This window comes from Tribolium madens, unplaced genomic scaffold (genome assembly GCF_015345945.1).
Source record: "Tribolium madens isolate multiple individuals breed KSU strain unplaced genomic scaffold, Tmad_KSU_1.1 Scaffold_2;HRSCAF=44;Tcas5.2_LGX, whole genome shotgun sequence".
Taxonomy (NCBI): domain Eukaryota; kingdom Metazoa; phylum Arthropoda; class Insecta; order Coleoptera; family Tenebrionidae; genus Tribolium; species Tribolium madens.
In genome coordinates, this window is record NW_025400995.1 from 7,790,944 (window position 1) to 7,863,032 (window position 72,089).

General features: G+C 30.9%; 6 protein-coding genes across 9 annotated transcripts in view; 3 read left to right on the forward strand and 3 right to left on the reverse strand.

Annotated features, from left to right (window-relative positions):
* LOC123006662 (lachesin-like) overlaps positions 1 to 23,926 on the forward strand; it is a 117,963-nt gene extending 94,037 nt beyond the window's left edge. For 2 of the 4 annotated variants that reach the window (XM_044401312.1, XM_044401315.1), the window contains exons 6-9: positions 9,976 to 10,269; positions 18,738 to 18,878; positions 20,654 to 20,776; positions 22,507 to 23,926. In XM_044401312.1, coding sequence (XP_044257247.1) covers positions 9,976 to 10,269; positions 18,738 to 18,878; positions 20,654 to 20,776; positions 22,507 to 22,571 — 623 coding nt within the window. In that variant the 3' untranslated portion in view covers positions 22,572 to 23,926. The remainder of the gene's footprint in view (positions 1 to 9,975; positions 10,270 to 18,737; positions 18,879 to 20,653; positions 20,777 to 22,506) is intronic. The other 2 variants (XM_044401313.1, XM_044401314.1) reach the window with 2 other exon arrangements.
* Positions 23,927 to 34,121: 10,195 nt separating this feature from the next.
* Positions 34,122 to 40,359, reverse strand: LOC123006189. The gene is made up of 4 exons (XM_044400473.1): positions 40,081 to 40,359; positions 39,736 to 39,864; positions 37,091 to 37,246; positions 34,122 to 34,439 (listed from the first exon to the last, which is right to left on the reverse strand). The coding sequence occupies exons 1-4, from the start codon at positions 40,211 to 40,213 to the stop codon at positions 34,369 to 34,371; spliced, it is 489 nt and encodes a 162-aa protein (XP_044256408.1). The 5' UTR covers positions 40,214 to 40,359; the 3' UTR covers positions 34,122 to 34,368.
* Positions 40,360 to 46,400: 6,041 nt separating this feature from the next.
* On the reverse strand, positions 46,401 to 55,131 carry LOC123006054 (prostaglandin E2 receptor EP2 subtype). Its single transcript, XM_044400203.1, has 5 exons — positions 54,983 to 55,131; positions 54,569 to 54,933; positions 49,085 to 49,259; positions 47,973 to 48,193; positions 46,401 to 47,923 (listed from the first exon to the last, which is right to left on the reverse strand). The coding sequence occupies exons 1-5, from the start codon at positions 54,990 to 54,992 to the stop codon at positions 47,657 to 47,659; spliced, it is 1,038 nt and encodes a 345-aa protein (XP_044256138.1). The 5' UTR covers positions 54,993 to 55,131; the 3' UTR covers positions 46,401 to 47,656.
* A 10,752-nt stretch (positions 55,132 to 65,883) lies between these two features.
* LOC123006053 (N-alpha-acetyltransferase 35, NatC auxiliary subunit) lies at positions 65,884 to 68,999 on the forward strand. The gene is made up of 13 exons (XM_044400202.1): positions 65,884 to 65,978; positions 66,028 to 66,110; positions 66,159 to 66,307; positions 66,357 to 66,580; positions 66,628 to 66,772; positions 66,820 to 66,997; positions 67,045 to 67,226; positions 67,318 to 67,390; positions 67,438 to 67,538; positions 67,589 to 67,729; positions 67,776 to 67,951; positions 67,999 to 68,206; positions 68,254 to 68,999. Exons 1-13 carry the CDS (start codon positions 65,962 to 65,964, stop codon positions 68,653 to 68,655), a joined length of 2,079 nt encoding a protein of 692 aa, XP_044256137.1. The 5' UTR covers positions 65,884 to 65,961; the 3' UTR covers positions 68,656 to 68,999.
* Positions 68,825 to 69,781, reverse strand: LOC123006708 (tubulin polyglutamylase complex subunit 2-like). The gene is made up of 5 exons (XM_044401390.1): positions 69,706 to 69,781; positions 69,489 to 69,656; positions 69,242 to 69,429; positions 69,016 to 69,195; positions 68,825 to 68,833 (listed from the first exon to the last, which is right to left on the reverse strand). The coding sequence occupies exons 1-5, from the start codon at positions 69,779 to 69,781 to the stop codon at positions 68,825 to 68,827; spliced, it is 621 nt and encodes a 206-aa protein (XP_044257325.1).
* Positions 69,782 to 69,876: 95 nt separating this feature from the next.
* LOC123006493 (cytochrome b-c1 complex subunit 10-like) lies at positions 69,877 to 70,253 on the forward strand. The gene is made up of 2 exons (XM_044401019.1): positions 69,877 to 70,043; positions 70,092 to 70,253. Exons 1-2 carry the CDS (start codon positions 69,970 to 69,972, stop codon positions 70,210 to 70,212), a joined length of 195 nt encoding a protein of 64 aa, XP_044256954.1. The 5' UTR covers positions 69,877 to 69,969; the 3' UTR covers positions 70,213 to 70,253.
* The last annotated feature ends 1,836 nt before the right edge of the window (positions 70,254 to 72,089 follow it).

Below are 72,089 nucleotides of genomic sequence, written 5' to 3' on the forward strand. Positions count from 1 at the left end.
TCTGGGAAGTAGAATACAGATACGAAGATTTCATAGCTAAGTTGGAGGCCAAAATTTCAGAAACAGCGAAACCAAACATAAATCTACCGAAAATACAGCTACCCATATTCAAGGGAGGGTATGAAAATTGGACAACATTTCATGACCTGTTTCGGAAAGTGATTCATGAAAATTCTTCTTTAACCAAAGTAGAAAAAATGCAGTACTTCAACATTCAACATCTCCAAATTACTCACGGAAACTACGAAACAGCTTGGGAACTACTACAGAAAAGATACCAGAATAGCCGTCTGATTGTTACCAAACTGATAGATCAAATCTTAGATCTACCACACATTCAGTACGAATCTGCGCATCGTCTAAAACAGTTACACGATGTTGTACACGAGTGTCTAGAAGCAATCAACAATCTGGGTATTGACACTGAACCATGAGGTCCTATCATTGGCAGAATAGTTAGCCGAAAATGGGACAATGAAACAAACAAGTTATATGAGCAATCGTTAACAAGTCCCTTTGAGGTGCAGTCCCTTCCATGTGTGATGACCTTCCTAGAGCGAAGATTCCAATCGCTCGAAACATCCGCCAGTTTCAAGAAAACGGAAAAAATTCAAAATGTTGCAGGACAGACAAAAAGTTACTCGTCCTGTACATTATGCCACCAGTCGCACCCAATCTTCAAGTGTGAAAAGTTCTTGAAGATGACACCAACAGAACGATATCAAACAATTAAAAAGAAAAAAATATGCTTTAATTGTCTGAGTCACGACTTCAATGAAAAATGCTTATCTCAGCTAAGATGTGGCACGTGCAATTTACTACACCATACGTTACTCCACAAAGATAAACAAACAAACACGACACCTGCGAAAAATGCAAAGTCATCCCGGAACTATATAAATGAAACAAACTCAACGCCTGTAGTAAACAATTTAGGCCGAGAGGATCGTTTGGTCGTAGTTGCTGCGGCACTAATTCGAACAAAAACTTCCACTGGTCAAGTGGGCGACTCCCATGAGAATTTACTAAGGGTCGTGAGACACTGCCAGGAGTCTCTTGATAAATACACGGAAAATCGCAATGACGGCAAGTTGTTGCATTATATAAAGAAGCTGTACAGGCTTCCCGTCAAAGTAGTGCATTTGGAACAAACAGGGGTTGGACGTACGCTGAATGGCTTACGCAAGTTAGGGGGCGATGTGGGTGATTCGGTCGAGAGTCTCGTCGCAAAGTGGAAGGAAATGGTGGTAGGAGAACAGGAAGAAGAGGAGGAGGATGACGAAGATGAAGGCGAAGATGTCGAAGAGGAAGATGGGTACCAAAACGGCGAAGAACCATCAAATGACAGCGACGATAAAGACGATCAAGAGACAAAATCTAGTCATCACAAACGTGATAGTGACAAGACTGAAGATAGGGAAAAAGCTAAGAAAAGTAAACAAAGTTCAAAACCAGACGGTCATGGTCCCGAATCGTCCCGAAAAGAAAAACATCGACATAACGGACACAATAAACACAAATCCCACAAACGAAAAAGCGAAGAGCCGAGCAGGAAAGAAGAACCCCTAAGAAAGCGCCCCAAGAAGGAGGAAGGCAAACTCCTACAAGACGGCCAAACTTGTGATTATTATTCAAAACTGCTGAGTGTTCGATTCCGCCGCGGCAACTTACATGAGCTAATTTCAACTGCTCATGTAAACAAATTTATTGCTGAGGCACATAAAAAAAATACCACCAACCTTAAACTACCGACGCCATAATCAAGATGATCTTCAACAAACCGCGCGGCAAATCAGGACCGAGATGATTAAACTAAAGCCCATCTATTCTTCAACCGAGGCCCGCCAGAATGTTTGATCTTCAATCAAACATTTTTTTTTAATTGAAGGTAACTTCCGATTGACAGCGTTGCACTTTGTGGTTAACGACTCTTGGAAGCGACATCCGCTTATTACAAATTAGGCAATACTTCCATTTAAGGAATGTTCAAATGTACAATTAATGGTAATGCACTTTGTCACCTGGTGACAAAGTGCTGAATTGCTAACCGGTATGGTAATAAGTTCAATCAACTTAGCTTACGTTACATTTTTGAATTGTATATATAGATCCTAAATTGTAAATAAAAGTCAGTTTAGCTCAAACCGCTGCTCTACTCATTTTCTACCCTCCATCAGTGACGTCCGAACCAGGCTATAATTTCCACCAAGTGTGAGGCTACACTTGGCTGACGTCACAACTCCACAGATTCATGTCCGAATCTGTTCAGTTATTTGTGGCTTTTATTGGGAAAATTTTTGTACCTCTACTAAATAATTATAAAAAAAACATATACAAGATCATCAGTATTTTTAAATAGACATAAAAAATGTCAAATGTCAATTTTTTTTTCATATTCCTAGTATCTTATCTTACTTGAAATTTTATTGTGGGGTGCGAATTCTGACACCTGTGTAAAAGGGTGGTGAACTAAAGTTATATTTTTTAAGTGGAACAGCCTATACATTTTTACATTATTCGTTTCTACATAAAAAATTATGAAAATTTGTGTAAACAATTATAGGTCTATCTCTTTCCGTTTCAGAAAAATTCAACTTTTTCTTATATAAAGTAGTAACATTTCATAAAAAGTCACTGCGAAGTCGGCTATGAATATTTTCCATCAAGTTTTCAAAATAAAAACTCCAAATATCTTATAGTTTTAGGAAATAGTCGACTTTTAGTTCAAGCATGTGCCAATACACAAAAAGTTGAATAACTCATTTTTTTAATGGAACACCTGTTTTCACATATTGATAGCATTTTTGACAAGCTTTTCATCGATATGCGGTGTGTATATAAAATTCGGACTATTTCTCGAGATTTACAAAAAGTTTTTTATTATCAATAATCATGTCACTATCAATATATTATAGTTGTTATTCTACACCTTAATGACTTAAAAAAGTTATTCTTATTGTAAAAAATAAATTGTTATTTGACTGACAGATTCACTGACAGCATTGACAGCAGCCTACTTAAAATAAAAAAACTAACTAATTTTCTTGTAATAAATCTTTGTTTGTAAATTTTGAAAAATATTCAAAATTTTCTATACAAACCGCATATCGATAAAAAGTTTGTCAAAAATGCTATCGATACATGAAAACAGATACAAGATGTTCTACCTAAAAAAAAGGGTTATTTAATTTGTTGAGTACTGGCACACCCTGTAAAATTTCTGTATGCTTGAACTAAAATGCTGTTTGCTAAAACTACAAGTTATTCTAAATTTTTCTTTTGCAAATTTTTTCAGAAAATACTCATAGCCGACTTCGCAGTTATTTTTTAAATGTCGGTACTTTTTATAACAAAAAGATGAATAATTTAGAAACGGAAAGAGATAGACCTATAATTGTTTACACAAACTTCTATTATTTTTTTACGTAGAAACGAATAATGTAAAAATATATAGGGTGTTCAATTTAAAAAAATGTAACTTTCGTTCACCACCTTGTATACAACACTCTGTATATAGGGTGATTCAAAAATGTCGGACCAACTTTCCAATGGTGATTAAAAGACTTTCAGCTAAGCATAAACATGAATTCAGATTTTTGTTGCAAGCTTTAAAAAAAAACTCTCAATTTTAATTTATTGTTAAATTTGCTACTTTGTTCAATGTTTTTTACATCATAAGACAAATTGGTGATTTTTTCAACAGGTACCCGTACCTGTTCAGTCTTACAAGATCTGCCGTTTCCATAGGGATGGTTAATAAATTATTTAATTATTTTTACAATGAAAATGTAATGTTTTGTTTAAATTATATAAATAGAAATATAAACATTAAATGCTTTAAAATTAAGTTAAAAGCTTATTTTTTACATATTTCTTTAATTGGAATTTTTTGTCATTAACAGTGGCATACCTCTATTTTGGTTTCAATTAAAAATAAGGATCTTATTGATCAGATTTTTAGGTCGAAACTAAATGCAATGATTTGCTTCTTATTTAAGATAAATTAGCTGGGCTAATAATTTTAAAATGCAAATTAAAAGTTATAATTTAACTATTATCCTTTTTAACTTGTTTTTATATTTTTATACACTGTATAATAAAAATATTTTTGAATGGTGCACTTTAAGTAGACCTACCAAATGTTGCAAACAGCGTGTCAATATCTCAAATATTTACCAAAAAAGTTATGCACCGATTACATGCTCCTGGGTCAGCCTGTATTTTTCGCTTTCTTTGTTACTTTTCTTTAGGAACAAAACAAAAATTCAATAATATGAAAATAAACCCCCTTAAAGTAATGCCTTTTGTGTTTAGCAGGTGGTAGATTTGCTTTCCACCAGATTTGTAGATATGAAGCTCTTAGTTGACCACTCGTTTGTGCGGAAAATCGATAAAATTATCTCGACGATATAATTCAAGTAATAAAATCTACAGATGGAGAACATAATTGACATATATTTTTGTCAACTGGGGTAAACAGTTCCATCGAAATGGATTTATCTCGTAGTTTAGTCTATATAAGAAAACGTTAAAATATTTATTCAAGATCTAATAAATAAAAATGTATTGTTAAAGAACCTCGGAAGGAAATAGATAAAAATAGAATAAATATTTCGCAAGGAAAATCAACAGGCCTATTCCTGTTTCTTTTATGTTTTTGGTGTAAGAGAGGATTTATGTGCTGCCGATTTAATTAGTGTTTATGTAACTACAAGAAAGGATTGTTTTGCTCTAATACTTACTCTGTGGCTCGGAGTTGGGACCACTACGTCAATAATTAATTGCAAGAGGTGATTATAATAGGACGCTCATACTGTCATGCTGACATCATATTCACCACGTGATTAATTGATCACATACTGTGCTAAAGTGTCGGTTTTGTTTCACTGTTTTATTGTATATATCACACAAAACGCTATCGATAACACGAATGGCACCCCTAATGCAATATTACACCACCAAGTTTTTGCACATCCATGAAAATTTTCATCAAGAAAGGACAAACGGCATACTTCTCCATTTTTGGACTTTGTGCACTGAACCGACAAACAGTGATTTTTTATATGTGGCTTTCAGTGTTGTGTTGATGAAAATTAACAACCGACTAATAACGGATTTTGTTACAAGAACAACGAACAAGGTAAATATTTTCGAAAAAATTGCTATATGGAAGAAGTAAAGAGACTAAATAACAATTTGTAATAAATTGTTGTATTTCGAAAAACTTTTAGTACAAAATACAACTAGTAAATTTAACAATACATTAAATCCGACAACATCAGAAACAAAAAAGTCAAAATGCTTACATGATAATATGGAAATTAACGGGTCAGGTCAGGCCAGGTCTCAAAAAATAGCTTGAAAAAATCAGCATTTATTTCTTTATAAGCTTTTATTTAACTTGCTTTGTAGTCTGTGTCTGTCTGTCGTTACGAAATTTTATGAGTCAAATTTGAGACAGTTCCTGTCGTCTGAACAAGCTGAAATTTTGCATACACAAGTGATTCCTGTAACACTACAATGATATTTATTTTAGTTAAAACAATTAACAATTGTAATAAACAATTATCAATATTTCGGCCTCTAATTGTAAGACGAAAATGTTACCAACTCCATTCGATAGAGCAGAAAAAATCCTACAACTGGCTTGGGTTATTAAGGACAAAACCAACCTCTGAAATTTTACCATCACTATTTGAGACAGTTGTCCTAACAAGCTAAAATTTTGCATACACACGGTAACTCCCGTAACAATACAGTAATATATTTAATATATAATAATATATTTAATATATAATAATATATTTAATATATTTACTTTAATTAATAATGTATAAATAATTAAGAATTGTTCTTTTTCATTTTTTATGTGTGGTCTTTAGTCTTGTATTTATGAAAACTAACAACAGACTCATACCGGATTTTGTCAAAAAAAAAAACAACAAAAAAGGTGAATATTTTCGATAAAATTACTGTATGGCAAAAGTAAAGAGACCAAATAATAACTTGTAATAAATTGTTGCATTTTGTCGAAAACTTTTGGTAATTATCTTCGAAATGTAAAAGGCCTTTTTTATTATTAGGCTTGGATTAGAATTAATCACTCTTAGGTTCTGCTTAACTGGGTCATCTTTACTCATTGTATGAAAGAGAATTTTTGGGGAGTAACACGAATATTAATTAAAATAAACAATACACTTTCATCCGTATTTCAGCAAATAAACAGAAACTACCTTAAAGGGTAAAATGCGCATTTTAATCAATGAGTTTCATTCTCAAATAAAGACGCTAAAGTCAATTCTGCAGTTTCTCTGATAGAGAATTTCAAACTGAAAGTCTTTAGTGAACTGTGCTTAACTAACTTCAACCGTGTTTTGTTTTCATGCTTTTATCTAAATCGCTCTCGTAGCGATTATTCATGCTTTTAAAATTCCGCTATACTTTTGCCCCCTTGGCTAAATGATGATAATTAACCAAATTGTACCAAAGTTTAGTGAGAGAAACATCTAATTTTTTTTTTTAATATCTTGCAATACTCACCTCAGCTACATTTGAATAATTTGCATAATAAATGGTTGTTGATCACGTGCCAATTTTGGCAGAATGAGGATTACTATATTACCTTAGTAAAAAAAATTGTTTACAACAAGAAGATAAAAACCATTAAGTATACATACATGAATTTTTGTCTAGGAGTTTAACAGTGATAACGTTTTTAACACAAACTATTACATTGCGAAAGCAAATTTTAAACAAATAATAACACCTAAAGAGACAACTTTACTTTTCTTTATTCGTGTTAACTACTCTTTCATAATAATAATTAATTAAAATATAAGGTTGTTCCGTTTTTATTATTACAAATTTAAACAGGAGATAAAATATTCAGTTTTAAGACAAAAGTTTCCTATGAACATGTATCGAAAAATGCTACGCAAGGGAGCTACACCCCCTCAAATGGGTGCATCTTTTAATGTTTTTTTTCTGATATTTCCGAAACCGTTTTAGGTAAAATTGCAAAATTTGGTACAGATGATAACCTTTTATACACCTAAGCGAATTTAAAGATCATGTTCGGTACCTACCGTACCCAATCGGTACGCACCCCACCATATTCACTCCTCCAGATGGGGGTGGATCGTACGTCCACTTGGACAAAGAAAGTTTTAGTTTGTGAGAGTCTTTTGTAACCCATCAAAGGGAAAAGTTGTTTAAATATAAGGTTTAAAAATCAAGAATGTTTTTATAAACCACCAACCCCGTTCCACTAAAGTTTCTCTATACAAGAAACTAAACAGATCAAATGTTGAAATGTTTAATCAGGGGTTTTCTAAATTGGGTGGGTTTAGGGTAAAAAATACTCTATTTTGGCTAAAGTTTCTTGCCACTTTCAGCAACAAAATTCTACATTTCATAGATTTTCATAGACAAGGTCTTGCGTTTTTTGATACAACTTACCGATTTTCAGTAAAATCAATTTTAAAATTTATGTTGCAGACCATAAACCATTAACAATTAAACATTAAATTCGTTTTACCGTTTACGACGCCCCTAATTAAAAAATTCTGAAATATTGGAAAACCTTTTAAAAAAGGCACCTCTTTTAGGGAATGTAGCTTCCTCCTTTCCTCAAAACATGTTTATAAGAAACTTTTGTCTTCAAATTGAATATTCTACCATCTATTTAAATGTATAACAATAAAAACGAAACATTCTGAATAATTGTGAATTTTTATTGTAGAACAGAACAAAATCGACACTTTATACAAATTTTCCAGACTTTTAGTACATATTAAACAAAGTCACAATTATTTTTCTTTGCTAAGTTCAAGATACAAAATCTAAAACCAAATATGTTGACATTAATATCATGGTGCGTTCACCATTTTTATCAAAATATAACATTCGTTTACTGTAATTATCTTTGTAACACACGAAAAATGGGACAAGTAATAAATCAATGAAAAATTTATAACATAACACTTACTAAAAAGAGTTTTTATATGGTTGAAATTCCTATCCCGACGCATCCACCATTTTTACCACATACTTAATCATCTATTGTGTTTTTATTATATACTAAAAATAACACAAAATTAAAAATTACATACTTTGGAATTTATATTATAGCTATACAGGGTGCGCCAGAACTCGCGCCCCAGAGAAAAATACCATGTAAGGTAAGATACCAGAGAGTTTAAATTTTGCACTTCGAGTCTATTTATTTCTGTTGCTGAAATAATTTTCCATTTTTTTTTGCTACAGAGAGGATACAAGGAAGCTGTATCCTAAATTGTAACTCTGTTTAATGTTATTTGTGGCTTTTATTGGCAAAATTTTTGTAGTTTTACTAAATAATTATAAAAAACATATCGAAGATCATCAGTATCATTAAATAGACATAAAAAAACGTCAAATAATAGAATTTTTTAAACATTTGTTTTATGTTCTTGGTATCTTATCTTACTTGAAATTTTTCTCTGGGGCGCGAGTTTTGACGCACCTGTATATTAAAATTTATGCTTATAAAATTGAAATACGTATATTGAGTGTGTTATCCCGGCGAATCACCATTTTATCGTAGTTTTGAAAAATTAATAACTCACTGTAATTATGTTTATTCATAATCACCATAGTAATACTCCGGTTCTTAACTCTCAGGTTTATCATTTTTTATTACAAATGAAAAAATTACATTAAGATTACACAGGCCTGCGATGGTTTTGCCCTAAAAAAACTGAGTAGTAATTTCGGTAGGTACTGAATACTTAGCTAGTACTGAATACTTACCTATATAAAAATATTTAAAACATCCATCACGTAAAATTATGTTAGAAATTAGTATTTAACCAAGCTGGGCTAAACTCCAAAAAAATAAAAATTTAAATAGAAAATGTTTTATGCCGTTTCACCTATCCGGGGACACACAGAATGTATATACACATAGTATATGACACACTTTCCACCTCGCATGTGCTATTACTACTATCCACTATTTGGTAAAATGAGATAAGTTAATAAATTACTATGAGATTTAACATGAATATTTATTTAAAGAATATATTCAAAATGTAGTCCATTCCTGAAATTCACAAAATTTTGAGTGTAAGAGAGTATACTATTTTTTAAAATAAATAATTTGAATAATTTTTAGGAATGGGCAAAGTTAAGTAAATCTTGTTGTATGAACTACGGGCTTAATTTTTTGAATTATGATATTTTGGTTTGTTTTGCAAATAAAATAATATTTCTATTATTTTAAGAAGGCAGTGCTTACTTACGTTTTGTATAGCATTACTTAGAAAAAAATGTTTTTAATGACTAGTAAGCTTTACTTATACGATTCTAGTTCGATTAAAAAAAATTATAAAAACACTTTTTGGAAATATTAGCAGCTTGGGGATTTTCTCCTAAAATTTAATTGTTTTTTTTTACTAAGTTTACATATTAGTTCTATGTTATCAATAAACAACACACGAAATATAACAATTGCTGTAGCTTAAAAAAGAAGAAAATAAATAAGCATAATAAATGTCGTTGCAACTAGAATAGTTAAAAATTGTAGAACTGCTGTATCTGCGTTCTCGTACGTTTCACAACGTAGCTAATTGAATTGGTTATGAAATAGATGGTAATTGACTTATAGTCAATTACTTGGCTGAAATAGAAAAGCAATTTAGGAAAGTGCGGCAGTAAGCTTGGAGGAGAGAGAACGTTATGCATTTAAAGATGTTAGAAAAGTAAATGATCATGTAAACAGCTCGGTTCTCTCGGCTCCTGTTACTGTCGCTTAGCGGGCCATTCTCTCCCAAGAACGTGAAATATCACCAGCCAGTATTCGTGCTGAAGTTTCCTGCTGTTTTGCATTCTATAATGAAAACACATTTAGTTATTTCTATGTGGATGTAGGTGAACACATAGGTTACGTCGTGTCAATTTTCTGTAAAATCGATTGTTTTTTTCTTATTGTTGCAGTTCCTCCAATGTTGTGGATACCACATCAACTGGTCGGCGCTCCTTTAGCTTATTCTGTAACACTGGAATGTTTCACGGAGGCCCATCCGAGTTCTCTTAACTACTGGACTAGAGAAGATGGCCAAATGATACACGAATCGAAGAAATATCATGCCGAGAATACAGTTGGAACACCATCTTATAAAACCCACATGAAACTCACAATCAACAATATACAACAAACTGATTACGGCACTTATAAGTGCGTAGCAAAGAATCCTCGAGGTGAAACCGATGGCACAATTAGACTTTACAGTAAGTGTTTGCTGTTTTTGTGGATTAATTACTTAAGGAGATTTACGAAGTACGCCGAAGTTTTAATACAAAACAACCGTTCTGCAACCATTCAGTCATTAATTTCAACTTATGGAAGTCGTGAACTAGCTGAATATTGAACTTTAATAACCGATTACAACACTTGCAATACCAATCTTTGGAGAATGCATTCATAAAAACATGAGCTTTTTAAAGAAACAACACTTTCTTTAGACTGACTTTTTGGCAATCAAAATATCACAATCTAGCGTGTCATTGAGAATTCACTAATCTGTAATTTTTAGTATGGTATATTTTTCGTAATAGTTATTATGCAAAGGGATTGATTAATCCAAAAATTTATGGAAGGAGGGCATGTTTAATGTCTCACCAAAAATGTTTCGATATTATTTTAAGTAGCTTTATTTGACAACCACTTGTATACAGAGTGATTTAAAAGTATTCTGCCATCTCTTGGATGGTGTTGAAGAACATGTAAGTTAAAAATCCCATGGCTATTCAGATCATGTATTCTTAACTTTAGTTAGCGGAAAACATTAGGTACAGGTACCTATAGAAAAATATCCCCAAATCCGACAACATTGTAAACAAAAGAGCTAAAATGCCTACATGATAATATGGAAATTGACAATTTTGTTTTTTCTCAAAAAAAAAGCTTCAAAAAATTTGCATTAATTTTTAAGCTTAACTGAAAGTTTTTTATTATCATTCGAGAGTTGGCCCGACACTTTTGAATCATCTTGTATAAAAAAATCAAAAAATTATATTTCTACTTTTATAATAAAATTAGTATCCTGCGATACCACATTACTCATGTAGTACATATACATATTGTGTAGTTTTACTTTTTAATTAAAAATTAAAGCTAGAGTAGTATAACTATTATTTCTGTCAATATATATTAATATCCAGAAAAATGACAGCTTGAATAATGGCTATAGATATTCATGACAGAATAATGCAATAAAATTTTATTTTACTTTCTGTGAGAAGTATATTATTTAAAATGTATGCTAATGAAAAAAGGCAAGAGTGTTGTATGGAATGTCGAAAAAGTGTTTCACCCAAGTTCTCGTAATAGTTATCGGTCGGGTATAGTTAAACTTGTTAGAGGGTTCTAAACGTGTTTTTTCGTGCGCTCACATAAACTAGTAATAAATGTAACTGAATGGTTGTAACGTGATTTTGATATTTTTGATTTGGGAATTAAATTTTCTGTTTGTATCGGCTAAATCTTAATACGAGTCTTAAGTTTAAATAAAAAAATATAAAGACGGTGGGAAAAAGCCGTTTAGAAGTTATAAATTACTGCGTTATCGAGCAATTTGCTATAAAAGTGGAATCGCCAGACGGCAGCGGTTATATATCTGGAAACCGTTAGGAAGCACTTCGCAAAGAAACTTGTATACAACAATAACATGGACAGATGCGCGCTCGTATTTCATTTCTTATGAATGTTACTTGTTGAGTAAAAATGTCCGCAAGAAAGGTATTCGATGCGGTTTGGATCAGTGAGGTATTCCTCTCTAACTTTGACGGTGTGTGGTCACGAACAAAATCTTTCAAATTACTGAACGCTCGGTCGTCGTTTACATGGATTCTGTTTGTTAAGATCCTCACTGACCATCAGCCGGATTCGACGATTCATCTTGACCACTCAGCTCTCAACGAATTTATCCTTATTTCCATATCGGTGCCGGTGAAGGGATTGAGCTTGATTTGAACTGAACACATCAGACAGATGTTCGATTAGTTAAATGGATCGAAAACATAACGATGTACAGATTTGATTTGATGTAAAATCAGCATAGTGCCGCTTACGTATATAGGCTAAACCTGCCTTCCCTGCTTATACCTCTGTAGACCTACTCGTAGACCTGCGGATGATGAATAGAAGCGGTTTGTTGCATTAGCTGCCAATGCAGCTCCTAGCATGGTTACGATGTTACTAAATATGTTGTTTCGTGTGGACGACATGTATTTTGCCACTGTATGCATGTAAACCGTAGATCTATTGGAATGACCATTCATTTTGCCGATATATCGACTTTCATAGCTAGTTAATGTTTAGCTTTTTCGACATTTAGCTCCAACAGACCCCAATGTATGCATTTGTTAATTAGTGTGCATCATCTAATTTCACACAAACAGGTAAGTGCAGTCGACTGCATCTACCTCATATTTCCCACCGCTGGAATTAAATACCGCTCTGATTTTTCTACGAATTGCACGATTTATAAAATGTACTTACTTAAATATTACTTGCTGTTACGCGATCACCATTATTTTCAATTTGGACATTTAAAATTTATCGACGAACGTTACAATTATTTAAATTCTGTAACCTCATACAACACTTGTGGATTTGTGGTTTGATAAAATACGATCCACAGCTTTTATGATCAAAATTGTTTATCACATTTTCTAGTCAATTACTTCTCCAGTGAAAATTGAAAGTACAGCTTTATAAACTTATGATTATGGCACAGAGCTCTAACAACAAGGTTATTTTTTACTGAAATTAAAGCACGTTAACGTTTTTAACGGTTGGATGAATTAAGGATTTTTTTACGATGAACTTTGCCTTATTAGGACTTCACAACTCTCCGCTCTCAGTCTAGTTAAAATTTTGTGAAAACTAACCCGTTCTTGTTTATTTCAAAGTCAAGTTGATTTTTTTGAACATGTTAATTTGAAAATTTTTACATAATGATTAGAGCTTAAAGATCTCTTCTGGCTTTTTTGAGTATGTCCTTGGTACATAAATAAATTGTAGAATTAAAACGTTTTGCATTTGCTTCATTTGACGCCACACATTAATTACACTAATTAAGAACATTATTAATGTTTCTCTATTGACGAACATTAATTAAAATTCGATCTCTAAATTATTTTCCCCGCGTAAACAAATTTTTGTTTAGGATGTGGATCATATTATAAAATTGTACCCATTGATTGAAACTTCTTATCAAACTACGTACACTTTTGTGGAATGGATTGTTAAAAATTTGATTTTTCTGAGTGAACTTTGAATTATTAAGCAATTACACGAAAAGTTTGTGTTTTTCACAAAGGAACGGCACTCTGATAAATGAATCGTTTATTTTGAAAGTTTTCTAAGTCCGTTTACTTGCACTTTTATGTTGAAATATTTATAAGTGATTGAGTCTGAATCAACAATGATGTTCACAGAAGTTAGTAAATCACTTAAAAAACAAAAGCTTTTATAAGTCTAAGCATAGTTTAAGCATTATTACATCATGTTTGTATGTCTCAGAAGCAGCAAGGGTCATAATATGTTTCTCTGCGGCGTATAATATGTTTTTAGACAAATGTATTCTTTTTCTACTTTAATACCTACATATTTGAAGTTTGTTGGATCCATAAATAGTGCCAACCTACGAAACTACAAACTCGTAATAAATACAATATACAAGACATATTACATATACAACAGATTAGATGGTTCACACAATCGCTTCCGGTAACCGGAAAACAGATCACGTACTTATCTTAGGCTATTATTGCAATTGTACTACTGCAGAATTGAAAGTCGTCTTTTCTTGCATTCGCTATATCTTAATTAACTATTTTTCAAATTAATTTTGTGAACATTTTTGCAATGAGTAGATTTTTACGAAATCAGATATACAGGAGGGTGTTTTCTTAATGTTGCGAAAAATTGCAACCACATATTCTACATCGAAAAATATCACTAATATGTCAGATATATGATAATTCTAGTGTACAGGGTGATAACGTTTCATGATAAAAAATTAAAATCCCAAACCACTTGAGGTATTTTCAGAAAATTTTACAGGCTTTGTGAGCCATGGTACGTCACTCAATATATATTTTTTTAATTTTAATTTTTATTTGTTTTATTAGTTGCAATTTTTTGCAATGTTAAAGAAACATCTAGTATACATGTGTATAAAATTTGTTTTCTATTTTTAAAATATGCATAAACCTTAAGAACAATTGAAATACAGTTAAAACAAGTTGAATGGGACTGAAGCCTGTTTTTATAATGAAGCAGCGCGTAGCTACAAATTAGGCGAAAATTATGAATCGAATACATCATTCGGCCAGCAGGCATCTTCTGATTATTTAATAACATCTGTTGCCTCTTTGCAAATCAGTTGGATGGGTTTGCTCATATTTCCCGTCAAAGTTTCAACTGTCGTATGTTGTTGGCCAAAGAGCAAAACAGTTTACATCGAAGCTGATGTCCTGCCACTCATAGATATTCTAGACTGGCAACATGCATATGAAATAATAACATTCTATTCTAGTTTAGTTACAATTCCAAAATGGTTCAAATTTTTTTCCGATGTAGTTTTAGGTGCATGTATTAATCCTTTTTACTTTTGCGGATTGTACTATTTTAATTCAATTGTTTTGGGGTGTCTGTTTAGCGTCATCATCTCGATCTAAAGTCCACCCCTTCGATCTCCTCGTCTCCTTTTGCTTTTCCCAAAGGTCCCTTTTCATCTCATAACGTGACAAGATTCACAAAGTGACGCCGTGCTCAACACGTGTCGTTACTATAGCAACAACTTGGCGCAATGTTCCGACAGTTGCCGACTTCTCTTCACTAATATTAGGAAAATAATCGAACAAATCCAGTTTTTTCACTCGAAAAAACATTTACATGACGATGAGTTACGTTACGACAGGGGCGGAAATTCCCTTTTTTATTTATTTTATTGGTGTACTTTGATAGGGGATATATAGGCAATTTGTCTCAGGTAGTAGCGATTTGTGGCATCATCCATTCGCAACTGTAACACCGACGTCGCCGTCGTCGATATAAGGAATGACAAATTTTACAGCACTCAACTTACTCGCTTAACACCGTATCTAATCAAGTTGTACCGTTCAATCAGTGTCAATGTTCAAATCTCGCAATTCATCAACGATAAAATGAATATGAAATATGTCGTCATGCGGCGGCAGATTGTCACATCGCGGTAACGACCGAATTGACGCCACCAAGCTACAGTTACACGCATTTCTCATAACCTTCCAACGTGAAACGCTGATATTAACACAATTTTATTTCAATTGCTCTTTATACACTGAGCCTACTCTCGTATTTCTATATTTGGCTCTACAAATATCACTTTCGCTTTCTTCAACGTGGATTTAAACTTGTTACTTCATTTTTGTAAATCATAGGAATGCACTAATTGCACTTTATTTTAATAATTAACTATTGGTTTTGGTTACTGGCTATATTTCATTTAACCAAAAAAAGAATTTGTCAAAATAAGTTTTTTGTTTGCAATATTAAATATTTAAATTTAATGAAACTTGGCTTATACGAGGGTGGTTTGATAAACAGTGGTGAACTGAGCAATATTCTGTGGGTTTCGCAGTACACGGGCTCGGGTTCTTTCCTTGTCCAATTATAAATTTACGAAAGTCCAAAGTCAATTTATTTATATTAGCTGTTAAAATTAAGTTGTGATGACTAAAAAATTGTTATATCTGCTTGAGCTCATAGGTATAAAGAATGTTAATACAAATCGAAGCAGAATTAAATTCTCCATTTAATGAAGAAAAATTTGGAGCGTTTTATATGGAAAAATGAGTATTTGAATTTCTCCAAACAAAACGTGAAATATTGGTGTTTGTTAATCATTTTTTTAGTTATGAATTCACCAAAAGAAAAATCGATCCTTTCTCTTTTAAATGTCAAAATACTATTTTATGATACAGGGTGAGTCTTAACTTATACGTATAATTAATTTTAGGGTATGATAGGTTATGCCAAATAATAACTAACAGTGAAAAAAATTCTAATAAAAGTTTCTTAGTTACCGTGTTAAAAACACTATTAGACTTTAAAATTTTAGATAATTTGCGCTGATGACACCAATGCCGACATTACATTTATTTTGTTCACCCATGCCTGCCAAGAGTTACTTAAGTGAATCAATTTTTTTTATTATGATGGGGTAAAGTGGTATTTTTTTATTAATATTTGACAAAAATAAAAAAACTATTTAGCCTCTTTTTTCTTTACTTATTAGTGGTCATAACCTTTCATTCCCTAAGTTTATGCGTATAAGTAAAACTCAACCTGTGATTGCAGAGTTATCGACTTTTATTAAAAAAGAAGTTTCAAAACCAAAATTTTTATTTTACAATTTATTATTCTTATACAGGGTGATTCTTAAATAGACCAACAAAATTTTATGAGAACGTGCTGAGAAAAATATTTAAAAAATCTTTGTTTAACCGTTTTCCAAATAAAATTTATTAAAGTTATTTTCAAGGTAAAGCGTACGCCACTGCTGTGTTCGTAATAAGTATTAGCACAGGTAGTGGAAACCATGGTATTAATTTGATGAAAATGTACTTGATCATTGCAACAATTCATAAGCGCCGTAAGTGGTACGGACCAAGGGGGTTTTACCCCTAAAAGATATAAACGTAAGTAGGGTACAGTTTGTCTCCATTTATCCTTGAGAAACTGTGATAAAATTTTGTCGGTCTATTTAAGAATCACCTGTATATTTTAACACTCGTCGTTGGTGTGGGAAGGGAGCCCGTACAGCCACGCCATTGTGTTTCTGTGCCTGTGTTCCATAACACAGGCCCGTTAAGGGCTCAGTACGCCACTGTTGATAAATTTAATAATTTACTCACATGCTTCTAGCTTTGTGCTGTTTAAAAGATATTTATTTATACAGGGTTATTCATAAATATGAAGCAATATTTAAACCTCAAAAACGACCTCTAAAATGATGTTAATTTTTATAAAAAACTCGTGTCCTATCTCTACTGATAAGAATTTGACAGCCCTTGGAATTTGGGTATGGAAATTAGTTTTTTTTTAACTTCGGAACCATTTGACTAAATATTATAAAATTTGGAATAGTTACTTGCAAGAACAAACTTTGAACAAACTTTTTAAACTGCTACCTAATCACGAAAACCAGATACATCTACTCAATTTCCGGTTACAGCAGTTGCAGGTCACATTTTCTGTGTTTTTTCATTTTTTGGCCTCTTAACATTAATTTTTTATTCCTCAAAACAATAGAGTAATCAATTTTGAATAAAAAACGCATAACTTTTAATATCCCTAAAATCCACCGTTTTAAAGATATTTTAATTTAAAGTGAGAACTACACAATACTGAAAGCAAAAAGTATGAATTTTAAATGAGTGATATCCACGCCAACGAATAACCATGATCCCATATTTTGCTGTCAGGCATCTGTCAACTTGAGATTGGACAATTATTAGACGATTAATCGAAAATATTTAATAAAAGAGTTTACCTCAGACTCCAAACATAACTATAATAATAAATCCAAATGGATCTCGTAGCATTTCATTCATAAAAAATTCACAAGAATTTATCATCAACGTTAACAGATGTCTCGCAGCAATTTAGGTGACCATGGTCATTGGTTGCCGTAGATACCACTTATTCAAAATTCATATTTTTAATTTTCAGCGTTGTGCAGTACTCACTTTAAATTAAAATATTTTTAAAAAAATTTAAAAAAAAAATGTGTTAAGAAGCCAAAAAATGGAAAAACACAGAATATATGACCTGCAGTTGCTGTAACCGGAAATTGAGTAGATGTATCCGCTTTTTGTGATTATTAGTTTAAAAGATATGTTCTCGCAAGTAACTATTCAAAATTTTATAATATTTGGTCAAAGGGTTCCAAAGTTATTACAAAAAAAAAACAAATTTCCATACCCAAATTCCGAGGGCTGTAAAATTCTTATCAGTAGAGATAGGACACGAGTTTTTATAAAAATTATCATCATTTTATGGGTCATTTTTGAGGTTCAAATATTGCTTTATATTTATGAATAACCCTGTATTTCTAGATTTGTAAGTAAACTTTTGAGGTAAAGAGTCACTTTAAAAGGCAAAGGTCTTTAGGAGAATAAAGTAATTGTATTAATATTTTCCTACTTCGCTTCTACCTACTAATATTTATTTGATAATAATGAAAATTAAAACTAAAATCGCGGCTGTCAAAATTTTCAATTTGGGATAATTTGCTATTTCGTGATACAAACAACATTTTTTAAATACTATTTCTGTTCTGCGTTTTGATGTTTGAAAAAAAAAACTTGCAAAAATTTTACGGGATCAATTAGAAATGTCTTAAACTAGAAAATGAATAAATATTTGGTTGTAGTTATAAATTATACGCACAAAACAGCTGCTCGTATATCGTGTTACTCTTTTATGGATCATGTGTTTCTTTTCGTTTAATTGAAGATTACATTAATACAAAGACAATGTTAGTTTTTTAAAGCCTTGATTTCTGGAGATCTTCAAACAACGCTATCAAATTTCGCCAGAAATTTGATTGTGTTGATATGTCGGTAACTTAACTAAAAGTGCGTAGAACAGAAAGTTGAGTTTGGTAGCTGATGAGGAGAATTGATGGACGTTTTTGTCGTAGCTTCTTCACCTCCAACGACGCCACCAAAGTCAACAACTACAGAAACGCCAAGTCACATCAGGGATATATTGGGCAATGGCAATCTCAGCAATTCAGTTTATGGAAATCCTTCTTCGCTCACTATTCATCATGGTGAGAAAGGTATCTTTGTTTTTATCCAAAAGTCATCACTTTGTATACAGTGGCATTATAGTACCTAATTGTGGTTCACACGAAATTATTATTGTAGTCAGCATTTGGTGAAAGCAGTGGCGGCATAAACTTAGTTATAGCTGTTTAAAAATTCGAAAAATTTAAATTACTAGAATTATTGGATGAGCTAAATTCCCGAAAATTGGCATACAAACATTTTTTTATGTTTTAAAAGAGTATTGTTCTTTAATTTATTTAAATGATTTTACTGTAGGTTGCATTTCCCAAAAACTTTAAGCTCGGAAGTGATAAAATTCTTCAGATAACTTGCATTTTCTAGCCTACTTCTTGTAAAGCATAGCGTGTATAAATGGATTCCTTTAAATTAAGGAAAATTTTCGGTGTAGAAGAATGTTTTTACCGAGAGAGAATTTTTAGAATGAAATCTAATAATATTTTTGTTATATGCATTTTATGGGAAGCTAATCATTGTTACGTAAAATAAATGCGTCGTTTTTGTAACTTTTGTTTTTAAAAATACGTTTATTTCTTTTTTAATTGCAGTTAAAAGTTTGAACACGTTTCGCATTGTGCAGTATTGAAAAGACACAACATTATAAAATACTCCTCATAATCTTAATGCGAAAAGTTAATTTGACCATTCTGATAGAGAGGTGAACTTCATGGAAATAATTTGAAAGCTTATTTACATTTAAGAAACTTTGTAAAACTTAAACTGCCACTTTGCAGCCTAAAAAATGTTGTTCTGGCGTATAATATTGCACATAAAGTGTGCACTGGTAATTTAATTGTTGCTAACTGATAAGAGATACAAGTTTATGAATAAATTTAGAAATCAAACGAAGATTAGCATCTTCTTGCTCTTTTTTGTTAAATTTTAACTATACAATGAACCCGCTAATTAAATTATCCGCCCCTACCCTGAATTCAACCATTCTTCAAGAAAGACTAATTTTCAGCCGGAAACCTGAGGGAATCTTCATAAAATACGATAATTCTTTAAATATTCATTGAGAAGACTAAATAAAAGAATAATAAGGATAAAAAAACTGTACCTAACAACTAAACTCAAAAATACAATAATCACAAGTTAAAATAATAAAAAAATATATACAGCGACTAAAATAGTGATTCACATAACTTTACTATAACTTTGCTTGCAACGCCCTATATTTTTTGTTTAATTTTTGTTAAGAAAATTGCACGTAAAAAAATTAGAATTTGACTAGTTGTTTCACTAGTTAAAATTAATGTACTTTTTTTATTACACCCTATAAGAGTCTATTTTCGATACTAAAATTCTTTTATACTGAAATTCAAATATTACTTGGTAGGTAAAAAATTTAATAAAATCTTATTACTTGGACAACAAAAAATAGTTATTTATGTACCAAGGGTATTATTGGATGTTTGTGGTCTCCGAGTGTGCAAGCTTGAGGACACAAAAGTCTTGTAAGTCGTTCAAAGGCCATAGACATGAAATAATGCTCATGGTATATACAACATTTTATATTTTACATTAAATTAAAAATTATGAAATGTCAAAAAAAAAATATGACACAGTCCGTGTGCAACAAATAAATAGTAGCAACCTCCAATACCTTAGGACGTTATTTCGTTTGTAATAGACCTCAAATGGAAGTCATTATTGATCAATAATGAACAGGTGAGACATATAGATAAAAGCATACAATTTTATTTTTTTTATTGAATCATTAGTTCTGCATTGATACATTAACTTTTTTTATACTATGTAATTACAGGTTCAAAATATCAATCAAATTTAAATGAAATTGACAAATCCGAGCAAAAGTCAAGTTCAGATCCAGAAGGAAAGAGTATCAGCTATGGTCACCATGTACCAAGTGGAGTAGCTAGTTCTCCAGGTAAGTTACACTTGTTTGAATCCATAATAACAAAGATGTCACTTTCCAAATATTCTTATTAATTTGTGCCTTTATTTGGTGCTAATTTTGTCAGATTTTTAGTTTCCTTATCCTATAAGGATAAGTGTGTGTGTGGTGTGTGTGTCTCTGTCTGTAAGGTTAGGTTTGCTACTCGGATTTCCAACACTAAATTATTGTCGTTAGGATGTTTTCCAAATAAGGATAAGGATAAGGAAAGTCGTGTGATGTTTACACTAGATTTTTATTCGAGAGCCATGGAATATTCAAAAGATTATTAATTTACACTCTCGAGAATGAAATATTTTTCGATTCTTTTTTTAAGATATGTAAAGGATAAAGGATTTTAATAATTGAATCTGTTCTCTTACATTTTATAAGATGTACAAAAACAAAAATCAATTTTTAAACAAGATAAAAGTTTAACCAGTGCATAATTTTTGTAGAAATTTGTGTATTCTTTAATTACTTTAAGAGCTTTTAGTAAACGAATTCATTTGAGCCAGACACATTCTTCGAACGCGCTTTTCTACTTTTGGTCTATGCTGTATGCAAATAATATTAACACTGACACATTCACGTAGATTTGGGTGTGTTAGAACAAGAAAATAAGTGCAGCAAAACCCGAACGACGGTTAAATCTTCAATTCTATTAAACTTAATGATGGCGTAAAAGTTGAAAAGTTCGTGTTTTCAAGCTTTTGTTAAAGCTCGAAGCCATTATCGAATATTAAAAAAAATCGACTAGTATCAGCAACCTTATAGAACAAACAATTGAACCCGCCTTCCTACTATGTAATATCTAAAAAAGCGGTCTTTTGCTTTGAACGTGTACATACCAGTTATCACACGGTTACACTTATGAATAATTCATTAAATTTGAAACAGCATTTAACAATCGAATGCGACATTGCTGGAAAAACATTTTTTGAGGGAATTTTTCGATTTATGTTAGCAAATAATGAAGTTTTCAGGCACAACTGCAATTTAAATATCACTGTTTCGAGTGTAGATATATGTTCCTCACGAGTGTTTTAAATATTAATGTGTAAATGGAATTCACGTCCTCAATAATAAAAGGAAAAGCCAAGTGATCGTCTGAGATTTTGAGTTTCAACACATATTGTCTTTGATCTGTTTTCCCTTGCCACATTTATCATTCTCTTTAGATGTGATCCACTTTAGATTTTTCATCTCACAACCCAAAACTATAATTGTATAAACGTCAAACACAATTCCTATTAGTTTTCGAATAAGTCATATTTGGAAGAAATGTTGTTATTTGTGGCAATATTTATTTTTGGGGATTATTGTATTATGCTAAAATCTTACAAAAAGGTTTAGGGGCGACTGACACCATATTGCTCTTAAAATGTAATAATTTTGTAATGAGTTTAATTTTTTATTCATATGGAATGAAATATTGTTATAGTGAAGGCGATGCTGAGGCATTGCTTTTGAATAGCATTGTACTAACTGTACCATGTCATATACAGTTTATGACACGCCCTAAAGGTCGTCGGAAATGAAATTTTCTCAATTTCCTATGACTTATATTGCCAGTGAACGAAGTCTGCATTGTTTGACGTTGCACACATGACCGCATGTTTACCCTCATCAATTTTTAATTCATCACAAAAATATTTTATTGCCAAACTGAATAGAATTTTCATTAATTAAACGCCGTTAATTGAATTTTGCTTTTATTTCAGGTAACCTAAACTGCAAGCTTTCATTGTGGATACTTCCCATAATATTGTTCAACGCGCTGCGGTGAATACCTCAAAACACAAATTTTGTGTATCCATTATAATTACTATTTAGTAGATTATAGGAACAGTAAGTTCAGATTATAAAATCACAAGGACGCTTAAAACCAAAGCATAAGTGTACAATTGTTTATATATATATACCATGTATCACCTAATTTAAATGAAGACTGACATCGTTTAGAGAAATATAATTAATTTTTAACATAATTGACTAGATGATAATACTTGAATTCTCGAGGCATTACACAAGTTCAATTAAGTGATTTTAATTTTTTAATTTAGAAAAATATGTACTACTGTTTTGAAGTTTTTATCTTAAATCGTTTGCATCATAAAACTTTTACTTAATTATTACAATTCTTGCGTCTTGTAGGTTTTTTATTTACTATATTAAATTGAGGCAAGAATTTCAATTACTAAGGGCTGATTTACACAAAACGAATTAAATTTTAATTCGAATTAAGTTATTTACTTTGCAAACGTCAAATTAATCTCGAATTAAAATTTGATTGTAGACCAGCCCAAAATCTCTAGATAACTTCTCGTGCCTTAAATTATAAAGTAATTGTTTCATAAAAAATTATTAGTAATTTGACTTTTGCTTAGTTGTTAAATTTTCAGACGATAGATTTACTAAAATATATGATGCAAACGAACTGTCACTGGGTGTTTATAATTTTAAAATACCTGAAACGATTTTAGCAGAAAAGCAAATTATTCTAACAAAACCGTTTCATAATTATCCAACCGGTAAAAATTAATTACAAGGTAACCAATGGATATATTTGGCTGGGAATACTATAACTCCTCAATATTTATGTAGAAGCACAAAATATCAATTTCATGTAGCTTTTGTAGTGTCCGAAAATGTTACTGTAGTACATAATTAATTTAAGAGTGTAGACTTTGTATATAATATTTAATAAGCCGTTTGTTTACATTTTTTTCTGGTTGTACATCAAATGAAAATATCGAATTAATTTGTTTTTTAAGACACTGAATGAACGCGGTACGTATGCAAAAAGTGATTTCATTTGATTGTTTAAAAATCTAGGCTAATAATACTATTATCAGTGTATATAGTTCAAACTGTTTTCTAAACAAAATTAACAGTGTGACTATCAACATTGAAAAGAAAATTTTGTTTTGACGATTTTTTCAAACTTGTTTACATACAGGCTGCGCCAGAACTCGCGCCCCAGAGAAAAATGCCATCCATATTTGAGGTAAGAAAACAGAACATGGAGAAAATGTTAAAAAAATTTATCTATAAAAATTTCGAAGTTATGAGAGTTTAAATTTTGCACTTTGACTCTTCTGTTGCAAAAATAATTTTCCAAGTTTTTTTGCTACAGTTTATTAGAAGAGGAAACAAGGAAGCTGTGTCCTCAATTGTAACTCCGTTTAATGTTATTTGTGGTTTTATTGGCAAACTTTTTGTACTTTTACTAAATACTCAGAAAAAAACATATACAAGATAATCAATATCATTAAATAGACAAAAAAATGTCAAATATCCAAAAATAAATGGCAAATTTTTTTGACAGAGAATTTTTTAAACATTTTTTCCATGTTCCTGGTATCTTATCTTACACTCGAAATTTTTCTATGGGATGCGAGTTCTGGCGCACCTGTATATGTTTTTCATTGTACCCGTTCTTCTAAACTTTAAACTGACAGGGTATTAGAAATTTTAGTGATGTATTGATATTGAACAAATAATTATTTTCATTTGTTGTATATGACGTTTATTTAAAGAAAAAATTTTTGAGTAGGCTACACTCTATACTAAAATCTTCCTTATTGTTTTAGTAACTAAAGAGTCTTGTTTTGTCAATGTGCCAAGTAAAATATTTTATTAATAATAAGTATTGTTTTGTTGGAAAGGTAACATCCAATAGTACACTGTTGTAGATAAACGATGTTTTGCTACAAATATAAACGACTGTGTTTTAAAATAACATAAATTATAAATTGAAATTGTATTTGCGTATATAAACATTGTATCGAAAATGTATATAATAAAGATATATAGATATTTAATGTTTTTTATTAATACAAGTTTTAAAGTTTTGTTACAAAAACCCCTTTGGGATCACGAAAATTGCCTATTGAAGCGAAAATTTGGGTAAAAAATCACCAGTGGTCAAGAATACTGAACACCAAAAGTTGCTCATTTTGTCATCTTATAAGTTGACACTTTGCAGAATTTTGGCAAAAATTTTATTTTTTTAATTTCGATTATTCAAACTAGGAAAACAAGTCACTTTTGAGATTTCAAACTAACAAATTAGCTGTTTTTTCTTATTTTACTGATAAATATCAAACACAATAATATATTTTAAGTGTAATAAATATGTAGATGTTTAATGTATTTTTATTAATGCGCAAACATTAATTTAAAATAAAATTGAATACTAAACAGCTTCATTGTGTACCTGTAAAAAAGAAGATTAAATTATACTACGGAAGAATTGTTAAGCTCTTATCGCTTGCCTTTTGTTGTCTTACTTGCCTTTAATGTTTTTATTGTTTATTTTCAGCTTCAAAAATCTACATTTCCATAAAAGAATCAAATGCGTTCTATTTATTCACCTTTTCAACGTTAAAATGTAAATGTCTCATTTAAAGTTACAATTCTTAAAAATTGATAAATCGTTTGGTATTTTTGTCTTTCGCAAAGAATAATTACACGAGATAAAAAACATTCAAATAAGTGGATCAATAAGGTGCCATATTTGGGGGGCGAAGAAGAACACGAGACTTGGCAAAATGCGGACGGAGTTTTGATGATATGCAAAGAAAAAGGTAGGTATCTACCCAAGGAAATACATATACAGGGTGACTCATCAGCGCGGCGTCGGAAAGTACCAATGTATGTTCCAGTTTTTACACAGTTGTCAAATTATGTTTTTAGTTTTCAATTGTTCACAATTTCTTTATTATTAATTAATTGTATGACTGAATTATGAACGTATTTGTTGGTAAAGACTTCTGAAGGCAAATCAAGAGTTTGGTGACAAAATAATACATAATATTTCATTAGAGATATGTAGTATTGGCCATTAATCAATAAGAACATGCGGTCTTCATCTAGGAATTCACTTGAAATCACTTGTAAAATTAATTAATTTAATATTTTATTTGAGTTAACAGTCCTCGTTATGATCAAGAGGAGTGTGTTAAATATTGCAAAAACGTTAGGGCAGGAGCAAACTTGGATCATTGGTAACGAATCGTGAGAATCCAGCGGAGCATGGCTATTATATTAGGTTACTTAACGAACACCAGATGAACAAATGAGTCAGTAAACTGATTATATTTTTATCAGACTTTGTTCTTGTGACAGAAATTTTAAACGAAATGCAAAATGTATTCGAAAATTTTAATTAAAACTTACACACGTCTTGTTTAGTTACGACTCGTTTGCTGAGTTTTTTTCTTTTGCCATTTGTGTTACTGCACTTATAGTTTTAATAATTTGTGTTTTAAAATAATTTAACATAAAACTAGTAAATTAAAAAACGACTCTGTTTTTCTAAGCTCTTCGTGTAATTTAACAGTCAGCACGGTGATATAAAGTTTGTATTAGAGCAGGTACGGTTCAAAGATTCTATCTCACCTGCCTAAATTAGCTAATAAACAGTGTTCTTTGAAAAGTTAGCTACTTTATCCCTTGAGTAAGCTTAACTGATTGTATCGCAGTTCGACCAAAGCGGGAACAGAGTACACATCCCAAGTTTACCAACGTAGTTTACATAGCGGTAACTTCTACTTTGCGCAAAGCACCTAGAGCACCTTTTGCATACGAGAATAAGATTTACAAGTCGCAAAGTATTTACCTACACATATGACCAACTTGAACAATTCCTCTCAAAATAAATTATATTAAAATAATGTTCTAGGTTCTGAGGACAGCTATGGATTGTAACTTTATACTTACTTTTACAATATTAGTGAACACAAGTCTTTTAACCATTTTTTAATACGACGTAGAATTTTTGAATTTGAAATTTGTCTTTATTCATCATTTAATTACAAAAATACGCTGCACACCTACTGAATTTGAATGAACAATCATGTTGTCTAAATAAAAATATTTTTATTATTGAAATACTGAAAACAAAGTTAATCAATCAATTTTTAACAATTACTATTAATAGCATATTATGTAACTAGTGTTATAAACGCCACATTAGACATAAGTTTTATTAGGCACGAGCAAAGCGCAGCGGAGCAATAATCTCATAAAAATGTTTTTCTACTTTGCGTTTGTCCTAAGGCACAGTGCGAAACTGTTTTGGGATTCGTACTGAGCAAAAACAGTGCTATAAAAATTATACTAAAAAGAAGGAAATTTAGTCTTATAATGTTGGCGACCTGACCGTTTTTCTATCGAACTGTCAGTGTCAATCGGCCTAACGAAAATCAAATTAATCAAATACGAAACTTTTGCTGTGTTTGGTTTAATTAATCATCGCAAAAATATTCAGAATGAACATTATGATTATAGTGGTGCTTACGCATACCTTTAGGTCATAGGACAAAGGAAAATAATAGTATATTATATAACTAGTGTTATAAACGCCACTTTAGACATGAGTCCGCTGCGCTTCGCTCGTGCCTAATAAAACGAATGTCTAGAGAAGTTTATACACGTGTTACATACTATACTTTTTCTACGATCACCACAAAAAAAAATACTTAAATAAAAAAATATATATTTGTTGTATTTGTTGTAAACATTATTTTTTAGTTTAAGCGTCATCCGCAACATTGAGTAGATTGTCCACAAAGAAGACGGTTTCATTCTTTTTGAAAAATCTTGAAAATATGCAAGCAGCACGTTCTCAGTTAAAGAATTTATTTAATTTCTTGACGCCAATCTTGGAAAAGTTTATATGCACGTTCGTAATGACTTTTTGATTTTTCCGGCAGCAAATTAGCAGTTGCCAAGGCCGCTGCTTCGGTAATCTCGGGTGGAGTGCAAATTCCACTAAAAACATCATCTTCACTTTCATTTTTAATCATTTTTCACAAGCCGCAGCCACGTCTAAATGACAACTAAATGACAACTGACAGAAAGCACCTCGGTAAAGTTAGCAATAAGTAATTTTTTTTTGAGGCCAAAATTTAAATTACAGTCGACCAAAAATTTGCTACTCGCGTCACAACGCGTTTCCCCAACATTTTCGTTTCGTGCAGCCAGATTCACACTCCAAAAATTATTAGAATTACAGAAAGCTAACTTCATCCCGTGACTAATATGACAGTTGCGATTAGCAACGTGACTAATACGCATAAAAGTCACGGCTTGTTAAGGTGTGTATAAAAGGTCACTTAGCGTCATGGAAACATAATCCATGTTTTAGATGTGGGAGTACAAAAAAGTTTTTCATGCATATTAAAAGTTATAGTTGCTTGCTTGTTCTCTCTAGCTCAAAGTTGCATTTAAAAAAAAACAATTTTCCCGGCGCATCCACCATAACGAACGGGTTGACTATAACATTTACTATTAAAACTTCGCACTCTAGTTAATATTCCCTTTTACATTTATAAATCGTTTTACTGCGATGTTTACATTATTAATAAAACATGCAAAAGATATTTAAAACATGAAAGCATTCTCATCTATTTTCCTAATAAAACAATATTAAAGCAATAAATAATATATATGACTGTGATTACAGCGAGCCGACAGTGAGAAAGAACGACAACCAACAATACACAGAAAAAATTATGTGACATCTTTTGAAAGCTTGTTTTTTATTTGTTTAACTTGTGTTTTTTATATTAATAAATTATTGCTTCTTTTAATTTTGATTTGAGGTATTTCTGTGACATTTCGTCACAAATGTGTTAAAGATTTAAAGTTAATGCTTATTAATTGCAAACAAGGTACCTAAAGTGGCATATTCATTAACCACGTGTTGTTAATTATAATCCAGAAATGCGTGAATGTGACTTAAGTTAGTAAACAAACCATAGGCGTCGCATGATTTTCCCTATAAGTATTTCTTTTAGGAAATTGTTTCTTATTTTAATTTCACCTTTTATTTAAACACCTTACTAAATTATACATTGTTTTGTTTTAGAAATTATTTGTAACAATTAGTATTATTCTTTTGTCTCTATGTTATTTATACTCGCTCCTGAGCCCAAGTTTACACTCCCCTCACGCTTCACACCCCGGTTCGTTCTATTACCAAAAACACTTGTCGATAAACTGCACTCATCCTCCATCTAGTTATAAAATTATATATTGTTACACACGCTTTTCAGGAAGTTTCCGTACGCTAGCGACATCAAGCCGGAACGGATGTTCACTAAAGCTAACTGAAAAGGACATCTACGAGGCTGTGAAACAACTAACGTTTGGGAAAACTGGTAATTAATAAAAACAAGTACCCTAATTAGTCGTTTTAAAAAATGTCGCTTGCGTTTTTGAAAACCTAAAAGAGCGTTAAGAATGCAAAAAATGTCATTTGGTACGATATTAAAATTCTCATTTTTTGAAATTTAACGTAGGTATTTAAAGTTACGTACTCGAAAACTCAAGATATTCAGTTTTTTTCAAAGTCAACTCAATAACGTTTTGTACGCTCTTTTAAGTTGCTAGAACTATTAAATTTGGTCCAATTTTAAAATTTTCGATTTTTTAATTTAAGTAAAATTTAATTTTGATTTTTGGGAGCTTCACAATCGATATCTTGAGTTATCTACTAACTTTTTGAACTTTTTTTGAATATGTTCTCAGCGAATGCTTTCTCATCACTTTCAAGTGATGTTGAATGCAATAAGTCACCTGATTTATTTTGCTTCGTGTGTAACTGTTATCACAACGACTACCTACAACCTAACTGAGGCTGATCGTAGAATGTACCAACAAAATAAATCAGGTGACTTATTGCATTTAACATCACTCGAAAGTGAGTTATCAGATGAGAAAGCATTTGCTCAGAACAAAAAAATGTTTAAAAAGCTAGAACAAAGTGAACAATTCGGAATCTGAATGGAAAGTGATTTGATTTGAAAAAGATTTGCCCTTATACTTAAGGCTTAAACTCCTAGATCATTTTTGCTTAGAGATTAGTGGTCATTTTAAGAACAAAGAAATTTTTTATTTGTTTTAATTAGTACACAGGTACTCTTTGTTTATTTTAAGTAAACAAACAGTTTTTGTTTATTCCAATTTGAACAAAGATAAATTTGACCATTTTTAAGCAAAAACAAATACTTTAAAATGCAATTTTAAGTAAGATTAACATGCATTTCTCCTATATGACGCAATGTTTGATTAACAAACCTTAACTTCAAAAAATCATATCTTCAAAACTACTCGGTATATTCTTTTAAAAATTTGGATTTCAACTAATAAAGAGATGTTCTACACGATGGTAATGATGAAAAAAAAAATACTGGTAGGTTTTTTCTTAGACTATTTCGATTTACTTTGAACTCGAAGAAGTTCACTGTTCTAAGAAAAATTCTCCAATATTAAATTTCCAACTGCATATCATACTAAAGGGCAAGTCCATCACTTTAGAATGATTTTTATTTTAAGGAAATCGGCCAAATAGTTATTGATTAATGATTTCTTGACGTTAAAGTATTTTAAATTCATTTAAATTAGAAAAAAATTATTTAGTTCAAAAATTTTTTTAATGCATTTGATTCGTCTCACTGAGACGAACAAAATGATATACAAGGTTATTCATAAATATGAACCAATATTTGAACCTAAAATGATGTTAATTTAAATAATAACTCGTGTCCTATCTCTAATGATAAGAATTTTACAGTCCTCGGAATGTGGGTTTGGAAATTTGATTTTTTTGTAATAACTTTGGAACTATTTAACCAAATATCATAAAATTTGGAACATTTCCTGGTGACAACATACCCTTGAACAGGTAATCACGAAAACCGGATACATCTACTCAATTTCCGGTTCCAGCAGTTGCAGGTCACATTTTCTGTGTTTTTCCATTTTTCTGCTCTCAACACCAATTGTTTATTGCCCAAATCGATAGAGTAATCAATTTCGAATAAAAAACGCATAACCTTTAAACCCCTAAAATGGACCGTTTCAAAAATATTTTAATTTAATCCACGACAACAAATGATGGTCTCACAAATCGCTGTCAACCATCTGTCAACTTTGACATTGGACGATTAATGGACAATTAATCGAAAATATTTAATAAAAGAGTTTACCTCAGGCTCCAAATATAACCTACAATAAATCCAAATCGATTTCGTAGTAATTATAAAAAAATCACAAAAATTTAACACTGTCCAATTATTATTAGTTCCAATCGGTAGGTATTTATTTCATGAATTAAGGATTAAAGACACAAGTAGTTGATACAACCACTAAATCCTTAAAACTGCACAATAACGTACCTATAAGGAGGCAATTACTAACTTGTGTTTCGAAGACAAAACGGCACCACAATATTTTTTGAATCACATTCACTTCTCTATGATTTTGTAATAACAACTTTGTTACTCCGATTATTGACTCAATTATGTTTGCATTTTGTGTTGTTTTCTTCTTAAAACATCAATATCAGTAAATAAGTCGATGTCTTTAACCAGTGTAACATAACCTAAAAAAACTTTTTCACCAGACTTTTTTAATTTACACACATAAATTATTTACATTACAAAATGTATTTTTTAATTTACACACTTTTTGGACGAGAAAAATGATACAAGTAGAACAAAATGACTCATTTAGAGAAATTTTAATAAATTTTGAAATAATATTACGATATTGATAGCATGTAAAAAACATAATGAAACACTTGTAATAAATACAGGACGCAAGTTCACTGTCATAACAGACAATAGGTCACAGAATACAGGTAACAGTCAATAAACAGTGAACAAAAAATATTAATCTGGGGTAGGGTCGGGTTTGAAAACGGAAAACAATGCTGACCTAATATCAGCTAAATTAAATTGAGAATACCTTATTATTAAAAAAATTGTTTTTCTACTGATTAGTTAAATTATTCGCATTACATTTTGTAATGTGAATAATTTATGTGTGTAAATTAAAAAAGTCTGGTGAAAAAGTTTTTTTAGGCTGAAGACATCGACTGATATTGATGATGATGTTTTAAGAAGAAAACAACACAAAATGCAAAAATAATTGAGTCAATAATACGAGTAACAACGTTGTTATTACAAAATCATACAAATAAATAGTGAATGAATGTGATTCAAAAAATATTGTGGTACCGTTTTGTCTTCGAAACATAAGTTAGTATAATTGCCTCCTTATATAGATACGTTATTGTGAAGTTTTAAGGATTTAAGTGGCTGTATCAAGCACATGTGTCTTTAATCCTTAATTCATGAAACCGATTGGAACTAATAATAATTGGACAGTGATATATTTTTGTGAATTTTTTCACACAGAGATGATTTGGATTTATTGTAGGTTATGTTTGGAGCCTGAGTTAAACTCATTTATTAAATATTTTCGATTAATAGCCCAATAATCGTCCAATATCAAAGTTGACGGATGCCTTACAGCGATTTGTTAGACCATGGTCATTTGTTGCCGTGGATATCATCCATTCAAAATCCATACTTTTTGATTTCATTGTTATGCAGTCCTCAATTTAAATTAAAATATCTTTGAAACGGTCCATTTTAGGGGGAAGGTTATGCGTTTTTTATTCGAAATTGATTACTGTATGGATATGAGCAATGAAAAATTGGTGCTAAGAGAGCAAAAATATGGAAAAACACAGAAAATGTGACCTGCAACTGCTGGAACCGGAAATTAAGTAGATGTATCCGGTTTTCGTGATTACTACTTCAAAAGGTATGTTGTCGCAAGGAAATGTTCCAAATTTTATAAAATTTGTTCACATAGTTCCAAAGATATTAAAAAAAAACAAATTTCCATACCCCCGTTCGATTCTTATCAGTAGAGATAGGACACGAGTTATTATTTAAATTAACATCATATAGGTTATTTTTGAGGTTCAAATATTGCTTCATATTTATGAATAACCTTGTATAATATGTCAAGTTGTCACGACATGCCCTTTTTTGTCGCCCTATGATATCGGTCGCACCGTTTGGCTGCAAAGACCAAAAGTCAGCCGTAAAGCGGCCGCAAAATTTTACGGTTGAAGATACAATAAATTTATGGGGATACAAATTATTTAGAATTATGAAATATACCTTATTAAACAGTAAAAAACAGCACCCCAGACTCGAACCCGCGACTCACGTTAAGTTAAGTCGTCGATTTACTTCGGCGCTACTTCGCCTTAACTCGCTAGTTATAACGAAATTCTATGTGCATAAATTGCATCGAAGTAGTGGTGTCATAAATTTATGGCATTATTTTACCTTGGTTAAAAAAGTGAGGTTAGGTACAATATGAATTTGTCGTTAGGATGTTTTCCCAATAAGTAGGATAAGGAAAGTCGTGGGATTTTTTTTTGTTTAAAAAGGGCAAAGTAGAAATAATACTGTATAATATCTAGTTTATAAGGCATTTTGTCGCACTTATTGCTTTATGACACTCTTTGCTGCGCTCGTATCGTAAACCCGTGCGTGTGACAAAATGTTTCTTATAAAACTCGTATCATACTATATGCTATTAAAAAATTAAAATTAGTTAAACTATTTTTAAATTTCTCTTTCAACTGAGCTGACTACGTCGCATGCTTATATTAAATAAAAAATATTGCAAAAAGTCAATAACAGGTATACCGTTAAAAAAATTGAGTCTTTTCATAAAATGTGCAACTTTATTTAAAAAAAGTGAATAATATTTAAGCCAGTAATGGAGAACTACCGTGTGATTATTTAAATTTATAATGAGAGTAGGAGCAATTTTTTCCGTGATTGGTGATCAAGTCCAAATTCAATTTATTTTTTAGATTTGAGCGAAAATTATCAACAATTTTTTTACAAAAATCACAACTACAACACATAGTCAAAATATCCTTCTCCCACCTCAGTGCATCTTACTAATTCAATCTTTAACATCATTCGAAGTATGATTATTTATAAAATTTAGTGTTATTAAATGTATAACAGAAATCAATGTTTACCTGCTCTAATTATAAATCAAATGATCACACTGTGTTACTAATCGAAATTGGGCATCCACTTTATCAAAAAAAAACTATTTATTTAAATAATTATTAATAAATAAATGTATTATTATTATTATATGTATAGCGATGAACATGTTGATTGTATTGCGATATTTTGCTGCACAATAAGGGGATAGTTTATGTTTTATTATATTTTATTTATAAATTATGGAATATAATGTAAGATATATAAAGTTACAATAAATATATTTTGTCTGTTTTAGTGAATTATAAAATACATAATTATGTGCCCTAATTCCGTTTAGTCTTCTACATGTGTAATGACGTTTATAAAAAGTGATTGTGTTAAAATAGCACATTATAAATAACAATATTCTACAACTGTACTTTCATAATGCACCAATGTTGCTATTTTTTATACCACCATTAATAAATTCAGTTTTATAATGAACAACTAATAGATAAAACGACTACACATGTAACATTTATTAACTCACTAATAGTGCAAGTACATACTTTAACATTAATAGCGAAAAATAAACTTTGACACATTACACATTTGTTAAAAGAATTTACCATATCTCAAACACAATTATTGCAAAAGTTGTGTAAATTATTAGTTAATTAACATGCAATACAACAAGGTTTTAATTTAAAGTAAGAAGTATCTATAAGGTGAAAATTCAATTCATATGGTGTATCCTGATGTTCAGTACAGTATCCTTGAGAGGCTCGTTGCGATCATTATTAGTCCAGGCAACACGAAGAAGTTAGACTCTCCTACAACAAGACTAAGTTTTAAACAGGTGACTTATTGCTAGCCATTAAATTTTGATTATGAATTCCTAAATTCAATGTAAACCAGAAACTATTGCCCCAAATCTCTCCCCAATAATTACAAAATAAAATTACTTTTCTTTATTTATTCATAACAAACATTCAATTAAAAATATATTTACAACTTTCCTCTAATCTATTTGACTCCGTCCATGATCGATGGACCCATGTTTTGTCAAAAACAATAATTTAAAATTGTGATTTCGTAAAAACTCTTTCTTTTCAAATAAAATATTTCTGCTGGAACATTTTTGTACATAACGAAGTTGCTTTAAAAAATGCAATACAGGGTTATTTTTTTTAAAACAAGCCACCCTGGATATCTCAGGAAATAAACAAAAATTAAAAAATCTCGAAACATGTCAATTTTCTAATTTTTTCATCCTTGCACTTTTATAGTAATTTGTTCTGCTATATCTTGTTCTACGTAACGTAAATAAAACCACTCGAAATTCAAACAAAATATACAGCCGAATTCCTAGTCAAAGAATCTTTCATTTAAGATATCGTAAAGGGGGTGGTGCCATTTACAATTTTGAAAGGATTATTTGTGATACAACTTTAAAAACTACACTAAAAGGTGTCACCCTGTAAATAAAAATGGACCTGTCTCGGATTTTTTGTTTATTTTAATTTAATTTTTGTTTATATTATGAATGAATAATGTAGGGTGGCTCATTTTAAAAAATCAACCTTTATACAGACTGTTCCTGCTAAATCACACATTGGAAGTATTGGGAATTCCAACAATGATATTTATTTCAAATTTTATGGCCATAATCGATTAGGTACTGCTCAATGAAAATATTTTCAAGATGGTGGCATTTCCGGATACACCGAAAGTGGGTATCAAATAGAAAGTTACGTTTTGAATTACTCAAGTAATTTTGATATATGTAGTTGTTATCAAGTTTCTCTAGACCTAATTCTAACATCATTTTCAAAATATTTACACTTTTTTGAAATTTTTTGGATTTCTACCTTCTTCTGTAAAAATCGATAACTCTACTATTGTTTATTATTTTGAAGTCGTATTTGAGTATATAAAAGAATTTTTTTTTGGTGTACTCATAATCGCAAAAATAAAAACCCCCAAAATTTAAAGTTACGTTTAGGAATCTTTAAATATCTATAACTTGATTTTTGAATAGGAAAATGCAAATCCAAAAACAAAAAAAATTAAATATTTCAAAAACGGTTAAACTTAGGTATAAGGAAGGCTGATGAAAACTCTCAAATTTACTTGAGTAATCCGAAAACACAATATAAAATATAATTTTCTATTTAAAATGATGAAACTGATACTCACTTCCGGTGTATCCGAAAGTGCCGCAATCTTGAAAATATTTTTATTGAACAGGACCTCACTGATTATAGCTATCAACAAAATTTTATATACATACCATTGTTAAAACTTCCAATACTTCTAATGCGGGGTATAGCCGGAACAGCCTGTATACGCTACTTGTCTCTTCCAACAAAAAAATTGTTATAACAAACTACTTTTTAGTTAAATTAAAATTTAAAAAAATGTTTCTTCTTATTTCTTCATCATGTCCTAAGACTAAAAGCATATTTAATGATTTACTTCCTCTTCGTGTTCTCTATTATTCCAGTTGCTTGCGACGTATGTTTCTGTACCACCAGATAAATTTTAACAAAGCACTATTTTTTTTCTTTTTCAAAATACCACAAAAATTCTATTTATTTTTTCTTAAAATATTCCGCGTAAAGTTGTGAGTATTGAACTGGAAAACTAATTAAACTGTTTCTTTTTCTGTTAATTGCATATGTTAAATATCTAAGAACAAATACAAGTTTTTTTTCAAAATCTGTAAAATTTTATAATTATCGACTTGTTAGTATCACAATAATGGAGAAATAAGCACTCTTTTATAAGTTTGTTGAAATATTGATCTACACCGGGAGGAATGTTATTGCGATTAACATTAATTTGAATTTGTATTTCAGGTTCAATTAAATCGTAGGAATTACATGATACTAAGAAAATACACCTCGTGCAGTGAAAAAATATTTTAGTTGTATAAAATTTTTGGTAAATGATGAACGATAAAAAATAAGTCGGTCACAAGAATTTATTTGCAAATGTTAACGCGTCGGAAACATGACCAGTAAATCCCTACTTCTTGCACGCTATTAACAAATTACGGTATAGAACAACAGTCAACTTACGCTTTTCCAATAATTTTTTGCCAACGTACGTAATTTTTGTTCTAGAATATTATTTAAAACCTAAAGGTCACACACCTTATATTTGGGTTGTTGAAAAAAATAACTTGTGTTTTTAATGAGTTCTAGTAATTACAAAAGCAATTCAAAGCAATGTCCTAGATTGATTAAATCTGCGCTATATTTATTTTTTAGCGATTAATAAATGGTGGGTACTACTTTTTGTGGTTATCGTAGAAATTTTCCAACAAAGTAGAAACTTGGAATTTGAAGATAATACAATCGATATCTGACCAGCAACGTGATATTTCTGAATTGTGAAACATTTATAAATATTTCACCACATGGTGAAGGACATACTCAACTTCTTAAATATGTTTAAGGAAACAATCATGATTATTTACCTCCACAAGTTCCTCTTTCTGTTTCCACATGTCCTTCATCACACACACAAATTTTGTCGTTAGGACCAAAGACGGATTTACTCTTGTTTGCAGGAGGATTTGAGCAGTGAGCGTCGTCGACACAATCTCCATCAGAGCTACATAAATGATTTGCCCCTGAAAAATTTTTAAATCATTAATAATTATTTTTGGTGTGGCAAGTTCATTGTACGCCATTTATGTATAATTCATACCACAAACAAAGCATATGAATATTAATTAGTCGCTTTATTCTTATTAAAATTAATCGCTTATCAACTAAAAAATTCTACTGTAACTATAAGCTTTGTGGCTGAAACCCCGCGTTTCGTGTCCAAGGAAGTTTTAGTTCTATATCGTGTGACGCCTTTGTTTAAAAATAAATTGCCTGCTCTTTGTATTCCAAAGCAGGAACAAAAAAAGTAGTATTTTTATTATTTCCCTGTTTATTCGATTAACAATTGCTTTATGACGCAGAAACATATAAAAATAACTAGAAAACTTTTTTTTCGTTGCTCAAAAGTTTTTAATACAGAACGATTACTAAAATTTAAATAAGCAGCAAGTGATGTTTTCTCAATTTTTAGTAATTAGTTATGTATTAAGGACATAAAATAATGTTTAAATTTCCATGCACAGCAGAGGGCTACAATCTTATAATTATGCTTGTTATACATACAAAGCTTTATTTGCTTTGCAAAATAATCTAAATTCATTAAATTTAATATATTAATAAATGGAATTTTTTTAACAAGTTTGAGGTAACTTTTATCCTTAAAAATATACTTACAAGTTAGAAGTAGCTCCATTATTCCTAAGCTGCTATTTATAGCCAGAGGGCTATAAAGCATCAAAGGAATAATAGCATTTCTCTCCAGTGGTGTATACACTATTTTTTGCACGACTTGATTAAAAAATCCAAGAAATTGGCTGTATTTCTTTAATAAAATTTTAAAATTAGCAGTTATACCATGGTAACAGTAAAAATTTTTGTTGACAATGAGGCTATCAATGAATGGAAATGACTTAGTAACGGGAGCAAATATTTGCTCCCGTCGTTAAGTTCATTTCCCTCCCTCGGGAGAAAATTTTAACTTCTGTCACAATTTTGACATAAGAAAAGTTGATTTCTACTCCCGGCTGAGTAAAATATACTATTATGTACCAAGAGCATAATTTAAAGCCTGACCAAAGAATGTGTTTTAATTTTTCGGCAATTACGTCATTTTATCACCCAATTTTTAATTAATTTTTATTTTTGTTTTAATTTTTATATGCATATTTAGGTAGATATAAAAATAAAAACTGTAGATTTTTGATCATTTACTAAAGTTGACTAAAAAAAAGTGGAAGATGATGTCGCTTAATAATTAATTGTCATGCATGCAAGTAATGACAATGATGGTTTCTTTATACTATTCACGTCTGGTGTTGAAATGAAGTCTAATATATAACTGCAACTTTTTCAAAAATTGACCGAAACTTAACTTGTTCAATGTATCCCCGCGTGTAGTATAGTGGTGGTAGACATCGCACTCATCAGTGTAAGAAAAAAAAAAATGTTTAAATAGTTACAACACGATTCTGAGGCAATATTGTTCAAGTCGCCATATTATATAGAAATTAAAATGTATACATTCTATGTGCTTTACTTATATTAGATAATAATTTGATGAGTGAAGCGAAACACTCAACTCTTCGGTTTTCACAATACGATTTGGAATTCGGAAAAAAAGTACGAGTCCAAATGAAACAACAGAAACAAGTTTCATCGAAAGTAGTTTTAAAGATACTCAAGGATACCTAACAAGGTATTTAATAATGTCCTCGTAGCGATAGAACGGTAATAGTGAATATTCAAACCTATCCCATTTCAAACTGATCATTATTATAAGAACGTGTCGATAACTATCAGGAAACGATTACGAATATTTAACGTATAGTAAGATCACGCACAAACAAGACATGCAAAAGTAGGGCAGATTTGCCATTATTCGAAACATAAGAGGTTTTGGCTCGTCAACAGAAAAGCACCAAAGACACCAAACGTTGACCAAATCTGTTGCAAAATGATGTTGCTATGGATTTCGCTATTATCTTATTCTTTGTTTCAAAATCTTTTAAATGTTCTTTGTCTTTATTTATTTATTGTTATTAACACATCCTATAAAGAGAAATTAAAAATAAATCAAAAATTGTCTACTGAAACTAAATCTAACTGAAATCATCGATCAGCACAACTAAAGCAACTAAGAATGAGTTGTTTCCAAACAAATTTTCATGTCATTGTGAGATGTGATAGGACTTTTCAAAGAAGTTTTAAATTTTCTTACGTTTTTTACCGACACAACTTCTAGAACTCAACGGCGAGGTTTAAAACTAGGTTACATATCGATTTTTCTCGTAAAACTCCAAACAACAAATCCTGACACTTGTTATATTGCAGTTCCATATATTTTTGGAGTACCTAATTCAGGTTCTGCAGTTTTGCATTAAAACCAAAGTTGTGGTGGCACCAACTACAAGAGTGCTTATTGTTGTATGATTTTGGATGTCACAAACACAATGACACTAAACTGACACTAACGCTGTTTTTGCACCCAAAATAAACAGTTTCTAATACTTACCTGCTTTCAAAGCGGTACATTTTCCATTAATAGGATTTTCGTTGTTTCCACAAAGACAACGATCTTTTATACATGTAGTTCCTTTAATTATTGAACAGTTGGCCTGAGTTGTACAATGTTTTGGTGTCGCTGAAACAGAGGCATATTGTTATTTTTGGTTATTTTGAGAAGACTAAAAAAAATAGAATAATACCAGAAGAAATAAAAATGATGTGAAAGACAAAAAATGTGAGGAGCAGATAAGGAATAGACATGATGAGAGTTGATGAAGTAATACCGATCCAAGAATCGCATATTCGTGCAAAACTTCATCAATATTTTTAAAATATTTGGAGAAATCCGTACCAGCTGGTCTTTGCGGCTGTTGCGTGCCTTGGTTATTTGATTTTCCAAATGTTGTAAGTCCGTGAGCGTGGTTGAAGCCAGCTAACACAAGTAGTAGCGGAATGGACACTGTCACATATAACGCGTTCATCATGAACTAAAAAACTTCAACGAGGTGTTATAATCACAGCCCTAGTCAAAATGCGTTATGGTGCAGAGCTTTCTTTCTAACCATTTGTGCGCAAACTCTGTAAATTTTACATTAAGTTAAACACGTGTGTATAGCATAGAATTAGCGTCTTGTGGATGGATCTTAAACTGATAAGGAAGCCGGCCTTACGGCGCCTGAAACGTTTCTATACACGCGATCTATTGCGTCATTAACTGCATCCCCTCTTACCCTAATTTTGAATACCACCTTATAGTAGGTTTTATACTAGTAGCAAAATCATTTCTCTAACGTTATATCTCATATTTTTCCAAAGGAAGATCATTCTTTCTTTAAATTATCTCCTAAGCTTCTTCCATAACATAACTTCCATAGAGGCTACCTCGCCAAAAAATTCATTTTTAATAAAATTAAATTGAGAATAATCTTTGACGCACAACTAACTTATATCACTTGAGTATATTTATTTTCTTGAACTCTGTGACCTTAGATAAACCTGAAATAATTAATTTACACGCGACCATGCGGCATTCGTAAATAAGTATTCTAGCAGACGGAATCGATTAATATTATTACTTATTAAGGGGGCCTTTCTTACAGCAAGTATAGGTAACCCAAAATTTTGGAACAGCCTTTAAAAAAACAAGACACTAACGTGGCACTTTTTGGAAAAGCGTTCTAGTGCAAATGGTCCAATAATATGTACTTAAAACCAATCACCAAAAAAAAATAAGAAAAATAAGGCGATTGGTCACCAAAAGCTTTTTGCTTTAAAAAAATTTGGTTTTTCGTCTTTTGTGTTACTATAACAGTTGTTTTAAAATGTACTCAAAAAACGCAGTAGTTGACTTGGGATAAACATAGTTTACGTTGTTTACATATTATTCTTTACGCGTAAAGGTAAAAAATAATACTTTACGCGTATTGCCCAACACAATTAAAAACACAATTAGAAAATGTTTCACTAATAAATTTAACATCACATTCATGTGCTAAATTTCTTAAGTTTACGTTTTCATTAAATGAGCACACTTTATTTAGAGAATTCACCTTCAGATTTGTCACCTCCAGCAATCATTCGAGATATCTTATTCTTAGACGCCATACTGTCTTCAACATTTCCTGATGCAACTGTCACTTTTCCATTTTCCATGTCTCTTCAATATCAACAGACTGGCACCAGCATTCACTAAAAGGGTTGCTGATGTACGGCGCAAACAATGTCCTTTAGCATTAGCATAACCCAGAAAATTTGCGACTTTTGAAGGTAGGCCACCGAAATTGTTTTTACTAACTGGTTGGGCCGTACATTTTCCCTTTTGAGAACACAAGAAAAAGCGCCGCTTCTTTAGTCCTTTCGGACGCATGCTGCATATTTCTTGTACAACTGCAGGGCATTTATTTCATTTTCTTCTACAATAGTAAAACTTTTTGGACCGCCAGTTTTCGTGTCTTCAATTTTTAACAACTGCTCCTCTATCATCTACGTTATCTACCATTAACTTTATAAGCTCATCTCTTCTTAATTCTCCAAAAACCCCCATCACTAGAACAACCTTTATCAAACGTAATAAAATACAGTATCGCTAAAAAGTATGGATACAGTTAAATATTATAAAAACTATTCATCAAAACTTATTGAAATTTGGTATACGCTTAAAAGTATTCAAATTCCATCGCCTCATATATTTATCAAACTTCTATCGCAATTTGTTTTGGGGATATAAGGCTAACTTGATTTTTTTTTTAATGTCAAGAAGGGTCAAATTTAGTATTTTTAAAAAGAGCTTTTTTGAGTTCTGTGATGTAACACATGCATACTTTATTAAAAAAAAATCGAAATAATTAAATTTTGAAAAATGTAGTTTTTTTTAGCATTGGAAAGTTGGAAATGTTGTCTTTATCGATCGTTATCTCTTTGCCGCCTGAACTTTGACCAAAAAATAGGTAAACTGTTTCCCAAATTTCAGTGTGCTCCGCTAAACCGTTCTGAAAATATTTTGCCGTATCCATAATTTTTAGCGACCCTGTGTAAAGTTTGTAAAGTGTCACCCTGTGTAAAGTAATTGAGAGGAGTTCTTTCACGAATTCCGTCAAAACTCTACGAAGAGTGGTCGTCATTTTTTAAGCCATCAGCTTTTAATGCTCTTTCAAAAATTACTTTCGGAATTTCTTCTTCCATCACAAACACTTTCACCAGTTTTTAAATATTATTTGATTTTACTTAAAATTATTATCACTTCACTTTTACATTTATTTCAATAAATTTACAATATTACGAATGGCTCGAGAGACAGGACTAAGATCAGATCAGATAATCTAATTAATTAATTCAAAGTCAGACTAAAACTTAACTCAGACTAAAATGCGTAAATTTATAATAAGAATTACTGCAAGGGTTGCAAGGTTTTTTATGATTGAGAAGTGCGTAATGTTTACGTTTTCTTATGGAAGCTTCTAGGCTGATCCATTGGCACGTGGATGGAGATAACATAATATAGACTTCGTTTTTATAATTTTATAAATACTTAGTAAATACGCTTTTTGTCAGTAATAATTAATATTAAAGTGAAAAATAAAACGTTATATGAACCTCTGGCATAACTCGACGTTTATAAATCTCGGGCAATCTACTACTATCAAATTATTACCTTCGAATGTAAACATCGCCATTATGTCCTTGGTACATAAATAACTATACAGAAGGAAAGATATGAGTATGTAAGTACGCTGTGGTTAAAAATTTTAATTTTGCAATAAAACCAGTGGCGTATTGAGAATAAGTACAAAAAAAAGGTTTACCACAGTGGCGGCTCCTCAGGGGAGGCAGAGCAGGCATTGCCTCCCCAAACAAAAATGTACCTACAAATTTTAAAAAATTGCATTATTGGATTCAAATGATTTATCAATTGAACGGTTAATTAATGTCGTGTCAGAGTAATTAGGTGGCGCGGTTGAATTTTTAAAAATTAATTGTGGATGATCGTTGTTAAGGTATAGGGATATTCTAAATTGGATAAGGTAGAAATTCAAAATTGTCACGACCTAGTAGATTATTTTCTTCAAAATTCTTTTAGTGCTTTAAATTATGAAGATAAATTGTTTATAAAAGATTTAGGAACACCACGTCCTGCTCTTCCAAATTTAAAAACAGTAGCAGGTAGGTCCAAATGGACATTTAATGTGTCCTGGTATAATAATTGTGAGTGGCTAACAGGGAGCACTGAACGCAATAAACTGTACTGTTGGCCCTGTTTGCTTTTAAATCAAAAAACAGAAAATTCAGTTTGGTGTAAATCAGAATATAATGACAAAAAATTTATCCCGTTCTCTTGATAGGCATCGAAAATCCAAAGAGCATATTTCATCCACATGTAAATTTCGATTACTTGGCAAATTGAATGTAGAAATAGCAATAGATAATGCGAGAAATGAACAAATAGAGTCTTACAATGCGGAAGTCAAGCAGAATCGGGATATAATTAAAAGATTAATTGATTGTATAATGTTTTTGGCTTTTCAAAATCTAGCTCTCAGAGGACACGACGAAAGCGAATCTTTATTACATAAAGCAAACCATAAGGAACTAATTTCTTTTTTAAGTAAATATGATCCTAATTTGAAATTATTTCTTGACAACAAATCAGTATTTTCCGGCACTTCAAAAACAATCCAAAATAACATATTAGAGTCAATCACAGCAATTTTAGAAAAAGAATAGACAAAGAAATTTTGAACACTCCATTTTTTTCGTGGCAAATTAAATTAATTTTTGAACAGATAGACGTGGTGTTCACAATTGTGCAACGTAAAACCACCGATATTGCTTATGCTAAGAAGCGACTAATTGCTTTAGTTCAACGACTTAGCAGCATATATAGCAATTTAGTTGAGAAAACAAACCAGAGTAACCACTTATCAAAAAGAAGGAAAGTGACATATGAACACGACAAAAAACTACATTACAAACAGATTTTTATTGAAATTTTGGAAACCTGCATAGGACAAATCGAAATTAGATTTGTCGACTTAGGTACATTACAATTTTACGAGCTTCTTAATAAGGAAAAATTCAGCACATATTCAAAATGTTTTCCCCAATATTTGTTAGATGACTTAATGAAATAATATCCAATTTTTGATAGTGTCCAGTTAAAAAATGAAATATTGGTAATATGTTCAGATAACGAAATTTTAGGTAGTGCGCAAACGTTGATGGAAATGATAAATTTTATTCACGATAACGATTTAATGTGTTGTATGCCAGAATTGTATAAATTTCTTTGCGTAAGCGTTACGATTTCTGTAGCCTCTGCCTCAGTAGAGCGTTCGTTTTCCACACTTAAATCTATATAAAAACTTATGTTCCATGATACAGAGCCGCCTACGAAATTTGTCACTTATTTCAATTAACAAAGATTTTACAAAAGGTCTTGCACAAGAAGCAACTTTTTACGAAAATATTATAGACTTTTTCGCAAATCAAAAAAATCGTCGAATTCCTTTGATTTATAAAAAAAAACATAATTTCGGTTGGTTTGTTTATTTCGTGTCAATTTTTAATTTTAAACTCGAATTTAAGTATATTCATTTTGTATCTATACCTCTTTTTTGCAGGGTCTTTTTGGATGTTTACCTTTGGGAAAACAGCTAAATTTTTAAGGTTCTGCCTAGTTTCTTGAAGACGCCAAATGCCCTGGTCCAGAAGTAAAAAGCCATTTTGGGTTGCTTGAAAAGAAGGCATTTTGTAAGTTTTTTAGATCTTTTTCGGATGTTTACTTTTGGGAAAACACTAAATTTATAAGATTTGACCCTGTTTTTTGGTGTGCCCAATTTTTGGTGGTCTACAGATATTTGGGTACTTTTGGGGTGAATAAAAATTAATGTTTTTTGAAGGGTTTTGGCCTTTTTCGGTTGTTTACTTTTGGGAGAACAGGAATCTGTCTTGTTTTTTAAGACGCCACATGCCCTGGTCCAGAAGTAAAAAGCCATTTTGGGGTGTGTAAAAACAAGGTATTTTGTTAGTTTGTTAGGGCGTTCTTTAGGTAATTTTGCATTAATTTGGGAGATTTTAACGGTTTTTTCGTGTTCCCAATTTTTGGTGGTCTACAGATATTTGGATACTTTTGGGGTGAATAAAAATTAATGCTTTTTGAAGGGTTTTAGGACTTTTTCGGTTGTTTACTTTTGAGCAAACAGCTAAATTTGTAAGATTCTGCTTTGTTGTTTAAGACGCCAAATGTCCTGGTCCAGAAGTAACATTTTATATACTACTTATTTTTTCTAATCATTATGAATCTTTATTTTTTTGGATAAGTAAAGTTCTCCTCGTATTATGATTGCTTCCCCGGTTTGCGGACCCACGGGCCGCCACTGGTTTACAGAGAAAGAAAACTAAAGCTATGTATGATTTATATGTGTTCTTATCATCGATGGCATTTGGTGTACCTTGGCGGCGACTGCTATAACATATATTCATAAACCATTAATTTTAATATTTCTTAGAAAACGCAACCGATCAATCGATGAAAAGTCGTATGGAAAGTTAGCAGATGTGATGTTAAATTTAAAAATGAGAGGTATGTGAGTATCGAAATTAGTATTATTACAATCATCTAGTTGGCCACCACTGAGGGTGAGTCAGTGCCCGATCTAAATAGAGTTTGTTGACCGTGGCCACAAATTTCCATAAAACCTACCGTTTTACAGCTACCCAAAGATGTATAAGCAAAGAATTTTACATATAAGCTGATAAAATGTAACCTTGATATATATTGTTATCAAAATGTTAAGTATATTGATAAAAGATTTGAAACCAAACAATAGTAAGGTAATGAAAGTGAGACGGTTAATTTATGGGGCAGCATGAAAGTTCCAATATTTTTAGATTTCCCCTAGATAAGAAAAGAGCGAAATCAGTGAACACGCATGCAAACTAAGAAACACGAAAGAACAGTATCTTATTTATACCCGGTTATACCTTAGACCTTTAACAAATTGCACGAAAATAGGAAAGCCTAACACCGGATAACCAAGCAAATTTCATATTGAACCGCACAATTTCATATGCCAGCTATTATTGACCAACATTAGCACCCCTATTTTAATACATAACTCACTTTAAACACGGACAAGTAAAGGACGTGAAATAAGATTCCAAAAATTCTGTTAATATACTTTATAAGAGCTAACCTTATATACACTTATATCACAAAAATAATATCAGTCTGTTATTTCAATATAACAAAAATACAATACAGTGTTCTTGTATCCAAAAACAATTTTTCATACACAGTCAACTAGTCTTCTAACAATTTGTTAGCACCAGTTTACCATATATTTACAAACAATTACGTTTTTATACCTATACAAAGGTGGCCACCTATAATAAAGCCAATGTAACTTCTAATTATCTTCACCCAAATGCTAGGTGTATAAATTAGAAGTTAGATTAGCTAAAGTTTAAATATATAGACTAACAAAATAAAAATAACAAAACAACAATTATAAGAATACATTTTTACACAAACACTATGAAAATATTGCAATGTTTTATTATAATAGACATGATGACAATGAACATATAAATATCCATAGAAATTAGTCATGCACAAGAGTCTTTGGTTAATAAGTATATATTATATACGTATACGTACTATATTTTATAATTATAAGTATCTTTATCTAAATACAGATTTTTTCGTCTTGCTCACTTTGCAACACGGCCCGAAGCGATGTGACGTATTCTTCTATAAAAAAAAACAACACTTGTACATTTTTGCTAATTTTGATAACAAATATATGTAAACGTTTAAAACGCACGAATTATGTAAATTAATTAAACTATACATGCAGTGTAAGTAAAACGCATTGAACTAAAGAAAATCTCAGTACTGCACTAAAATAGAAAAAAAAGTGACAACAAATTTATATTTTTTTCGAGTCTCCATTAGTTTTTTTTTAATTTGTGAAAATAAAGTGTGTGCCATTTATCACTACCTCGGTTTTTTCTAAGTTTTTGACTTTTTTAAGTACGCTAAAAGTTTTAATACATAAATCAGAGCATGCTAAAAATTTCTATTTTTTTTATCACTATTTATATGTATTACAGTTTGCAATATTCCTAATATTATGTTCTATAAAACTTCCAGCAGGAAGGGTTTTTATAAAGGTCAAACTAGAGAACAAGTCGATATTCCTTGAAGTGTTCAGTTTATAAAGTGTATTCTTAATAGCATCTGCCCTACTGGTAGATAAATTTTGAATCAACATGCAATGTAGTGTTATCTAAGTCATTCATCAAGTTAGATTTGGGTCAAGTAATTTTCTTAACAAAGACTCGTATATAGATACTAAGCAACGAAGATAAGTGGTATAATTAAGAAATATCTTGAAGAAACCAATAAATACTTGTAAAAAGGTTAAAATTTACATAATGGAGGGACTAGTAAAGGAAGGAGGATTCAGAAGTACGGAAGTGGGCGTTCCTGCTGTTATTGAAGAAGTGGTGATACTACCCGTGGATCGACGCGGCCAACAACAACCCAACGCTATTTTCTTTTTTTCGATGTAACGTTGCAAAACGTAAACGTACGGGTCTAAAGTAAAGTAAGTACACATGAGAAAATTTGCCATTTTTGCAAATATCCCATCAAAAGTTGAACCTTTCCAAAACTGGGCTAATGGAATTGAGATCTAAAACATAAATAATAAATTACAACAAACTAAAACAAAACTGTTTTACCATTTGAGGAGCCCAGCAAACTACAAATATGATACAAATAATTGCCATCAATTTTGCAAAAGCTATTTCTTCAGGAGTTTGATATTTTGCAGCCATAACACGACTGTTCATTGTAGACCTGCTAACTCTCCTCATTAAAACACGACCGTGTGGACGGATTTTTGACAACTCCCATATAACAGTCAAATTACAAAATGCTATGCATAAGCATAACGCAGTACCTATAACAAGTTTGTAAACTATATGTTTATGTTAAAGTTATCATGAAAAAACATCCAATAAAGTGGAGTTTTTTTTAAGATAATTGTTTCCGTTAGGATACTTCAACACAACTGACAAACTGAAACCTTAATTGAAAAAAAAAGTGGAAACTTAGATTCATGATTTTCACCGGAAAAAATAATCCTCAACAGATTTCTTTTCTTAATGTTTGAAGAAAACAATCTGTAACATTAAACATTTTATATTCTACTTCGTTTCAGTACTATAACTATAAACGAGCGTTTTTTATGATTTTTTTTTCTAAACCGAAAATTATTTTAGCCTTAAAGTCAGCAGGGACTAACGATAACACAGATTCTTCATTCAAAATTACATCAACCACTTTATGTCTACTCTTTACGTTCAAGGCACAAGCAACACAAATATATCATGTTTATTATCAAAAAGTGTAATATTTAAAATTATTCTTTATCACTGAACAATAAGCAATAAATAATAAACAAAATATTGAATATTTAAAGTAATACATTATAAACTTTAAACTACCCACAAGAGACAGCAATCAAATCTACTCATGGGGTGTGGTCTTCTACACATTCGATATTTTTTTTACAAATAACAGAAAAAAATAATAACTAAACTCTGTGACCTCCATTGTCAAAGTAAAAAGAACAAGTCAATTAAAAAATTATCTTCTCCTTGCTCAGATTGTAAATTTTACAGAACATCTAATAGAAAGATTATACAAAAATTGAATTTAAGTTGTAATCAGAACTAATGGTCACATATAGATGAATTTATTTAATTTAAAACAGGAAAAGATAATGACAATGCCCCAATGAAATTATATACACTGTGGTTATACCTAGACATACTTTAAATCAACTTACCAAAAACCAAGAACATGTAAGCATATATTTGATCTCGAAGCTCCGTTGCGTCTCTGTATCTGCAACATTTACCGTTGTAGTATAACCCGAAACCAAGAAGTGGAAGATAAGTTAATAAGGCTCCTCCGGACCATAACGAAAATACAAATATTTTTAAAACTCGGTAAGTGACTAGCTAAAATAAAAAAAGAAGAAATTAATATAAGATCACGAGATTCAAAGTGATTCAGGTTTTCATGCTTGATGGAGACTCGTACTTGTGAATTATGACAAAATTTTAATACGATTACTTTTTGAATGCCCTTGTTTAACAAAAAAATCTAGACTGGCATAACAAAGCTGAACTATATTATAGTTTTCTTTTTTCAAAGGTTTTCTTCATAATTTTAGAATTCCTTTTATTTATGTCTTTTTGTTTTGCATTTTTTCACAAGCTTTTATAAAGATTAGAAGAATTGGCAATTCTGTTGCATGTATAATTCAAAATGGAATCAAACCAAATTGAAAATTTTAGTTATTCTTAGAGGCTTTTATTAAAGATTATATTAGTTTAATTTTATTATTGAACAAAAAATTTCTTAACATTTAATTGAAATACTTACTGTAGTTTGATTTTTAATAGATGAAAGAAAACAGGTCACATTAGTTTAGAGAGGAGGTTAAAAGGTGTGAGTAAACATATGAAAAAAAAGTGAAAAATAGTAAAATAAAATAAAAAAAAATCGAATGTAACAAACGGTAGTATAGAATTAAATTTTAATTAACACTGAATGGTTCATAGTTTTTAACTACAAAAGAAAACAAAATTATTAAGCCAGAATCACTATTTAAGTACAGAAAATCGTAGAGCCCTATGGGTCTGCATACAAAAATTTAAAATTTTTTGTCTAAAAATGTGTATCACCTTGGATCTTCAAAACAAAGCATTTTCTCGAAAAGCATAAAAAAATAATATATTCTTAAAAGAAACTCAAAAAAATTTTGCTGTCGGTTTAGTAAACAACCTAAAATAGGTAATATAATTTGACAATTTTTGTTTTTTACTAATGTGTTTTAATAGCTTTGAAAACAAAAAGTCTTAACTGCAACTTTGACCCCTGACATCTAAGTCACCTAAAAGTCGACAGACGCTGATTGAAAAAGTCAAGAGCTAGATCTACGACTATATCAAATTTGTCACGATCAAACATGCTTTTAATTGTCAGACCTATTTTGACCTTTTGTACAGGTAATTGTAGGAGTCAACAACGTCAAATCACACATGCATACTAAAGAAGTCAAAGTATACTACAAATTTAGTCACGATCCAAGTTTGACCTCTGCTAATTCGGTGAATGTTGTTTTAAGTGTCTAAAGCATAGTAAAAAGATCAAAATGTACCACCATGCCAAATTTCGACACGATTTAATAAACTTTGGTATTTACTTACTTATTACTTATTTTTTGGGTGATACAAAAAACTGAATGAAAAATTACAGCTTTTTAAAAATCGACATAAAAAATGATTTGCTAAAAATATTTGTGTTATAGTTTATTCGATGATTATGGGGCCCTTCCAGTTTTTGGAGCATAAGTTTTTTTTTAACTTATTAATCCCTATTTCTTATACCAAAAATTGGAAGCCCAATCATTTTCATAAAAAAGGTACTCTTGTTTCATATCGTCATATTCGAGTTATTTAGGTTTAAACTAAACTCTACACCGCGCTACAAAATCAGAATTTATGAATTCGTTACCTTGGATACAATCCAATACGAATGATATCAATGCTGCCACATTTAATGTCAATTTTATTAAATCCAAAGTAACATTTGGTGAAAAAGGTGATTATAGTGAAACACTCAATTGAATGAGCAAGTCGAAAAAGGTGATGTTAAGTAACATTTTTAAAAAAAGTCCAGTTTGATGTGGATGAAGGAGTTAAGTACATAATGCGACTTGTGGCATCAGCATTTGACTCTATCTCTCAAATCAAAGCAGATACTGGGTAATATGAATAAAATGTAGCAAAAACTTTTACTATAGTTTTGTGTCTTTCTTTCTCATAAAATCTAAATTACGTCTATCTTTTACTATTACAAGTAGAAGCATTTACTTAACTTTATTCCTACGGCCTACTGAGTATTAGAAAAGGCCATGTGGCAATAATAATCACTGTATAATAATCAAATTAATCAAATTCGAAACTTTTGCTGTGTTTGGTTTAATTAATAATCGCAAAAATATTCAGAATGAACATTATGATTATAGTGGTGCTTACGCATACCTTTAGGTCATAGGACCTTTAGGACAAAAAAAAAATAAAAGATACTTACTGCTTCTTTTGAGACTTTTACGTGACGTGTTCTGACAGAGAGTAAATTGTTCATCGTATTTGCCGCCAAGGTCCGTATTTCTAGAGGCGTACGAACATTACAAAACGTCTTCGACACTTTCGGAATCCATTTTTACGAATAAAATAATGACGTTTCCAATTAATTTATTTCATAGCCACCTGGCCATCCTGCAATGTTGTCAACTGCCGCAAAATTCTCTACATTCCGAAATTTTAATTTTTTGTTTAACAAAGTAGAAAAAAATACTGTATAATATCTCGTTTATAAGGCATTTTGTCGCACTTACTTCTTTAAAAACCCGTGCGTGCGACACAATGCTTCTTACAAAACTCGTATCATTATTCATAATATACTATTTTGTAACATAACACCTTCTTCCACTTGCCCCTTCAATTATGTGTTGGAAAATCCTCCGAACTCTCAAAGTATCTCATTCATTACAGCTTAGAAGTAAAATCCTTCTCAATAATGTACGCTACTAAAATTAAAATGAAATCAAAGCATAATAATCTGAGAGGAAAATAATCCAAACGACTAAAATCAATATCTACCAATTTTTAGTGAATTAAAACTTCTATAATAAATACATATATTTACATACAAAAAACCTTTAATCAAAAATAACGTTGACGCGTGTTTCGCCAACCAAGCATCATCGGGACCATGAATTAACTAAATTCTAAACTATAACCACAGATTACCTGTTTATGTGAGACATAAAATGCAAGTAATTCTTATTTATTTAAATAAGAGTTGAAGAGGTAAATAAATATTTAGCATATTTAGCCTCATGCAATCGCCATTGGTTATTTATAACTGCATAAAAAAACTCCCACACTAGGTTTTTAATATGACTAGCTTCCGCTCTCCTAAACCAATTATTTCTAATAAATTAGTTTATTTACTCGGTTTATTTTACGGTTCTCTTTAATTGATTTATTTCGTTGAACTTATTGTTTATTATACGCTTTACCAGAAATAAAAGAAATACTACCGGTATGGTAAACATAAGTAGTCTATCCTAATATTCCTAATATTAAATTCAGGAATGTTGGTTATGTGGTGATTTGCAACAAAAATTCTAACATATTTTAGGTACTTTTTAGGTACATTTAAAAATCATTTATCTTTGACACTCATTAGTTAATTCTAAATAGTCATTGAACAATTCGAAGGCATTCATTTTTTAACTTAATTTAACTTAATTTAATAATAGCTCAAAATTGTGACATTATTTATAAGCTTTTATAAACTAATAAATGCTAAACTAAACTACTAAAATTTGTTAATAATCGAATAGACAAATACTTGAAGAAAAAATTTGGAGCGCTATTTGTGACTGCCTCACTGAAAACTTTTCAGATTAATCTGACCTAGAAAATATGCTAATAACGTATTGGTAGGTAAATGTTTCCGTTCCACCCTGTATAAAATATAATTTTTAGTAGGTCAATATATACTCATATTTTTTACATATACACATATCTTATTACGATAACATAGAGGTATTACAAAAAATTTAGCTAATTAAGAACACAAAAGGTTGTGAATCAGTACTTATTAATTTATTTCATTAAAATTCTTCATATATCATGATGAATAACAATTAAATACCAATGTATAAACAGCACGCAAACCTTTTTAATCTTAAATCAACATATCTATTTAAATAAATATTTCGTACTAGAGAAGAAATAGTTTTTCTATTACATTTGCAATGCACACATCAAGTCATAAAAATAACATTCATAAATGTCAAGTTGCCATTTTTCTCAAGTGTTCTAATATCTAGTGGCAGTCAGTTTTATGCCAGGTCAGGTGTTTCAAGGCTAAGATTTTTTGTTGTTTTTAGGGCATATTGTTGTTGTTTTAGGTTCAAAGCTTTTTTGTTATTATTAATAACAGCACATACAAGATAAACGAAACGGAATATTAGTAGTATACATCGAAATTCCAGAGTTAATTTGATCCACAAGCATTTATATAAACACATTTGCATACATACAGGCTGTCCCAAAGAAAAGTTTCCTCCCATGTTGCTTTTAAATTTTTCAAGAAAACAGTGAGTTTCTCAAATATTCCAATAAGAAACTACATAAAGATGTTCTTTTTTTTAAATATACAAAAGTTGAATTATAAATCTTGGGTAAATTTAAAATTTTTGTCAAAAAATATGTTAATGCACTACTGACAACTTAATTTAAGTTAGACTTCGTCAAATTCTTGAAACATTCTAGGAGTAACTAAAATATAATACTGTTTGCTTAAAAATAAATGTCAATACAAAAATTTAAACTACTGTTTTTGATTGGTGTCTTAAGATTTGTTTTTCAAAATTTTTGAATTTTTTCTAATTTAATATTTTCTTAGTGTTATTAAAAACAAAAGACCAAATTATCTCATGACACTTTTTAATTTCAAGAACCATATAGATGATTTACAAATCTGACATTATTATTTGAGAAAAAAGTTCAATTAATGAAAAAAAACAGTGAACTATCAAAACGGAGAAACAATTCAACTGTTTGCTAATATTGTCGCCATGTGCTAATTATGATGGTATTACGTTTTCTGACAGTTCTTAATTTAAAAAAAAATACCGTTTTTACTATGAAATAAATATATTATTATTTGTTTATTTTATTTGCCTACTTGTAACATGCACATAATTGGAATGTTTCACGCTAAGAGTGCAGCAATTAGTTAATAGCTACTTAAATGTCATTATTTAAATGACAGTTATGATAAATATGTTTGTTTTTTTGAGAATTATTTTATAGTAGTTGAAATACGAGAAGTTTAACTTGTTTTAAATTGGTATGTAAAATGTGTTGCATAATGTATTAATTAAGTACATAATATTATAATACAGTCCGAATAAAGGAATCTAAACAAAGAAAATTTAAAGTTGTCATATTGAGGTAATAAAAAATTTGTTCAGTATAATATGCTAAACAATGTCATTTTTAAAGAGGCCAGTCTAATAAAAACGGGCTATATGCATAAACACCATATAGGAAGGATAATTTGCATAGAAGTAACTTAAAAGGACAATATTTGGGTGAGCTAATTGCTAAGTGTTTTGTCCCTCAATAAGTGTTTACAAAACGCTAGCGTTAGGTGCGCATCAAGTAAAAATGTGACCTACCTGTTGATAATAGAAAGGTCTTGTAAGGGCCAACCATCGCTCGAGGGCCATCACAAAAGCAACACATCCCGATCCGATTCCAAAAGCACGGAGTAACACAAAACCAACACAAATCCAATACACGGGAATCAACTTGTATTTTTGTAGAGTTATAATGGAAAACATACCAACTTCTGCCACTAAGTCGTTGACTGCTAGACACCTTAGCAATAAAACATGCTTTTTATTTCTGGTCTTGGCCGATTTGTAAAGGATCCACAGGGCAGCTAGGTTGCCGGCAACCCCGATGAAGAAGACTAAGTTGATTATGACGTACCGGAGTAGTCCGACTTCATCCATGCCTTCACAAGTATTATTAGCCATGACTAGAATTTTCTATTATCACTATTTACTTATAAAACTAAACTTATCGACCTGTGTGCATTATGACAAAATGTTTGTCAACACAGCTGACCTCTTACTGCCACTGTCTTGAGCCCAGACGTCTTTAAAGGGTGGTGGGCAAAAGGAAACTGCCAGACCACTTGATGAATTTCGCTATAACAATTAAACAATAAACAATTATTAAACAACCATACATATCCGGCCGGCTCTTTGAATATAGAAGCACTGTTTTAACGTTCACTTCCTAATGGATCTACAATTTAGACATCACAATTAAAAATCGATTCTAGAACTCGACACGCATCCGATATATGATGTTTTAATTCACTCACTCAAGAAAACCCCAAATAATTAAGGTCTCCGGACGACGATAATTCACTTGAATACTTCGTCGATGCTTACTCACTCCACATATATGTAAATAGAATACAAAAGAGATGTTATTGTATTACAAATTATCTAAAACATCTCAAGTAACGCAAATTTTCAAATTTCTCACATTGTAACGTTATTAACTTCGTGTCTCGATACTCAAATAACCACACTACTTAAAATAAAAATCATTAATAATGTGGACCCATTTTAAAAATTACTTTTTAATGACGCTTATTAGTAAAACTGTAACTGATAAAACTCTTTCAATTGACTTGTTTTAATGACAATTTTTAATTAGTGTCTTAAATTTAATTTTATCAAAAATTATTATTCGTCTCATAAATCGTTATTATTATTGTCTTCTCCGTCAATCCCTCTTAGAATATTAATCAACAAAACTTACCTACTGTCGTTTTGAGAAAATAAATTGTAAAGGTATTTTACACAGGGTGACTCTAATAATTATGGCAAAGCACAGAGATAATAATAATGAGAAGGTCACCCATCAAGTTGTGTTGTTTATAATTTTATGTTTGCAATGTAGCGAGCAAAATCTCAGTATTAACGCCAGCAAATGCGTCAAGAAAAGACATTCCAAATTAAGTGCAAACTTTTTGTATTAGAGCTAAGTAAATTAGGTGATGTTTCAAAAAAATATTACTTCAAAATTTATATGTGTTTGGCTGAAACTGAAGAATGCATTACACTATTGTTATTTGGTTTTATTAGATTTTACAAATAAATCAAACATTAAATCGTTAATATTTGCAAACAAGTACGGTACCTTACAGCAAAATGGTTTTCACACCAAACGAAAGCAGAAACTCGCAAATTTATAATAGATGTTATGAAAATGAACACTTGTTCTAAAAATATACATATTTATAACAAGAAAATACAAACCAAAAACAAAATTTGATCTGTGATTGTAAGGTGAAGTATAATTTTTAAAAACACTTTTTACAAGATCATATAAATATTTATATTTAGCTCACAAATAATTGTAATTTGCACAATTATAATAAGCGTTGTCACAAATTAAATGTTTACTACTTATTTAATTTTGAGATAAAGCAGCCTATATCACTATCGATTTTGAGGCTTCCTTTATTTTGAATGTTGATTAGGATAATGGTTTTCCTCGTCCTGGAATAGAACTAAGATTTGCCCATAAGCAAAAACATAAACGTTTTATTTTTTAGTTGTTTAATTAAAAAATCACAATAAAAAATTGTTTAAACAGAATTGTAAACAAGTGTGAAATACTTCGCCGGTTAATCACAAAATCTATCTAAAAAGAGATTGATAAATATACCGCAATAAACATATCGCATACATATTAGTGAAGTTGTGAAAGCTAAAATGATTATTTGATTGCTGTACATTTTATCAGATAATGATTTCATATTAATAACAATATAACAATATTAACAATGTTGTGAAAATATTTTTGAAAAGTGGGAACGTAAGTATTATAAGTAGCTACCTATATTAAACAAAAGTTTTTTTTAGTCTTTGGGGTGGGATAGTTTTAAGTAACTAAGTGTAGTTTTGTAATTTTATGACGTTGTTATAATTGCTTACGAGTATAACACCTTTTTGGTATTTGATTCCGTACTTCAGCATTGATATAGTTGTAATTTGTTATAATTTTTCTATTCTTATATTTTCAAATTTATGTTTCATTGCAATTTTAGTCCCTTATTCTATGTCCTCTATTCCTCTATAATATTGGCCAGCACGCAGCCAAGCTCGCGGATCGTAGTACTTTTTGTTGGGCATACAGGATGTGACGGCTGAACCTTACATTAGAAGTATTAGGAGTTTTAATAATGATAATTATCTAAAATTATGGATATAGGATATACCGGGTGGGGCATCGGTTACGCGCACTTGAGAAATCGCGACTTCAAATTGATTAAAACTGGCGATATTTCATATACCTAATTACTGATAGGGTATAATTTGAGGATTTTTCTAATTTTTTTGGATAATAAATGAGTCCGTAACAGTTTTGTCCGTTTTATGAATACTTTCTGTTAATTTACCTATAAAGTTTTTACACTAAATGAATCTGTACCTGTCAGCGCATTAAACTTTTATATCACAATTTCAAATTTTGACTTCGTTAGCCAAATAATCGCTTTTTTTATTTAAATACAAACCAGACAAAATGGTATAATTTGCCAACAAAAGAATCATTTACTGGTAGCCGACCGCTTTAAAGGGTCTTTTTGTTGTAAACCTTGGAATCTCACCCCAATTGCAGTTCCCCATTGTCACCTAAATTTACGATGGCACAAGTAGCAGGTCATAAATAAAAATGATTTTCAAAGTTAAGATGGAAAATTGCGTTTAATTCAAAATCTAATTGGTATTTTTTTTTCTGATTTTGTTAACAATTGTAGGAAGTGAATCTGCGTAGGTCAGTATAAAAATTAGAATTAAATTTTTTGGAAAAAAATTACTTTTTGTTTTTTTTTTGGCTTTGTTTGTGAATGAAAAATTACCAAAAAATTAGAGAATGTATGTACCTTACTAATGCCCAGGTAAGTGTAAAAAAATTCAACAATTTTATTTAATTAGAAGTGGGAATTTTCTTTTTGGGAGTAACGGATGCCCCACCCGGAATAACAATTGGTTATGTCCTGCTCAGTGAAAATATTTTCAAGATAGCGGCACTTCCTGTTACACCGAAAGTGGGTATCAACTTTGTTATTTTAAATAGAAGTCTATGTTTTTTAGAGTTTTCGGGTGAGAGAGTTTTTATCAGCCGTCCCTATACCTGAGTCTAACCGTATTCGAAATACCGGGTGTCCCAGGCAGGCTTGGATATAGGAAATTAACATGGAAAATTAGTTTTTATTTTTTTCCGTGTGCAGGAGTAACAGAAATCAAAATCAAATCTGATTGATGGAGCTTGTAGTACTTAAAGAGGGCTATCTTATCGATATTTTTGTCGATTCTGCAATTAACTTCATTTGGGCGAAAACGACTCTCGAAAAATCGAAATTTGAATTTGCCGGGTTAGTGTTACTAAGAAATGAACTATCAAGACATTGTTGCTAAAGGAAAATTTGTCATAATTTGACTTGATAGTTCGTTTCTTAGTAACGCTAACCCGGCAAAATCAAATTTCGATTTTTCGAGAACCGCTTTCGCCTAAACAGAGTTAATTGGAGAATTGATAAAAATGTCGATAAGATAGCCCTTTTCGAGCACTACAAGCTCATCAGATTTTAATTTCTGTTACTCCTGCAAACGGAAAAAAATAAAAACTAATTTCCCATGTTAATTTCCTATATCCTAACCTGCCTGGGATAGCCCATATTTAGACTTTATTGAAATTTTTTTAAAAATCAAAGATTTTGTTTTTTCTTCTAGAATCAAAATCAACAAAATCAATTTTTTTAATTTTTTCCCAAGATATTTATTTTTCAGGAATGGAGTAATTTCCTGTTTAATTATTTAAACATTTATTTACGATGGAAGTATGAAAAATATAAAATTATTTTTACTATAATTCTCATTCAATCCATTTGCTGAAGAAATCAAATTTAGGTAAACCCTGACCCAATGCTGGTATTGTTTGCTTTAAATAAACTTTGTCTCTGCAAGTTTTCTATTTTGTTTAACTGTTCAAATGAAATTACTTTGATTTTCAACACTGTATTTTTCTTAATTTTCCCATTTGGTCCAATTTGGGGAAAGTTTTCTCATTTGGGAGGCAATTATCTATTTTTTTTGCACGATAGAACACTTTTTTAATTAGTTACCGCGTTTGTTTCGAAACCGGTATGTTGTATTTACCGGTTTCTATGATAAACAGAACGGTAAGTAATTTACTTACTGTTTTAGAACGGTAAGTAATTTTAAACATTAATTAGATAAAATCCACAAAACATTTATTGATAGCATAAACGTTATTATACGTTATTATATTATACAGAGTGCGCCAGAACTCGCGCCACAGAGAAAAATGCCATATAAGGTAAGATACCAGGAACATGGAAAAAATGTTAAAAAAATTTTATCTATTAAAATTTCGAAGTTATGAGGGTTTAAAGTTTGCACTTTGATCCTATTTATTTCTGTTGGAAAAATAATTTTCCAAGTTTTTTGCTATAGGCTATTAAAAGAGGAAACAAGAAAGCTGTATCCTAAATTGTAACTATGTTCAATGTTATTTGTGGCTTTTATTGGCAAAATTTTTGTCCCTTTACTAAATAATTGTAAAAAAACATATACAAGATCATCAGTATCATTAAATACATATAAAAAATGTCAAATGTCAAAAAAATAAATTTTTGAAAAAAAAATTTAAAAAAAATTTTTTGACTGATAGAATTTTTTAAACATTTTTTTCATGTTCCTGGTATCTTAGCTTACTTGAAAATTTTCTCTGGGGCGCGAGTTCTGGCGCACCCTGTAAACATTATAATCCCAACAAATTATTTCATATTAAAATTAAACCTACAACCACAATTGTAATTGTAATTCCGCTGGCTTCTATGGTAGTAGCGCTAACAAAAACTGTTGCTGAATTCAACGTAAATCCTCCGGCGTCTACCGTAGTTTTTTTTCAGTAATTTTTTCACTAATCTCACAACTCTTTACCTCACACCAGCTTTTAAAAATTTTATAGCCATTTTCATATCGAAATCTTGATTTTTCTTAGTGATAAACAACTTGAAACTTGTTCGATTTCACTGTCTACACCGTCGAAGTCTGAATCACACATTTTTCTTGAGAAAACTCTTTAAATGTTCTAAGCTGTTTTTTCAAAGGTGTATTTTTTCAAACTATCAACAAAATTTCGTCTAGGCAACATCAACTTCAAATATTGTTAACAATAATTTATTCAATTTATAACAATTCGTGAAACAACGTTAAATACTACCGATCTCAGACAATAATTTGAGTCGTCGCTTCGCTCCTCCAAACAATTGTCTTCGATCGGTAAAATCCCGTTCTTAATACTTAACATACTATAACAAGAAAATTGAATGTTTTGCGTTATAACATTTCAAAAAATTCGGCAAATTAACAAGACACTCGTGAAACGCTGAAAAAACAATGCATCTATACAAAATGTGTCAGAACTCGCGCCCCAGAGAAAAATTCCAAATAAGATAGGATAACAGGAACATGGGAAAAATGTTTAAAAAATTCTATCTGTCAAAAAATTTTGACATGTATTTTTGACATTTGACATTTTTATGTCTGTTTAATGATACTGATGATTTTGTATATGTTTTTTAATTATTTAGTAAAGGTACAAAAATTTTGTCAATAAAACCCACAATTAGTTACAACTTAGGATACAGCTTCCTTATTTCTTCTTTTAATAGTCTGTAGCAAAAAAACTTGAAAAATTATTTTTCCAACAGAAATAAATAGAGTCAAAGTGCTAAATTTAAACTCCCAAACCTGGGGTGCGATTTCTGGCGCACTCTGTATATTAGTGTATGTTTAATATTTATTAAAACTCAATTTTAACCAATAATTGTATTTTAATACTTTTATAAAAATATAATAATTGTTTATTCATTATGGATATAAAATAAAAAATTTGAGGAACCATAAAAATACCCTAATAAAATGTGTGGTTGTGTATAAAAGAAAATTTTTGATTAGTGAAGTACCAAACAAATTCCGCGTTAAGTGATGCTTATGGTAGTAGTCTTTGGAGAAAATGAAGGAAACAATCGTGCTATAAGGATCCAGATTAAAGGGTTAGTTGATTTTTATAAAAATTGTATCTAATATTTTCAACTAATTTAATAACAATAATTGTATTAATTTTATGATATGAAAATGCCTATAGAATCTTTAAAAACTAGTTTGAAGAAAAGAGTTGTGAAATTAGTAAAAAAATTACTGAAAAAGAAATACTGAAGACGGCGGAGGATTTATGTTGAATTCAACAACAATTTCTGCTAGCGCTACTACCAAAGAAGCCAGCGGAATTACAATTAGTAATTGTGATTATACGTTTAATTTTAATATGAAATAATTTGTTGGGACTGTAATGTTTATGCTATCAATAAATGTTTTGTGAATTTAACCTGATTAATGTTTGAAATTACTTACCGTTCTAAAACATATAGCCTTTATAGCCCCCCCATAGATCCGCCACTGGTTAAAACTTCAAACTTAAAAAAGTGTTAGTTTGAATAGAATTATAAATTTTAGTTTTCAGTGTTTTCACTTGATTTTATATTGGGTGAAAACCTATTGCGTTGTTTATAGTTTAATTTAATAAATGCGCCAATATTATTCCCACAGAGGGATCGGCAGAAAAACAATTAAGTGAGTAAAGTTTTTACAATTCAAATTGAAAACTAAATTATATAAACTTCAAGGCATCAAGAACTAAATTATGAAAAATTAACTAACATCCTTTGCTTCTGACTTTGGATTATCACATGATCCTATAAGGGACTGTAATTTAATTTCATAAAATGTGAAACCAAATTAATTGATCTAGTCATAGGTGAAAAGTCGAAAAGATCTATTTAAACCCATAAAGACATTTAAAAAAGAAACAGTAATCAATAAGCTTTACAACATTCACTTATCACTAAAAGAATTATATCAACTCTTACAAGAAAAAGTGTAACAAAACATAATAAGTTTGCATGAATACGCTTTTACACAAGTGTTGTCTTTTCCTAGAAGCATATTATTATTATTATTCGCAATTGTATTTCCGTATAGGCACTAATTTTCATTTGTATTTTGCATATGTATTTGCAAAAAGTTTAAAAAAATATATATTTGCAAAGAAAAAAATGTTGCTACTCACAAAGAACTTTTCTGTCTACACTTCTTACAAACGTCGTCTCAAAATCAAAGGAAACGAAAATAAATTTTTAGGTGGAAGGCCAATAAACTTACTGTTTTTTATAGAAACTTATTCAATACTTTAATATAAAATCAGATTTAATATCACATTTGATTTTTGAAAAATTTTGTCATTACAAAATATAAATGTTTAGTTTACTTTCTTAGATATTGAAAAAGCATTGGCATTTTAGTACTTTTTTAATAAAAAAAAATTAACAAAACTTACTTAAAACCTCAACGTCCCGATGCACTACCAATTAGGATAAACATAATTTTAGCTACTCCGGGATGAAAATGATCACGTGACAAGGCAATATTCTACCCCGCACGCGTAATAGACATAAAGACATCCTGTATCTTATAAGATTTAATAATATTATTGGATCTGCTTATAGAAGCATTAAAAAGATCTCATCACCATCTAATATTAGATTTGAATGCAAATAACGTACACACTGATAACTAGTATTTTTCATACGTATTAAGCGTCGCATATATTGGTAATCAATAGGACAAATTCCGAAAATTACTTTACGTGATCATCGTTTCAATTAGTAAGCAAATGAAAAACCGAATTTCAGTTAATATGTTTTAATTAATACTCCAAGACTTGTGGCCCGTTGGCACGCATTACCTACGTATTATATTGTAGTTCACATCTCTAAAGCAATATGTTCTACACGATGTTTGGCTCTTACAAACGCTTATATTTTTCATTAACTAAGTAGTAATAATAAAAATTCGCAAAAAAAATTTACAGACATAAATTTTTATATATTTTGCTAAAATGTCAATTTTTACCGCTAAATCAAAAAACAAGACGATCGCAAATTGTGGTCTGTACCAAAATTTATTTTCTCGGAAATCTTAAAAACGTTTCGTTTTCGAAATTTTTGTTATGGAAATTCCGCAAACTAAACTCTGCATGCTTATAAATTTTAAACTACCTTTAAATTTTACATCATGAAGATAAACACCGAATTTCATTTATTAGTTTTATTTATGTTAAAAAATAGTTATGAAATTTATGAAACTTGAAAACACTTCAACACTGTTTTCAAAACTAAATTTTTGATTAAGTAAGAAGTATTTTAACTCGTATTTTAATAACAATAGCGTATAATTAGTTATTTAAAATTTGCAAGAATCGTTTTTTTTTATCTAACTTCTTTGCAGATATATAATTATGTACCTGAAAAGATGTTGTATGCTTATTGTGATTACCTAAATAAGCTTTACTGTGATCTTATTTAATTTCGTAACGTTTTTGATAATTTGTGGGATCCCACTCCCATCTGACTATTGAGATCTTCCATCTATCCCACTTTACACGCCAAATAATTTTAATAAAAATATTACGTTAACTTCCAGTTAATTTAATTACTTAATTTCTCTGCATAGCATTTGCTAATTTATTTTTGTTAAGATGGCGCTCTGCGAAAAAGTGCTGATTTTGATCAAGTTTAATTACAGATATCTAACAAATTATAAAAGATGCGACTTTGACTCATGCCACATGCTGTAGGTTGGCAGAGTGAGGGGAATTGGGCATTGAGCAAACTGGGGGTTGAGCGGTAGACCCATTTTCTTATGTCTATTTAATGTTACTGATGATCTTGTATATGTTTATTCGCCAATAAAAGCCACAAATACCGTTAAACATAGTTGCAGTTTAAGATACAGCTTCCTTGTTTTCTCTTCTAATAGCCTGTAGCAAAAAAACTTTGAAAATTATTTTTACAACGGACATAAACAGTCAAACTTCAAAATTTAAACCGCCATAATTTTGAAATTTTTATAAATAGAATTTTTTTAACATTTTTTGCGAAAATTGTAACAATATTTTGGATTTTTGGATGTTGTCGATGTGATGAAATTCTCTAATTTTCTAATGTAAATAATGCTATTAACTTGTAAAACTTTTACAAGTTAACTGTCAGTTTTACAAGTTAGTGACTTGATAAAATAAACTTTTTTGATTAATATTGTGTTTTTGGAAATTGACGTTTACAAATGAGTAACAAATAAAATTATTTTTCCAACAGAAATAGAGTTAAAGTGCAAAAGTTAAACTTCCATAATTTCGAAATTTATATAGATAGAATTTTTTAAACATGTTTTCTTTGTTTCTGGTATCTTACCTTACATTTTTTCTGAGGCGCTAGTTCTGAAACACTCTGTATAGTTAAATTCTACAAAGGTCACACCAATAATAATCGATCTGAAATGCATAACGTCATGACCTTTTGTAAATTATAATTTTTATAGTGTGAAATTAAATGGAATATTTAATGGGTATGCAACCATTTGTATATTTACACATAAAAATAAAAGTGCAAGTGAAGACTAGTACGTGTTGTAAGAGCATCTAGTGTTGAAAAATTGAAGCTTGAACTACTGGCCACTGGCGTACAGATGGCAGATCTAAAGTAGACAATGTATGTTATCAAAAACTGATACAATATGTAAAATTACGTCTGTACAAACCGTTTTTACCTAACACTCATAGCAGTCATAGTTTTCGAGTTATAACTTCTAATATAAAAAAACTAATATTGATTCTGAACCTGGGACCGTAACACAAAGCGATTCCGGGTTTCCACCATTTAAAAGATAATTTAGAATAGATTTTGATATTTGATTATTTGTTGGCTTTTTGCTCTAAGTCCCATAATATCTGCATTTAAATTTTACGATTTTGACAGTTTTTACTTTTTAAACGACGATTACTACGAAACTATTGTAGCTATCGGAAAAAATCCAAGAAAAAAACTGAAAACAGTTTATTGTTTGTACTATGTCTATGTAAAATGTTCCGGAGAGTCGATTGGCATCGAGAAAATTTCAAAATTCGCTATAGTTCATACTGTGCATCGATGTGTAAGGAATGTTATTGATAGGGTGAGGTAAAAGTCAAAAGTACACACCTGAGCGGTATCTAGTATGGGTTATTAGTGGAAACGTCACGCCGCCATTTTTGTTGGATTGGGGCAGGGACCGTGTATTCAAACAAATCTTATTCGCCATAAAAATTCAATAATTTTCTTTTTTTATTAAGTGAATGTTTAGAAACAATATATTAGCGTTTGTATGTATGAATAGGACCTAGATTCGTATATAATATTGTTTGTGTGAATTTTGGTAAGAAGAGCATATCCAGAAAATTTACTGAAATTCATATAAAAAATATTACGCTAATCTAAGTCCTTTTTCACACACGCACTGAAACGCTAATATGTATATGGTTTTTTAAACATACACTTAACAGATAAAGACAAAAAAACACGAAAATCACTAAATTTATATATGGCGAATACGGAATAAGGTTTGTTTGGATAGAACAAAAATGACAGTGGGACGTCACACTAGTAGCCCGTATTGCTCGCAAACATAACAAAGGACGCGAACCATTGGCGTAACAAGATAACTGTAATCAATCAAATATGTCTTTCTGTATCATTTACGGGAAAATTGCATATTAATTATAAATTCCATTATTAAAAATTACAACAGCTTTCAATTGGTGTCTTTTATTTCATTATTTTTTTAAATATTGCAAAATTACGCAAATCTACACGCCAGTGCTTCCAAAAACTCTCCTCTTTTTTAAAGTGGAATCGTCCCAGACGCGTTTTGTTCATTTACGTATACACGCCCAGGTGTGTACTTTTAGCTTTTACCTCACTCTACTTATATCTTATCCCTAGTGTTGTAGGTCACCAACCTGACGACCAAAATCACACTAAATAACACGACCCAGTCAAAAATCACCAGAAATCCAAAAAATGGAATATTCAGATTCGTGAGTAGCTCTCTTCCTGAATTTTTCCAATTTTTCATATTGTTTGTAGGGAGTGTAACGGGGAAACTTTAGATAAAATATTAATGTACAAATGGGTTGATATAACCTCAGAATTTAAGGACGCAGTAACAGGTATTTTATAACGAAGCTAAAGCAAATTTGCTTAAATAAGAGTTCCAGATTTAGAAATGGGCGAATTACTACACGACAACTTGTTTGGCCTTTTTGAAGCAATGTCGGCAATTGAAATGATGGACCCCAAAATGGACGCTGGGATGATTTGTAACAGGGGGGCCCGGAAAGCAAAAACTCTCAGTCAAACTATTGAGGTACGTATTACTTGATTTTTACAAAAAAAATAGTATTTTTTTCTCACAGGAAGGTATATTACAATTAGATAATTTCTCCTATGAAAAAATGATAGGGATTATTGACACTACACTCGCGTGTATTGTTTCGTGGTTAGAAGGTCATTCCTTAGCTCAGACCGTTTTCACTAATCTTTATTTACATAAGCCTTACAGCATAGAAGACAGGACTATGAAAGCTTTTTGCCTCATGGTTTACAAATTGTTGGAAATAATTAAACACTTTGTACACAAGTAAGTAAAATTGCGACTACAATTTTTGTATTAATTATTGCTCATAGAGCGATGGTATATGAAGAGGAGGATTTTCAACCAATGCAATACGGTTATCACCTCAACCCTGACGTCTCAGAACAGAGAATTATAGGAATGTTACGCGAAGTTGAAGAGGAATTACATAGGAAAATCCGATCAAAACAATCATCAGTAATTACAGATTCCTGTAATTGTGTTTTTCTATTCTGAATTTTCAGAGTGAAATTCAAGCCGTACACGCGCGTATTAAATTTATGCGAGTATTTTACCAAGCTTTGACGTTGATGAGGCGAGAGGACCAGCCCCCTGCTATTACCGACTGTCAAAGACTCCTCCTCACAGCGTCAGACCAACTCATTATCATGAAAGAAACAGTCAATTTGGGACTTCAAGCAGGTTAAATTTCGATCAAAAGTAGAAAAAGAAAAACATTGTTTTGTCAGGTGATAACGAGCTAATTCCCGGTTTTGAGCCTTTAATAAACCAGCGGTTGTTACCCCCGACCTTTCCTCGCTACACCAAAATCAAACCGCGGGCAGAGGCTTTAAATTACTTCTCAGACATGGTGGACAGGTTTAAAACAATAACAAAAATCCAATCAATAACATCATTACACCAAGTTTTAGTAAGTTAACATTTGTAATCAAATTTTGGTACCGCGTTGGTGATGACAAATTTGTCACAACCAACTGCCACTATAGTTTTTTCTCTGTTAGGATTTCTTCATTGACTTTAGTAAAACTAGTCCGTGTTTATTGTCCCGATCGGCTCTTCAGTTACTTTATCAAGGTATGCCCCCCCAAAAACGAAAATATTCATATCTAAATGTGTTGTAGGGACAAATCCATGCGCCTTGCGTGACATTTTAAAAGAAGCGGTTAAGACGTTCATATGCCCGCCGGCGTTAGTTTCAAAATCGATTCTTTCAAATCAACAAGTAGTGTTACAAATTTGGGTTTTCTGCTTTTAATTTGTGTGTTTTTCTAGGCAAAAAAGTACGTTGAGTCGTTTTTGGCTCATTGTACGCGACCTTTTGCCAGTTTTTTGCAGTTGTGCGGCCACAATAGGGCCAGACAACGAGACAAGTTGGCTCATTTATTAGAGGAGTTTACTAATTTGCAAGATGAGGTAATTATATGATTTATGAAGAGTAAAAATTATTGTTTTTTTTTAGGCGGAACGAGTCGACGCTTATTTACATAATATATCAGTGAATTCGACATCGCGTCCCCATTTGGCCTGCTTTGGGACTTGGATTTTGTACCACACATTAAAAATAATGATTATGTACTTATTGGCCGGTTTTGAGTTAGAATTGTACAGTAGACACGAGTATTATTACATTTATTGGTAATTTTAATTGGGGTCTTCAATTGGTCATGATTAATGTTTTGCAGGTACTTGTACGAATTTTTGTATGGGTGGTTAGTGTCTGCTCTTTCACGGGCTGATAGTTTCTTGGTCGAAAACGAACTTATAAATGAGTTACAAAAGTCGAAAAATACGTCGAAGAAGAAACCGAAACATAAAAGAAAGCCAAGACCTTATAATCGGGACATAGTTTATTACCAGGCTTTACAGAATATGTGTGGGGGTTACTACAAAGTAATTATTATTACTAATTGGTGCAGTTTCAATCATCCTCATTGCAGGCTTTGATGGGCTTCCGGTTGGACGGGAAATTGACAATGCCTCACCCTCAATTCGATAACGAACAAGTCCGATACGAGCACCGTTTTGCGCCATTTCAAAACCTTCTAACGCCACCCCCGGTCCAGTATTCGGAATTTCGGGAAATGACGTCAGTCGAGAGATTGCAACAGCCTGTTGATAGTATTTATTTTTACGTAACTGGCTGTAAACACTTTCATCAAGCTCGACAATTATTAGAAAATATCCAAGCTGATAGTGAAATAAGTGATTTGATAAAAATATCAAAAACTAATTTTATTGTTTTAAAGTTGCTAGCAGGGGGGCACAAAAAAGATTCAGTAACGCCTCCCGAGTTTGATTTTTCGGTTAACCGTTATTTTCCAATTATCAAGTTGACTTAATTATGTTTTGTTGTGCAATTATTGTGTTTTGCTTATACTGTGATGCTATTTCTTTAACTGAATGGGTTTTCTTTGTAATTTGGTTGGAAATTTGGGCTTCAATTGTTTTTTTTTTATTTGTCGTGGACTTAGATTTGGTTCGTTGAGAGGTAATGTGTTTTGGATTAGTCTAGTTGTTCTGAATATATTTGAATCGATTTTATTTATTGGGATGTCAGAAAACTCATCATCTGATTTCGGATCATTGTGTCTTTTTATCTCGTCAATTTTTTTATGTAAAGGCAAAATTGCCGGCGCTAGTAATCGAAAAACCATCTGCAAATAAATTTTTATCTTAATTTTAATTGTGTTTTTTTCTACTTCGCTCCATTCCGGAATCCCTTCTCCACTGAATGAGAATTGCCAGAAGGGAATTCCCAAGTGGTGCACACACATCCGAAGGTAAGTTGTAAAATCATCAGCAAGAAAACTGAACTTCATTGAAGAGTTGTGAAGCCAAATAGTCGGCAAATAACGGTGGTTTATGTAAACCACAGTCACCTAAAATTCCAAATTTCATTTGAAATCAATTTATTAGAAGACACACTCGTCCATTATCGTTCAAATTGACCAACTCAAAAACTTTACTATCGGTCCCAAGCTTTAACTCGTAGTGGTCATCTTCGATATTTACTCCAGGGTCGGACTTCATCTCATAGCCATACACAGGGGCCAAGTCATTTAAACTATTGACTTCTATTAGGCCTACAACTTTATCCTCCTCGGACCCAGAATCTGGAAATTTTGTTTGTCGTCTCTACGGTTATTATCACTCTAATTTTTACTCTTATTACCTCTGTAATAGAAATTATATGTATATAACAAACCATTAGTTGAGGCATAAAAAGAGCGCAAGTCTTCGGGTAATAAAACACCATGTTTTTGCTCCCAGGCACAAATATTGTTGTGTTGAACCGGGGAAAACCGCTCTAAGTACAAATCGGAAACGCTTGGCAATTTTTCTAAAAAAAAAAAAAACGTACGACTAGTTGTGGTTTGGTTTAAATTTACCTAAGACTTTAGGTAACCCGATTAATAAATTTTCGTAGAATGAATCCTCGGAGACTTTATCTACGACAAATTCCATGTTGCACTCCGGTAACCCTGGTTACCCGGAATTAAATCTTTATGTTTCAAATTTGAGCGCCGAAAGTGTTTACTCTGCAAATACTACAGATGACAGTAGTAGAAATAGTAACGTCAAATTGACATTTGCGATTTATAAGTGCGAAAAGGGGGTTAAATTTTATTTAACTTGTAGCTGAAAAACACGCAATGTCGCCTGCAGTACGACTCCCAGGCCCCTTGCGGCTAATTGGCAAAAAACACATAGAAATAGCTTCGCAATGGTGAGTAAATAATAATTGTTTTATGGGTATTATGCAACAGTTTTGCAGGATCGGGTCTGCGATTGCCTTTGGGGCCACAGCAGGTGTGGGGATTACGTACGCCACTGACTGGAAGCTTGTCTTGCAGTTTATGCCCTACTACAACGGGAAATTCAAGGAGGAGGAATAATTTTTTGTAATTAGTAGTCATTAATAAAATTATCAAAATTTCTAGTTTTATTAATTAAGACAAACTACAACATAACTCAATTATCCTGATTCTTCAACAAAATATTGGCGTATTCTTCAGCTTCCTGCAGACGGCGTTTTGTACGCCAGGGGGAGTAAAATTTGCTGTAACCAATCCATAAAAAGGCAGTGGCGCTGACGCCTGCGATGAAGAGAAGGGACCCCTTGCCGCGCTGTTTCGCAGCCCAAGCTTTATACCAACCCATATCTAAAAAAAAAAAAATAGTCCTTGTTACAGTTATATAATAAATAAATTATTCACCAATTATTCGTCTGTCGGCTTCACTTTTGGTACTTGTTTCTCTCTGAGGAAAAAAGGCCTCCAGATATAAACGCCCCCAATTATACCTAAAGCTGTAGCAAAACCCAATTGTGCACCGGTCAAATTGCCTGGTCTTCTAATTCTCATAATTTAACATAACTTAATTATCTTTCGTTGAATTTTTATTCTTTTCGGACAGCACTAATGGTTTGATTACGAAAACACTTAAATGAATCGCCAAAGCTGAACCCACTAGGAGCTTAATTAAAAAAGCTCGTTTTGATGGCTTTGGTGACATAACCTAACTGTATCACAGGGAATGAATGAGGTTAGAAGTAAATTAATATGTGATTTAATAATTTCTCATGCAAATATTAAAGCTGTTATCTACCTTATAAACTGATAATATTCACACGTGATAAAAAATATTGCATAAGCTGAATTTAAACCAATTTAAGTAATTATGAAAATTGTTAGGCAACCAAGTATACACCAGTGTAACTGTGTTACGGTAATGTTCAATTAAAGAAGTAAATTTCATGGTTTTGGGTGCATTTATTTACTGCTTTGGTTTTACAAAATAATTAACTCAATTGAGTTTCCTATTCAAAAATAATTGATTTCAATTGCGCTTATAATTTTTTATATTTTCAACAAACCGTTTAGCAGCCCTAAGCTTGTTACCCGATAATGAAAAGACTGGGTGTGATATCACAAATATAGATTTTATTGAAGTTATTTATTTATATATTTTAAAATTACGGTTTACATGCCAATTCAGATTATAAATTTATTTTAACCCAAAAATAAAATTTAAAATTAAACCAAATCTTGCTAAAAATTATTGTTTAAATTTTATTTTGTCACAATTTTTTTAAACAATTGTAAAGTCCAATTTGATTTGTTTAATTAGGTCAACTTCTTTAAAAATAATTTAGTCCGTTTCTGCATGATTCTAGTATTGAAATCTCCGCAATCAACCCGGCGCCTCCACCATTTTAGAAACTTTTCAAAAACTTTTCAAACATTTATTAAAATTGCATTAAAAATTGTTTTTTTTATAAAAAATATTAAACTCAAAATACTAGATTAAGTAACTACCGTTACTTGATGGTGCAAAAGCAAATTAAATACTTCAATTTTTATTTAATAAACACAAATATTCCCACACTATTGGTTTTCTTTACATTTGTCTATTTTTGAAGACACAATTTTTTTTGTAAATCATCCGCAATTTTTAAGGCAATAATTTACTCACACTGCATAAACTTAAGTGAAAAAAAAATGTTTATAAATAAATACTACTGTATTTGGTTAATGTATTCTAACTACGTTGGAAGTGAGTTAAAAAATTAATTTAATTTTTAATAAGTATTACCAGTTTTTCTAAATTATTAGAACAAAAAATTAATTATTCAATAAATTATAGGAAAAAAAGATAAAATTTATACACGGCGATAAAATTGCATTATCGACATGCAGAATTAATTCATTCGGTACCTCGTCCTTCGTGAATTAACAATTTCCGCTTGGTCGATAAAATTCAAACTATACAG

Bases quoted from the DNA above. Each gene is read 5' to 3' on its own strand.
- LOC123006189 (XM_044400473.1), bottom strand. From the start codon at position 40,213: ATGATGAACGCGTTATATGTGACAGTGTCCATTCCGCTACTACTTGTG. The intron at 37,247-39,735 runs GTAAGTATTAGA...AAAATTTTTCAG, and splicing joins ATGTACCGCTTTGAAAGCAG to GGGCAAATCATTTATGTAGC. The intron at 34,440-37,090 runs GTAAATAATCAT...GTCTTGTTGTAG, and splicing joins AGAAAGAGGAACTTGTGGAG to GAGAGTCTAACTTCTTCGTG.
- LOC123006054 (XM_044400203.1), bottom strand. The intron at 48,194-49,084 runs GTAAGTTGATTT...AACTTGTTATAG, and splicing joins TTACATGTTCTTGGTTTTTG to GTACTGCGTTATGCTTATGC. The intron at 47,924-47,972 runs GTAAAACAGTTT...TTTATGTTTTAG, and splicing joins TTTGCTGGGCTCCTCAAATG to ATCTCAATTCCATTAGCCCA.
- LOC123006053 (XM_044400202.1), top strand. The intron at 67,391-67,437 runs GTATGCCCCCCC...AATGTGTTGTAG, and splicing joins TCTTCAGTTACTTTATCAAG to GGACAAATCCATGCGCCTTG. The intron at 67,539-67,588 runs GTAGTGTTACAA...GTGTTTTTCTAG, and splicing joins CGATTCTTTCAAATCAACAA to GCAAAAAAGTACGTTGAGTC.
- LOC123006708 (XM_044401390.1), bottom strand. From the start codon at position 69,781: ATGGAATTTGTCGTAGATAAAGTCTCCGAGGATTCATTCTACGAAAAT. The intron at 69,657-69,705 runs GTAAATTTAAAC...TTTTTTTTTTAG, and splicing joins CGGGTTACCTAAAGTCTTAG to AAAAATTGCCAAGCGTTTCC. The intron at 69,196-69,241 runs GTGTGTCTTCTA...TTGGAATTTTAG, and splicing joins ATTTGAACGATAATGGACGA to GTGACTGTGGTTTACATAAA.
- LOC123006493 (XM_044401019.1), top strand. From the start codon at position 69,970: ATGTCGCCTGCAGTACGACTCCCAGGCCCCTTGCGGCTAATTGGCAAA. The intron at 70,044-70,091 runs GTGAGTAAATAA...ACAGTTTTGCAG, and splicing joins ATAGAAATAGCTTCGCAATG to GATCGGGTCTGCGATTGCCT.